Consider the following 71,882-nt stretch of genomic DNA (forward strand, 5'->3'; position numbering starts at 1 on the left):
GAGGCTGGTCCCTCAGAAATTAATGTCTCTGCACTGTTGCCAGGCTGTTCAGTGATAGAGCATATCACAACAAAGACATATAAAGTTACATATCTTAGCTTCACTGGGCAAAAAGAAAGGAGGATTACAGCAAGCAAACATGTTTCAGTGCTGATATGAGCAGCTGACTGAAAAATTTTGAACTTAGTCACATCTTGTTTCTTGTGTCATATGTGTTTGTTACCTGACTACCTCCTCTGCCAGTGTGACATTTCAGGTGTGTGCTACTGGCATCAGCTGACGTATGTGAAATGAAAAACGTGTGTTGCACTCTGCTGTCCAGTGGCAATGTTTTTTATGTCCAGTGCTCTCAAGATGCACACTTTCTACAGCATAATAGCGACCAAACGTTTGGGAACTTTGATGGCTCCAGTGAAGCTACCCAGAGGTTAGGGTAAGGCAGGTGAAACACCTGGTTAAGGTTAGGTCATTGTTCTGGTTACAGGCATATGAACTCCAGTCTCTAAGCAAAGAGTCCTCTACTTCCTGTATTGGCAATGAACACAGGCACTAGACTGAAGTCGAGAGGTGGGAGACATGTTTTTTCTTTATTTATAACTTGTTTGCATAATATGTGGAGACCACACCTACTGTAAGAGACAGTAACAGTTTGACATCCCCCTCCTTTTTTGTCATGTGCTGCAGCAGGCATTTATTTTGTTGGACGCTCTTTCAAAAGTGTCCTCCTTTCATCATATATCACGTTATGAGGCACAATTGTATTATACAAATGATGGAAACATGAGCCTCTTATTTGTCTTTGTGGCTTACCACAGTCAGAACACAACAAGTGGAGGAGGAATTCTAGTTTCCAGAGAGGACAGGAGGACACGCTGCAGCAGTCGGATTAAATATCACTTCAGACAAGCAAATCAGCATTAGAGAGAGCACACAAAACACTGAGATCCCTTGAAACTTAAATAATTTATTTACCACTAGAGCACCACAACAATACTGTGTTACAATACAGCATAGTGGGTCACAATAACATCATCATCACAACAACAAATACACATAAAAAATAACAGCTCTATCGTGACAGAATTGGTGCCTAGCTCTCTTTTTTCCTGCTATTCAGTAAGTCCACTGGCACTAAATGCCCACAGGGGCCGGGGTCAGGTCACCTACATCAACACTTCTTATCTGTTAAGGGGGGAATTGGGACTAACTAAGAAAACTAGGTATTTTAAAATAGAAAACTAAAACAGCATCAGTGCAATTTGTTTTTTTAATTAAAGAAACAGAAAAGAATGACTGACAGACAGCTTCTGCAGGTTTGTGGGTGAAATAAAAGTTTTCTGTTGGCAGCAAGACGACACACTGATGACACTACAAAACACTACTACAGAGCGATACAGGTGGCCATAGATGGCTGGATACATTTTGTATTATTTTTGGCTCCAAGAGCCTTTAGCGAAGCTCTTATCTACTCTTCATTAACACCTTCTGTAATCTTTCATCACTCTAATCGCCAGCAGTGTTTCCCCAAGCGTAGCTCCATCATCACTTACCAAGAGACCACAACTCCTTTCTTTGAATCCACAACCTTCAGCTAGTGTGAACTGAATGTGTGGCCATGCATACACATTTGAGCATTTGAGATGACAGCGCTGTAATTCTTAGGCTTATGAAATGTTATCATGTCTTTATGTGTTCTCTCTGTGTGGAAGGCACGGCCAGTGCACCGTAAATGGGACATGGAGGACGCCTCTCTTCACAGCAGTAATCTGTACGTTCATGATGTTCGAGGGATAATTCTGGTTTATTACAATACGCTTATTATGTTTGTCATTCCAACAACATCAAGCTTATTCTGCCACTTTTACTCAAAATTCAAACTATTGTTTGAGTGTGGCTCCCATTTAAATATTGAGTCTGAAATCACCAGCTGGCCGGACACGTTGCTGTCCCTTCTCTGTGATATTCTTCTAGGAAATCTCTGCTGTCTCAGAAATGTCTGCACAGTTTGGTATGAACCTAGTCTCCTCTGTCCAGCTACCAATGTTTAACCCACAAACACCTCAAACCTATGGGAAGTGTGTGTTTTTGTTAAAGGCTGCTAAACACACACTCACTCACGCACTCACTCACTCACTCACACACACACACACACACACACACAGTATGTGAACCCTAAGTAAGTATGTGAACCCTTTGGAATTACCTGGATTTCTAAATTATAAATTTGTCATAAAATGTGATCTGATCTTCATCTAAGCTAAGAGTACTGACAAATATAATGTGCCTAAAATAATAACAGAAAAAAATTCTGATCTTTCATGTCTTTATTTAGGACAACCATAAAAACCTCATAGTGCTAGTGGAAAAAGTATGTGAACCCTTGAGTTAATGACCTCAAAAAAGCTAATTGGACTCAGGTGGTAGCATTCCTGGAATCTTGTTAAGAAAATGAGTTTGGAGGTGTGGACTAGAGCTACTTTGACTGATGAAAAACACTCAAACATTTGCACCGCACAAGAAGAATATGCTTATGTGAGCCATGCCTCACCAAAAAGAGCTTTCTTATCTATTAAGGGGGGAATTGGGACTAACTAAGAAAACTAGGTATTTTAAAATAGAAAACTAAAACAGCATCAGTGCATTTTTTTTAATTAAAGAAACAGAAAAGAATGACTGAAGGATTACAGCTGGAAAGGGTTACAAAGCAATTTCAAAGACTTTAGAAATTCACCCAGTCTACTGTTAGGAAAATGATCTATAAATGGAGACACTTTGGGACTGTGGCTACTCTACCAAGAAGTGGGTGTCCAGTCAAAATGACCCCAAGAGCACAACAAAGACTCATCAGTGAGGTAAAGAAACAACCCAGAGTGACAGCCAAAGATTTGAAGGCATCATAGGAACTGACTAACATCTGTGTTCATGAGTCTACAGTATGTAGAACATTGAACAAGCAGGGTGTCTATGGCAGGGCACCATGAAGGAAGCCACTGCTTACTAAGAACATCACTGCATACCTGAAGTTTGCAAAAGAGCACATTGACACTCCACAGTGGAATTGGCAAAATGATCCACTGCTACAGGAAGCGCCTGATTGAGGTTACTGCTGCCAAGGGGGGGTCAACCTGTTATTAATTCCAAGGGTTCACTTACTTTTGAATGTTGAATGAGTGTGTTTAATAAAGACATGAATGATCAGAATTTTTTTTGTTAATATTTTAAGCACAATATATTTGTCAATACTCTTAGACTTAGATGGAGATCACATCACATTTTATGACAAATTTATGCAGAAATCCAGGTAATTCCAAATGGTTCAGAAATGTAGGTTTTACATCTTTCCAATATTTAACAGAAATGATGGCAAATTACAAAAATAAGACAATTGTTATTATAAACCAGAATTATCCATTAAGGAGCTATGGATCCATATGATGTATTTGTTTTCTTGTATGGTGGGTTTTTCACTCATTTATCAAAAGTAACCATTTTCCAACATCTGTAAATTATAAAATGGAGTAGCTGTTATATATCATCAGTGCGAGTTTGATGCTATCCACTTCTCTAGGGGGATAAACCATGACCGTGAATGTGTTCTCTAGAATGGAATGAAAAGATTTAGAAAATGACAAAGGATACAAACCAAAGACAAACACAAAAAATGAGGATGTGGTGTGACTGTGGAGGCTGTGGAGGAGTGAGGTGGGGCAGAGGGGGGGTGAAGTGGTGGGTAGGTGTTGGGGTGGGGCTGTGTTGTTTTCAGGACTTATTTCACATATAGACACTTATCACTTATACTTCCAGTGTTTGCCTTACTCTCGTGTCTCGGTGTAACAAGTGTGTGAGGTGGTGCATGTTGACAGGGCCTTCAAAATACCTTAAGACATACCTGTACAAAAGCCATATCTGTGTCACTGCATGTGTATGTATGGATGTATAGCATACAGTATGTATAGCATACAGTATATGTGCAGTGGGGTCACAATAGTCCAAATTTTGGCATGGCTTTGATACCACTGCAAAAGATTCTTTACAGCCATAATCAAATATGTTCTACCAGCTGAAATTTCATTTCAATACAAACGTGCACTGGAATATGCAGGAAATGCAAACAATAACCAGAGCCATTACCGTAGCAACTGAGGTCAGCTGAAGACTGAAGTCTCATCATGTCATCATACTTATAGAACTGTGACCCTGATATGTCCTGAGCAGGACATTTGACAGCTAGAAAAAAGCCCAGAAAACTAGCATGTAAATATATGATAACAGGATTTTAAGCCTATTTTTGACAATTCTGTGCAGCAGTGGTTTGTTTAGTTCAGCTATACTGTGCTCAGTATATCTGCGATAAGCTAATACTGTCAGATTCATCTGTTGGGATCTACCTTTAAAATAAATTTCAATACAGTCAGATTTTTCAAAACCAGTAACTAGTGGCCCATAACGGTACTGCATCTTTTTCATTTAATCTGGTTTAGAAATTGTTGCCAGGAGGAACTATTTCCCTTTAAGACAGCAATGATTAACATCTAAAACCCTCTGCTATACATCCCTAAGTGCTTGGAAAGCCAAGCATCGCACGACAAAATGCAAACTGGACTTGTGTTCTTCATGAAAAATCTCTGCACAAATGTCCCATCTATGCTGTTATCCATTTTAGGCAGCATGAACTTATGCCAACTGAATACTGAAGTGTTGCTCTGTATTTCTGCCACTTAGCACTGGTATCAAAGTCAGGTTTCTGGTATCATGACAGCACTGGTCCTGTATGTTGTGTGTGCACTAAACTAGTGCTGAATTTTTCTGTACCTCTGTTCTTCAACACACCACTCCTGACTGTGCCTGTGTGAACACACTGCAGCGAGTATGGTAGCGCATGAAAAAGTACAGTTGTGGTTGACTGCATGTACGCCCAAGTCCATTGTGTGTGTGTGTGTGTGTGTGTGTGTGTGTGTGTGTGTGTGTGTGTGTGTGTGAAGGAGAGAGTGTGCTGGCTTGTAAGGGCTTCTAGCTGCACTTGCAGGACTTGACCTTCATATTGGAGAGCTGCTCTATTTTTGGGGTCTTGCCAATGTAGTAGAGGATGGTGAGGGGCTCCAGATCCTGGGAGACACAGCACGGTGATGCTGATGCTTCAGGGTTGATGGTGTTATACAGGCCTAACACCTAGAACACAAGAATCAGAACCATACCATGAGGAACTATGACCTAAAGTAATGTAGAACTAAAACTTCATGCTCAAGTTACTGACCTTACTAACTCAGATCCCACAGACTGTTTAACCTTTGACCCTGTCCCTCATACACTACCTTGGAATGCTGGGTATCGGCACTCCACAGATATGGACATGCACCGGCACAGAAGTTGGCCTCGTATCCCTTCGGCTCATGGATCCACCTCCAGCCCAGGTCCTTCTTAAAATCGATGTAGAGTGACCGTAAGCAGCAGTTGTCCTGAACATTTCTACAAAGATATGAAGGGAAGAGGTGAATCATGGTGCAGCAGGATAAGACCAGAAATGAGTGACACCACGAAAAGTGATGGGCTTCGAGACTCTCCAGATGTTCTGATTAACTCTTTGCCAATGTGTGTGTTGGGGATAGTAAACCCTGCCAATCCTGAAGGCTGCAATGACTTGGTGAGTGATGCACATACTTGAAACACGTCCTTCATATGTGTGGATGATTGGCACAGTCAGAGAGAGAGACAAGAAAAAGCCATATCAGAACCCAGTCTGAGCCTGAGCTCATGCAGGCTGCAGGCAGCAAAAGGCCCAAACCTGACTCGAAGCCAATACTTTGGTGGGACCAGTCAAGTTCAGGTCAGGTAGAAGAGCTCTAGGTCTGCTGCTATTGTTTCTTGACCTGTCTGACTTCTTCTGTACTCCCACATCTCAGCAATTAACTTCATGACCGACATTCACCTCTAACATGTTAGAGATTCTTACGTGACTACAGCTTGGCCAAATTTATCTGCAAATAAATGATCAGCTGGTTTCAGTATAAAAAAGCAAAACAAGGTTTGATTTCTGACCTAAGAAATTCTTCCAGTGCCTTCTGGGAAGTTTTCACTTATTTTACTTATGTGATGGAGCCTGCCTTGGTCTTCCCAAAGAAGCCGCTAACACACAGAGGAATTTCATTACTGTGGCTTTCAATGGAGTTTTATGCCTATAGACACAGGATGTGTAACAACAACTGACATCAACTCAATGCTAATGCCAGTATCCAAAAAAATCAAACAATATGTTGCCATGGAATAATGTATTAATACTTATATGTAAATAATGTGACATTTGGTTGTTTATCACTAAACGTGAACAGGTGAGATTACAGGAGGATTTCACCATGATTCCTGACTAAAAATTTCTCCTGATGTGTGTGCGAGGACAGCAGGAGTCTGAGTTCCAGGTTAATACTTGGAGCAGTAGGCGGCATCCAGGGCTCTCTTGGATCGATGATTCTTGTGCTGGGACTGGGACTCCAGCCGGTATGAAGGAAGCAGCATGAGGAGAAGGTGTGGAGCCCGAGCACTGTGCCGCCGCTTCTTAAACACCTTCAGGTCACCACCATGGATGAAGCTGTCATCGATACCTGGAAATATAACAGAGAGATCAGTAAGCTGCATCGCTGCATACAACTGCCTCTGTTAATGAACAGATCAAAATGTCAGCTTTAATCTGTGTGTCTTAATTTGCTTTGTATCATTTTAAACAGAAACACTTAAAGTTGTAAACTGCGGGTTAGAAAGAAAAGGAAAATTTGCAAATGATGATGTTAAGCTCTGTTGAAGGTCTAGACTTGCATTCAATCTGCCTAATGTCAGCTGGTTTTAGCCCTTTATCTGTTTACTTCTCTCCTCCTGATTTTGCTGTGTCCAAAAAGTTGTTAGATTTGTTACTTGGTGCTTTTTGAGAAAAAGTCTCTTGGAAGTTTGAAAAGTTGGTAAATCTAGTGAAATAGGTTCTAAATTGTCAACTCTGCCTATAATTGGCCACTGATGATGTAATAAAACAGTTCATGCTAATAGAGCGCTGCAGGAATGACCTATTTTTGTGGGTCAACCCGGAATAACATCACCCTGGTTCCCTCACCAAGAAAAAACAATGGGATTTTTGCACTTCTTGGATTATGGCAGAAAATAAGCTCTGTGACAAACAGACGTTCATGATACCTGTTTTATTCAGAAAGATGATCTTCACAAATGAACAACACTTTTATGATTTTTGAAGCCTAAATCCAATTGCAACAGGTAAAAAGCTAATGTTAGTATAGGTTAAGCCACTTGTTAGCATCCGTGTTTTTAAGACAGCTTCTAAGAAAAGTTTAAAAATGTATGAGTGGGGTATTTCCTGATTGTATTGTATTGTATTTTATGCTGTAGAATAAAATGTGAAAATTAGCTAACCACAGACTTCATTTACAGTGAAAACCACAAAAACCTGTACAAAAAAAAGATTGACGTCAGGACAAGGGAACCAGAAGTGCAAAAATGCTAACTTATTTGGGTGGTTTTAGGACTCATTAATGGAGAACTCCATTCTATTTTTTCACTACTTGAAAGAGCAGTGACCAGTGGTGTAACTTCACCACTCAGTCAGTGACAGACATCAGCCCTATAAATGCTGATGTCTGTCACTGACTGAGTGACAGACATCAGCATTTATAGGGCTGGCTCTGCTGTTGCGGTTTCGCCAAATACAACGGTAAGCAGCTGTTTTAGGAAATCTTTTTAAAAATGAAACTATATATTTGAAAGATTTACATCTTTTAAAAGGAAACTTGAATGGGAAAGTGGTCTCAGACTTTCGGACCCCACAGTATGTGCTGATTGATTCTGGAGCTCCCTTCTCTGCACCGATCAGCGTATATGACATGCGGGTCCCTGAGTTAAGCTGTGTTGTTGGGCTGAAATCCTAGGATGATGATGACCCAGGTCCACAGTCCCTATGTATGCCTCAGGCTTGTTAAGGACACTTCCTTTTGCTGTTTGTTATTGCTGATCCCCCACAGGACATCTGAGGCCAGAGATGGAATTAGTCTGTGTATACATATACAGCAGAGTCTCAAACACAGGGCACAAAAACACATACTGGCCCTTTTCATCGCCTTGTTTCTCAAACTTGGTTTACATTTCTCTGGATTCTCTCTTGTTTTTTCTTTTTCGTTTCTGGCTATTGTATATCACAAGCTTGAATGTTCTTCATGATTAAAAAAAAAAAAGGGGGGGGGGGGGGGGGGGGGGGGCACCACACATATACAGACACGCATTTGAGAAAAACACTCAATCCCACACACTGTCCTGCTGCCCCAAATAGTCACTAGAACACCAAATGTGGATTAATCCTCTGCTGAAAATAGTCCCCCAACCAATGCACTCATTTGTTTGATATAAACTATAGTGAACAGCTGTTTTAGGAAATCAGTGAGTCCTGATGAATGATGAATGAAGAGTGTGAGCAGGTGTCCATATCTGCGAGGTCTCTACCCCTAGCTGGTGTTAATGGAAAATGTAGATATTGCTCAGCCACAAGGGGAGCTGAGAGACAGGATAAGGAAGTCAGAAAATATAGAGAGAAAGACTAGCATATTTTTGAATTTGGTCTTACTCGTGGGATTTCTTGACAATAATGAAATATTTAATATAGTCGTGCCTTAGACTTTAACATTGCTTCTCAATGATTTGAAGCAAATAACCTGCAAACCGTGCCTCCAGCTCCTCACTCTTGTTGGGAATAATGTAGTTATTTGATGGTACAAATGTGCAGCAAGGGCAGTGCAGGCTGATCTTGAATCCGCTGTTCCTGTCTGTGGAGAAACAAAAGTTTTGACATGGTGACGTCACAATGCAACACGAGTAGTAAGTGATGAGGGATGTGCTACAGTGATGGGTGCAATATGAACTCACCTCTGTGGTTCAGCCATTCACTCACTGCCTCTGTGACATCAAAGGACAGCCACTCTCCCTCCGTTTGTGTTCGTACCACCTTGCTGTCAATATACCGCTGTGTTGGGGATGTCAGGTCTTTGTGTCCTAAAATCTGTGGACAAACCAGAGGGACAAGAAGTCAAAATTGTGAAAAGGAAAAAATATTTTACAACTAATTATTAAAAATCTCTGAGGAATTCAGAGAGTTCAGTGCCCGACAGTCCTATCCAACAAATCTTTCTCCTGAACAAGGAATTTGAAAGAGATTGTAGTCATGGCTTGAAGAAACCATTGGTAGGAGAGAAGATGTGAACAATGTCAGACTAATATATATTCTACATCTAACCAGCCACCCTGACCTCCTCTGTAAGCACCAGAGCAGCATTACAGCAACTTAACATTTTGCCTTTGCTTCTGAGAGACAACAACCATCATTTTCACAACCACAAGAGGTATCCAATCATGAAAGCAGATCAAGACTACAGAAACAAATATGAAAACTGCAGAGCTAAACAGATGAAAAGTGGACCATCAAGGCCATTAGGATACATCACCTAGGAACCATGAATACAGAAATGTACAAACATTTTCACCATTCAAGTTGATAGTAGGATATTTCACAGGGTAAGTGACAACTGACCTGCTAATGGCGCTATATGAACAGTCATATGAACAACATGATTAAGATCCATGTTCTAGAGGCCTGTACCAAACTTCAAGGCAATCACCACAGTTAGTGGAACTGATTCTCTGGGAAACATGAATGTCTTCCACATTTCTTTTCAATACATCTCATAGTTGTAGAGACGTGTCAGTGCAGACCAAAGCAGTGGGTCAGCTGATAATGACCTGATGGTTCTTTGCTAGAAAAACACACAAAAATAATTTTAAGTACTCTTGTCCTGTCACTCTGTGGTCCTGTAGCTCTGTTGTAGTTTCTATTAAGGCTGGGGGTGTCAGTTGATGTGTGTCATATGCCCAACATAATCCAAACTGCATCCACATGTATGTGTTAAAAGGCACACAGGCTGATACTGGTATGTCAGGACTCCCCCACCACCTTAATCTCTACCTTTGTGACTGAGCTTTACAACCTGTTATCTGTTTACAGCCCTGTAGTGTGAACCTAAACAGAATGCAGTTATTCTCTGGTTCGGACAGAAAAACAGCTGCATGTATGATGGCACTGCAAGTTTAGATAAAGGCAGCAGTAGGTAGAGATAGTTGTGTTTGATGTTGAGAAGCAGCGCCATGAAACCTTAGAGAAACCTTAGACTATAGAGATATCATTGTCTTAATTCAAGCAGATATTAACGATGACAGACTCTCATTTGATTCACCTAATGATACTTCACTATGTCACATCTGAATTGGGCTCCTGACTGAAGCCTAGGTAATATTTAAGCTTTACTCTTTGGTTTAGCAAATGTATGCATTGCAGTCACAACATAACACACAATACATCAACACAGAGAACACACAAGGAGACAAAGTAGCATTGGAGGACAGTTGGTTGAGGTCTAGCAGCCTGCTCTTTTCTTTCTGAGCGATTGGCCAGGTCTGGGAGGAGCAGTGAGAGTGTAACCAGATGCTGGACAGACTCTGTTATTTTGCTGTCCTTCAGAACCATGTGTTTATGTTGGCTCATCTCTGCCTAATGTGTAAAACACTATTGCTGCTGCTCTCACTCACATCTCCTGTTAGGGCTGCTGTGGGAAACCTGACAGAGGAGACGCTGGAGCTCAGACACAAACATTATCCTGAGAAAAGACTGGGAGGTAGAGGGCTGTGATAAAAAGAGTTTTATGATGTGGTGGGTTGAGGGCTAACAAAGACGTTTTAAAACTCTTTTGATGATTGCACTGTTTAAGACCTTTGGGTGAAGCTCAGTTTGTAATGGTCCTTAAAGACCTGAAGAGACCTGTTGTGAAACCAAAACGTAACAGTGTGATTCCAGAAGTAAGAAAATCTCATGTAAAATCACACTGATTTTTGTAATAGCACACTGCTAAAAAACCTAAACACCCACTCTTACAGCATAACCTTACTCGGCATGTCTTGCAGTTCCCTCCATTTGTCTAGAGAAGGATGGTAAACTATAACAAAAAATAGTATTACCATTTAATATTACTGTTTGTAAGGGTCCATTTCCATTTTCAAGGTTCAAGTGAAGCAAAGTATGAAGATGTAGTAGAGGTGTGAAGAGTTTTCAGCTCTCAGGCTCCTCTACCAGAGGGACCATCTACCAGTTTGGGTCTGGGAGGCAGACACCCTCTCCAGTAAGCTAAAAATTTTCCTCTTTGATAAAGCTTATAGTTAGGCTTGTCTCAGGCTTTTCCTCGAACCATCCCCTAGTTATGGTGCTAAGGACTTAGGCTGCCAGGGGACTTCCCATGATCAACCAAGCTCCTCTTATCTCATCTCCCTCTCTATCTGTTTTCATTCATATCCCATGTTACTAACTCAGCTTCTTCTCTTTCCTGTAGTTTGGTTCTTTCTCTCCTCTCTTCTCTTCTCTTCTGCTGTTGCTCTCTGCATGTTCATCTGTCTCCAGAGCTGTAGAGTCTGGATCTGTGGGCCAAATATTCATAAATACACCATTATTAATAACTATAATGTCAAATATCTCTATTACGCAGATGTCACACAACTTTGAGGTGGAGAAAGAGAACATAGCACAGTACAGGTTCCACATTCTAATAATAGCAAGACTAAAATAATAAGAAGATAATAATAGGACTAGTACTATAACTAATAACAATAGTAAAACTTGTTAATGAGACTAATAATGGGGGCAATATTTGGCCCACAGATCCAGACTCTACAGCTCTGGAGACAGATGAACATGCAGAGGACGTGTTGCAAAGTGCAGTAACTTCATTAATTTCTACCGCTTAATCCGTCAGGGTCATTTCTACCGCTTAATCCGTCAGGGTCGCGGGGGAACTGGAGCCTATCCCAGCTGACTATGGGCGAGAGGACTGGTCGCCAGTCAATCGCAGGGCTGACATACAAAGACAGACAACCACACACGCACACACGGGCAATTTAGAGTAGCCAATTAACCTATTTGGGATTGTGGAGAGCCCAGACCGGGGTTCGAACCTGAAACCCTCTTGCTGTGAGGCGACAGTGCTAACCACTGCACCACTGTGCCACCCTGTGCAGTAACTTCATACATATAATCAATTCCATTTTATCTATATAGCTCCTTCCACAATCAAAATTGTCTCAAAGTGCTTTACAGGGACCCAGAGCCTGACCCCAGAGCAAGCACTTGGGGTCAGGCTCATATAACAAGCTGGTCATAACAGGTTTGGATACCAAGTTTAGCTATGTATAGACATGAATAAGTGTGTGTGTGTGTGTGTGTGTGTGATGAATGTGAACGCAGTGGATGTTATCGGGTCTCCCTCTTTGTACCGGCCCGTCCCTTCCTCCCTCACACATTTATAGGCGAAGTGTTTGCGTGAGAAAGTCTCCCTGTTTAAAGCTGTGTTTAGCTCAGCTGTCATCTCCTTGTCTGGATGTAAACACAGCATGGGAACTGGCTGGTGCAGACAGGCTGACAGACAGGCAGCCAGGGGTGACTTCAGGGCCAAATCACTAACCTCAGTTCTTCACAGTGTAAGAAACAGTACTGTGACCACTGAACCCCTGTGAACAGCCTTTAGTTCAGAAATGTACATTACACATTTGTGGGGGTGGGGAATTCTTTCCCTGCGTCTCTGTCTCTGGTATTCATAGCTGTGTTTATCAGTGCACTGCTGTTCCTAACATCTGCAGCCAGGGCCTTTCCCCTGATTGACTATTTGATTGTCCCCTGATTAAGGCGTCAGTACACTCACAAACAAAGTGTCTGACATCCTCTCCTCACACATCTCTCTGAAGTAAGAATCCAGTTGTGTCTAGTATTTTGTGTCACTTTCTGAAACTGACAATCTCATGAGCACAGCCACTCTCTGCAGTGATTGGTCAGCTGTGTGGAGGTGAGAAAATAAACAGGACAACTTCTCTCTCAAGCTCCCTTTGTCCATTCTTTACAACACCATGAATGATGACCTTTCAACCAGCCCTGCTTCCAGTGTAGCTGTTCAGAACAGATACAGAGGTGTTCGATGAACTACTTTATTCCACACTCATAGAAACAGAAAAAAACTGACTTACTTTGTCTTCACATGTATACAGCAGAGAGAGAAAAGGAGAAAAGTGAGGGATGGATGGAGATGTGATCACCAGCACTGTCTTCTAACGCAGCTCAGTGCAGCAGATATGTTTTTATTTACTTATGTCTAAGTTTCTGCTGTCAGACAATGGAACAATGATGAAAGTTGATGGTGGCTCATTAATATATCAACCAGCAGTCATCACCAGGCTGTTGAGCTGCAGGTGAAGTCATTATTTCATAATCATTGTACACAAGATGAACACAGATCCAGGTTAATAACAGCGGCTGTCCTGTGAGATGACAGAGGAGGTTTGAAAAAATAAAAGGCTGTCATATTCAAGTGCAGCCAAAAAGATTACAATCAGCTGCAAAACAACTCTACACTATATTATAAAAGTAGAAGAGACCTTCTGCTTCTAAATCCTTTCCAGGGAACACTGAATCTGTGACAGAGCCCTGACAGAACCCAACTCAGCTGGATGCTGCATGCATTTGGCATAGGTGTCCCACATACTAACTGTCAGGATGAAAGGGTGGAAAGTAGGTAAATAGAAATAGACACCAAAAAGATGCACAAAAGTAATAAAAGTACTATTAATAATTAAGCAGTACAAATACTTACACCAATAATATGCAACAATGAGCCACTTGTCTGCATGTATTACCTGACTGTATTATTTGGAGACATCAGACCAGTGACACTCACTTCTGCATTTTGAGGGAGAAGTGAGTTGAGACTTGATTTTATATCATATGAGCAACAGAATCACTGATCTTACCTGGTATAAAGGTTCACTACAAAACCTCTTTATCACATTTTCATTAGGTCAACAAGGCACCAGACCCTGCTGTGTGTATGAGATAGCACCAACATTTTTCATATCATCTGTTTAAATTGTGTAATTCTGAACTGCACAACACTATAACTCACAAGTATGATTAGTTCTCTTTAAAAATGAAAAAAAAAAATAACAGTAAGTAAATGTTATCTTTTAATTTCATGTGATTTTAAAGGTGCACTATGCAGCAGACTTCTATCACTTTTTTTCTTTATTCTCTATTGAAGATAACATGCTCCTAGCCAGAACAAATCTCAGAATTGCAGCTTCAGATGTCCCTCCAGACAATAGTGTGTGTACCTGATAGAGCTCGATGCGCTGCTCAGATACTCGGGCCCCAGAGTTTTGAAGACGGAAGATCCTGAGCTCAGCCTTCACCAGGTTGGACGCATTCTTCTCCATAGAGGACACATCAAATGTCAGCCGCCTGAAGTAGGGGTTGAAGTGTGTCGGAGAGATGACATCTGCAAAAAAGGAGAGAGAATGTCTGACCAAGGGTAGGAGTGTTCATCCCAGCTTGTGTGTCAGAAGCCAGCCCTGAAATAGGGTACAGCTTTGGCTCTGCACTGGTCATTTTAAATACATCTGACATTTGCCAATAAGTAGATGAAACACTCTGTTTGATTAAAAACATTTTGGAGGAAATGGTCAACAATGTTTAAGGATTAAGGACTTCTCTAAGAATATAGTGTTGCACGTTGTTCACAAGAAACAGATTTTAAAAAAGAATGGAAAAAACAGCTATCCTTAACCAAGAGTCACAGAGGACATTACACAACTCTTTTCACAGGGTTAGTGCTCCCTAGTGACCAGTAAACAGATCGTGATATGTAAAAACTGTGAAGTGCCCCTTTAAACTTCACTTTAAATGCTTAGTATTCCTACTGGCATCAGACTTTTAAACCCAGACTGGTGCGACCCTGACACTCACAGCCAAAGAACACAGTTCCTCAGTGCGACAGCAGCCAGTAGCACAGTAGCACAATCCCCCTCATATACTACTTAGAAGCATGTGTGTGGAAGTGTTTGACAGACGCTTACAGAGGACCGGGGTAACACACACAGCACTGACAGCCATATGTGTTGCCATGTCTGACAGATGCTGCAGAACACACACACACACATGTACAGAGTAATACTGGAAACCATGTGTGCGGTGGAGGAGTGTTTGACAGTGTCCCACAGCACTGTAAATTAGGAGGCCCGGAGGTCTTAAATTGATGGCTGTAACGTAAGGCAGAAGCCTGGGATTAGCAACACACTGTGGTTTGTTTAGACAGAGTATACAACCACAGCAACCAGCCAGACACAAGGACTGGGACCAGTCGACAGAGGCACACACACACACAGAAGTGAGAGTTTTCTTCACACCATTTTTTTTCGGTGTAGTTGGATGTGACAATTTTTGTGTATTGCTCTGGAAACACTGTTTCTGATTAGCAACTGCATTGGGAATATAAATGAGTAGTGAGGTGAAGGGAGACAGATCTCTCTCAGGCCTTCTGCTGGTTAAATCTACAGAAAACAGAAACCTAACCTTAACCATCACTACTAAATGCCTAACCCCAACCTAAACCTGATTCTAACCTGAGCCTTAAAACCAGGTCTGAACCCACAAACAGGCTGCTGAAGGTGTGAGATCCTGACCAAATGTCCTCACACTGACGGTTTTGAAACATAATTGTCAAACAAAAATTGTCCACACAATCATAGAAAGACATGCACACACACACACACACCCCACAATAACAGCAGTAATATATATTAAGTGATAAAGTATAATATACAAAAATGTAAGAAAATGTATTAAAATTGAGGCTTGTAAGAACTGAGCAGAACAGCTGACTGCAGGATAACTGACTGTAGGATAACTGGCCTCTTGCACACATTCTTTGTCCATTCTTGTCTTGAACAGATTGGAAGTTTCCTCCGTGCTACACAGAGCCTTTCTCCTCTTAATCCATACAGAGAAACACTGTCTTCACCATCTTAGAATATTCCTAGTTACTTAGCGGCCTTCAGCTGTAACCAACAGCTGTCATATTTAAACCTGTTTATTTGACAAAAAATATCTAGATTTGCATCTATATTCAAATTTCCAACAGTATTCCTACAGTCTGCCTCATCTCTGTATTCAACTGTTGACCACTCGGTTAAGCTGCTCTCAACATATGCATACATTATATTTGATCCACGTACATTAATTCAATGATTAAAAAAGTACTACAAAAATGAGTCTTAATGAAATGAATGGTGTAAAAAGAATGGGGCGGGTTAGGTCAGATGTCAGAAAGTCAAAAATGTGTATTGATTGATTTTACTTATAAAACCAAAGATTGTGTATTTAATGGGAGGAGGCCCAGGTGAATGTAAAGAGTGTAAAACAATCTGAATGCTATTAACATAAATTTGAGACGCTTCTTTGGCTACTTTGCATTCACTTTTAAAACATTAAGCTTCAATATTGGGTCATGAGGTAAAAAGAACATCTGTTAAACATAGGTCAAGCTGTATCCTGTACTGCAGGACAAACCAGGTCAAAACTGATGGTTGCTGGATCAAGCTGCTGACACTGTCTTCACAGATGGTGTAGCATGAGCAGTACATTAGTAGCAGCTTCAGTGCTTCATCTCTGTCATGAAGGAGGTGTTCAGGGACAGTAGTGGGTGTGGGTTACCTGTGTTTTCCACAAGTTGGGTTGTGCTTACAGGTGTGACACAAGTCAAACAAGCCATTATGTGGATTGCGTGGACAGCTGGATTGATTAAAATGCAAATTTACAGTATCTCTCCTGTCTAAAGTGTGTGAGATAGATGACTGAAAAATGGCTTTCTATGCAGGAACGCTGTGACAGTTAACCTCGCCAGATGTCTGGATAATAAACTTAAAACTATTTATACCTCTATGTGTCTGAGCCTGTATTGTTTTACAAGGAAAGTCATGCTTCTGACAGCAACTCAATGGGTCAAATGTAGGTAGACTGTAGACTGAGTAGACTTGTATCATTCTGCATTGAGATCTGTTGACTGTGAAGTCCACAGTATATGATTTATCAAATTCTGTTTTGTCACCTGTCTGTACTGAATGTCATTTACTTGTTTTAGTGAACTCTGACCAAGCTAGTGGGAATTCTTCTGTTTGCTTGATGAGAAAACGTGACATCCTGAGTGGATTTGGAGTCCCTGTGTAAGTGACTAGATGGCGGAAACACGCTGCAACAGAGGAATGAGGTCTACAGAAGGATTTACTGTCTGATTCAGCTGCTGGCTGTTTATCCAGCCAACTCTCAGGATTCTCACAGCCACCTGTGAAATGCCTCTGCTGCTGTGCTGTTTCAACATGGCTGTGTCTCTCTTCCTATCTGTCCTTTTCAGACAAATATGTTGGTCTTTTTTCTGAAAAAAAGAAAAAAAAAACATCCTCTTCCAGTGACTCTAACAGTGTTGATTTGCTTGTAGTATCTAGTTTACTAACATGGCAGTCATCTACACATCCATGAATCACCTGGTTCTGCACAAACCTGGCAACTCCGCTAAGAGGACAGGTTATTGTGAGATTCTGAACCACCTCTGCACTGCCCAAGATTTGTTAGTGTCAAAAGAGCTCCACATCTTCGTAATAACCAAAAGGTGTTTCTCTAGCTGCTTATTCTCTGAACTACTTCTCCTGTTCAGAGTCAGTCCCAACACACGCTGGGCAAAAGGCAGGGTGCACCCTGGGAAGGCCACTGGTCTGTCACAGGATCACATTCACACACTTCAGGTCTTTGGTTCACCTAACCAGCTGCGATGTTTGTGATTATTTACAAGAACACGTCACAACTACACAAAATGCAAAACTCTGCACATTTCCAGCAAATGCAAACACTGCATTCAAAATTGGTTTTTCATTAAAATGTGAAAAAAAAGATCAAAACACCACCATGTGAACAGATCTTTCTACACTGTTGCCGATAAAGTTGGAATAAAATATATTTTGCTCTTCTCATGAAATGATTGTGACAATGTGATTTATTCTTGATAAAGTGTATATCTTCTCAAAACGTTATTGATCAGTCTCTTCCAGTGTGATTACTGATGTGTATAAATAGGAATAAGAAGAGGAATGTGTCTGAAAACAAAATGATTCTGTCACGGTGAGGGTAAAGACTTGGACCCAAATGCAAAAACCCTCAAGACAGGCAGAATGGGAGAACTAAAAGTCTTTTAATTAACCATAAATCATCCACATGGGAGAAGAACACTCAGGAACAAAACTAAACGAAAATACAAAAGTCCTTACTTGAAACAAAAGAAACCGAGGTAAGCCCATGAGGGGGAAACGCAAGACACAGGAACATGAACAAACACAGGGACTTGACATGGTGCAGACTCGAGCATGGACACAGACATAGAAACAGGAGAACCAACCAGAACACAGGGAAACGATGAGACTTAAATACACAAGGCAATGGGCAACAGGTGAAACCAATTAGGGCGGGGCAGACAATCACAAATGGAGGGAAACAAGACAAAGACAGGAAGTAGAACAAGACAACATACACAAGGGCCATGATTTCAAAATAAAACAGGAACTATGAACAAAAGTTCACAAACTAAACAAGAGTCCAAAAGTCCACAAAAGAGAGTTCAAAACAGTCATGACATATTCCAGCTTTATGAAGAGCTGTTCTGGTGTGAACAGCCAGTGTCTTCCACTATGGCCTGGTTGTCTCTCAGCTCTGCAGAAGATCCACAAAGATGATACGATTGGTTACAGTAAGCTCAACAATGTGAAGTGAAATTACTGTAACACTGGTCAATAATCATTGAGTAACACAGGCCTACTCATCTCTACACATACATATAGAGCCGTGGATAGCCTAGATAGTAAGCAACTTGCAAACTCAAGCTTGCACTACCGTGCTGCCCAAGCCCAGATTCTTCGCCATCAAAAAAACTATTTCTAAACAGACTGTCTCGGTATAAATTAGAGAAGGAAGGAGGGATTTTGATCTATCAGCTCAGCTAGTCACTAGTTAGTTTTGTTTTATGGAAGCTGGGGTAACTTAGCTGTTGATGTTTGACATGATCAGAAAAATAAATTTGAACTGGTCATAAAACTTTCATCACTGTTTGAAGGACTACCTGACCGATAAAAAAACAAAAGAAAAAAAAACATTTTGCTAGTTTAGTGTGGCTAGCCATGGAGGAGCACGACTAAGCTATCATTGCAAACAGTTTAGCTAACTACAGTGCAATGCAAAGTACTTTAACTGTGACTTATGGTCATATTATATTATGTTTACATAACTTGCTAACTCATATATACTTACACAGCTTGTTTTCCTGGCTTAGCATGAGAGGATGTATGTGTTTCACGTTTAACCCCTTTACCAGTAAAAAAAATCTGCAGCTACAAAAAAAACATCTCCATCCATTTTTCCTAACTCTGATTGACAGTGCAAGCTTGTAGATACCTGTCAGCCCATAAGACACAAGTATTTCCATATATTTTGCTGAAAACCCTTGCTGAATGGTCTTGCTTTTACTGATGTTCATTTAGTGACAAACCGCTCAAAGTGGAGAATTATTTGGAGGGGGTTCTAGCAAGATTCGTCGGATGCCCAGGCCTGGTGACACCCATGATTTGTATACTGAGTGTTAAGCAGAAATTGTGCTTGCAATTTTGTAGACTTGGTTTAGGGATTTGGTAGATAAGTTTCAGGTTTCAGTGACTGTGTTTCAAGATCCAATTTTAGTGTGTAAAGTACTGGGAAAAACTGACAGCAAACGTGGTATGCCGAACTGAAATCCAGCATGTTTCGTAACAAGACTAATACTAAAAGAGAGGGGAGAGGGAGTGTGCAGATGGACAGACAGAGGTGGTTGACAATTAGACGTAATTTAGCGTAGTTTAGTGGTTTATCAGTGAAGTGGATACACTGCAGATGGGAGTCTCTGCTGAGAGCTGTCTCATATGATTGAAGTAGGTTCAAGATCAGAAAAGACAGTGGTTTCAATCGAAGAAAGTTAACAAGACTATGAGTCTTCAGGCAGCAGCTCTGAAAACTGCACTTACACACAGCTGCACTTTGAGATAAATGGTAGCATTAGCATGTCAACATATAATATTCACAATAGCAATGCCAACACGGTGATATTTAACAGCTGTACCGTTTACCGCTCTTATCAGCTTATGCAAATGTGTTAGCATGCTAACATTTTACAACGAGCACAAAACACAAACAACAAACAGGGTGATGGGAATGTCATTAGTTGTGCAAGTATTTGGTCTTAAACTAAAGTTTTGGACACATAAAAAATTTGTCCTGATGATGGCACTAGATAAAATGTCAGGGAATCTGCGTTATTATAATTCATCCTCTGGGAACTATGAAGATGACGTCACAACAAAGAACGAATTAGTGGATGAACACTTCCAAAAGCAGTATCGCAACAAGTACATGTTCAGATAAGTCTGAATTGTTGCCAAATGTGAAATGGAATGAACCACCTCAAATACTGACGGTGTGTCAACAAGAACCTGCTGAAAACAGCACAAAACCTGATCAAACACTACAGCACACATCAACATCAGCATGTGGAATCCCTGAGCTCCTGATCAGTGGCCAGCTTTAAACAGTATGCAGTGTGAGCAACTGAGGCAGATGAGCCAAGACTAACGATGCTCTTTCTCATTTCCTTCCCATTCGTCAGCAGAGAAAGTCACAGCTCCTGGAGGACCAGCTGAAGGCGGACTGTTTACACAAACTGCTGCAGGGCCTCATGAATGAGTCCGCTGTGCTTCAACACAACACTGGATGCATTGAGCAGAGGTTCAGGGGAGGGCTAAAGCCACGCTGACACATGCTGTGGACAGACACGCACACATGCATCCACTAGTCCTGATGGACATTCACAAAGATAGCTCAGTACTTGGGTTGGACTGCTATCTGCTTTCTTGAAGAGTAATACCAATATTTTGATACTCAATGTATTTTTCACTTTTCAGTCATTCACTCTGAATGCCATTAATATCATGGTGGGAAAGCTCAAGAGCTACTCCTGAGGACAGAACAAAAAACACTTCTGTTTACTCACACCCCATTGAAATAATCTGTGTGGTTTGACATTAAATATAATAATTAAAAAATGCATGAATACATTGGTCTATTGATCAGGGTGGAACCTCCACCATATTAGAGCTGGACTGTATTGACAGCCTGATTTCTGATCTCTGCCCTGATAACAGCAAGACCTAACAACCTCAGTATGCTTCAGGCAAACTCGGTTGTACGTGTTATCCACCTATGACAAACGGGAAAGTGTTTACACCTGTTCACTCAAAGCAGCGCTTCTCTCCAAGTACTCTGTGTGTATGTAGTCTCCACATAATGAGTTGTACACATGGGGATAACAGAGCACACTTTCAGACAGTCAGCTGCCCTTGGTTGCTCACATGAAAAGCAACAGAAGTAGCTCAGAGTAAATCTTGAGAGAGAAATTCAAACCCTGCCTACTTTCACACCTCCACACACTTGGCCAATCACTGTGTGAACTGGACTAATTATCAGAGATTTTCTATTTTGCAAAGTTAAAGAAATTGTCAGACACAGCTGTGCCACCATAAAGGGAGTTTCAGACGTTGTTAGACAACCTGACAAAGACTTTGCTTGTTGTGGATTCTGAGCAAGCAGACAGAAGCCTAAAGCATGAGCCATTCATGAACCATAGGTCCAGAACAAGATATGTCTGCAACTACATCTGTGAAATTGGGTTTATCTACACTGTTGTATCTACGGTCAGAGAATGATCTGCCCTGATCATTTATAAAAATCTGCCTGGCAAGTTGCCATGAAATAGCTAATCTTAGGTAGGTCAATTTCTGTTTAGCACTTCATGGGCTTTGCTTTCTCAGTTACCATAAAATTAGCTGAGCTTTCATGTTTGAAAGGGGATAGTCCAGTTGATTTTAATAACCCCACACCATTTCTGCACCACCCTAAAGGCAAATCTAAACTACTGCTAAGGCTCTAAGAATCACCCACAAAATCACCTGTATGTTGAACTTATGCAAATTAGTCTTTTTTTTTTGTTTGTTTCCAAGGTGAGACGTTCCGATGGATCAGTCTCATGGTGTGTGCCAGCGTGTGTGGAGCTGGAGTCAACAGAAATGTAGAAATGATATTTTGTGGTTTTGGGGGGCGTAACATATTGGAATTATTTCTTGACGAGCAACACTCATGCTGTGGCAGCTCCCAAAAGTCTTGTCACAGTGAAGTTACCAGGTTTGGTACCATCAACAAACACCAAAACAAGCACCACAACCATATCTGCCAACTTGCTCTGTAGCCAGAGACACTGCACAGAAGCTCTGAGCGAATGTAGAAGCTTACAGGACATAACTGCCCTCAAACCACAAACTGTCATTTTCTACCTTTGTTTTTGTGCATGGTTTAAACAAAAAGAATGTGTTCTGTGTTTTCAGCTCTGGACAGAGCCAGGCTAGCAGTTTCCCCCTGCCTCCAGTGTTTATGCTAAGTGAGGCTAACTACGTCCTGACTCCAGCTCTGTACTCAACATGAAATTGATTTTGATCTTCTCATCTCACAAAAATAAAGTGAAAAAAATCTAAAACTATTGCAGATACACACATATTTTAGTATCATTAAAAAAGATTGTTTTAAATATTGAAAAACAAGTATATGAAGTATAAAACAAGTTCAGCTCAGCAGATGAGAGATTGATATCAATCTTTAGTGGAGCTGTGAAATGAACATTGCACCCTCAGCTATTGGGGCTGAATTTTAAGACAAACTTAATTTGCCATCAAGGTAGTAGCGTACCTGTCATCTATCCACAAATAATGCTCACTGAACAGTTAAATCCTCACAGACAGTGCAGCAAGCTGCCAGTTGAAATACATTTGGGTATTCTAGAAGAGTGAGATCCACAGGGAAATTCCAGAGGCTGGTTGAGGGTGTGGGGCATAAGCAAATCACTGCCATGACTGCCTGCAGGCAGCGATACACAGCACAGTCAGCCCACATTACCACTGATTTATCCAAACTTGACATGAAAAAGATCCACCACAACTGGCGCCGCTGTGGTCTGTGTGTGTGTGTGTGTGTGTGTGTGCATCGCTCCATCACATTGATGGGACTAAGACAGGAGTGAGGCGAGTGATGTCACATCACACACACATATGCAAACAGACTCACACACAGTGACACAGATGCTGTTCTTTTATGCAGTTGCTCTCTCTGAGAGAAAGGCTGATGTCACATGAGAGCTGTCACACAAAGCCGACACCGGGCCCCTGATTGCTGTAATCAGTCACTTCGTTACTCATCACTCCCATTACCTCACATACCAACTGGCAAAGCACTACAGCATGTGCTGCATGGACAAAACAAAAAAGTTAAAGAAGTACAGAGAGTTTAGGTAGCTCTGAGGCTTCATCTTTATGCTTTAGGCCAGTACACACCAATATTTTTGGCTACCTCTACTTGTGACGCCCCTTACCAGTTGCATTGAAAACAGTTGTCTACCAGTTCAGTCTACCAATGCTCAGCATTATCCATGAATTTAAAATAACAGAGGAAAAGGTCACAGTCTGAAGAATGAACATCATTTTGCAGCTTTTCTTCTGATTCCCTATACTATGAATGATCTTGTTACCCCTGATTTCATCTTGCAAGCTCTAGTGGGGTTCTAATCCTACAGGCCAAGGTCATTCAACACAAGGATACAGTACAAGCAAGGTGATAACATGTAAGGAGACATGGAGGATCTACACTGTCATTTGACAAATAAGGTAAACTGGTTGAGTGAGGATCAAAGTAAGCACTGTACCCTTATTACATAGAAAGCCTGAAGTATTTCTGTATAATGTTGAATATTCCTGACAAAAGAAACCTATCAAATATCAAGAATTAGAAATAAGGACATCTGACTTCAAAGAACCCCAACTGTCCTAACTTTAACTGATTCATGAGAGTACATGTAGGATCCCATCACTCTACACTGAGTGAAAAAATACGTTTTCAGCGCGTACAATCATATGGACAGTCTTCTTCGAAACAAGATGTCTGCTATCTACACTATATATAGCTACGTAATTCTGTGTAAGGACATATCTCACCTCAAACATTTTCTGAGAGCTGGATTTGGGAATCCTTCACATAATGTTGACACAGTGAGGCAATAGTCAGAAATCTGACACATACAGTTGAAATTGTAAGCTGGAAGCAAAGCTGGGTGTCTGTCAGTGACCAATCAATTTCAAATAATAAAACTCTGAAAATTTTCCTGACAGAAAGACCTTGGAGTTCATAGGAAACCTGTGTGAGGATCCATCAAACGCAGGCTTCCTTCCTGAGGGGAAGAGGTTTGGAGTGCTGTGCTTGGCTGCTCTCTCCTCCCCTGGCCTGCAAATGCTCTGACTGGTGGCTTTGTCAGCAGAAACCACTGGCTTCACAGACCTCTTCCGCTCTGCAATGACAGAGTTAGTACCACTCTGAGTGCCGGACCTCTGGCTAATCTGTCATTACTACATCTTTTCCATATGAAGTGTAATGTGAAAACAACATTAGGCGGCCCTGCATATGGGGAGATGATACTGGTGAAAGTGAAACCTGTGATTATAGTGGTTATGCTTAAACAATCTCTAATTAGTGTCATTTCTAAAAAACAGAATTACAGTATATTAAACTATGAATCATTCTGGATATGTCCTGGAAGGACACCAAAGACCCCTGGTTGTCTCCAGACTCCAGTTGAAGAAATCTGTATTTAAGCAGCACCTTTAGTTTTATTCATGGTCGCACACTCCAATACAGCTGTGCTGCAAAGTGGTGAAAATGGCAAAGGGCATTTTATAGTATTATAGGAATAGTACAGTGTTTAGGGATGTACACTAAGTACCTTTCTTTCTAAAAGGGGTTAGACTAGATTGGAATAAAGACTGGAAGTTCAAAAATACACCAACCATCACCTCTGCAGGTTTACATTTCTGTGTGCGCACACTTAGTAGTAGTAGTATCGCAACAAGTACATGTTCAGATATGTGAGAAGAGCAAATGTGACATTTATCATCACACACCTGAGACTGTCCCTGTAATGTTTAGCTGCATGCATCATTTCAGCTGGTTCTGGATATGCACTTCACCTCTTAAGGTTGTAACAGTTGAATCCAGCAGGTTTGTGGAGCTGAGGTCGTGACCTAATGAAGGCTGCTGTTACAAAATGTTCAACAGCGCTGCACCCCTCCCAGCAGCCCCCTGACCTCAGCTGACCACAGAAACACTTCCTGGGGTGTGGATGTGTCTGTTACAGGGTGCAGCTGACCAAACTCTCTGCTCTATCTACACTGAGCTGGACTCCACGGTTTCTGAGGAAAAGATGAAATGACCCAGCTGTGGCTGGCCTCAACTTTACAGGGCTACTTTACACACTGTCAGGGAGTTGGAGGTTACAACATGAAAGGGTCATTATAGTCTTGGCCAGGAGCTGAGCAGGACACCTGCAGTGGGTAAACATCTAACCTTGAAGACAGGAAGAAACAATCTGAACTAAAACTGTTTCATTTGGAGTCAGTTCATGAGGATTTAGGCAACTTTAATACTCCACCTCAGCTCTTCTTACTAATTCTAGGTCATGAAAGGGTTGTTACCATTTCCAGTTTTATTTTCCAAACCTCAGTTCTCTTTCATGACCTGAACAGGTGGCAGCCATATTATTCAACTCAGTCCATGAGCTGAACAACAGGCTAACAGATTCAAAGTGTGGGAATACATAAATGAAAACATTTGCTGTGAAATAATTATGCTGTGATCCCGAGCCGTTAGGAATTCAGCTGTGACTGCTTTTGCAGATGTACTGGCATGAAGAAATCCACATGTGCACATGTGTCTCCTGAGCGCTGGTGGTGGGTTCTGGCACAGGCAATCATTATTTCTTTGTCCTCACACACTCACGCTGATATTATTGCACCTTTTAAACAACACAACATGTAGTTTTAATAAACACAACATTATATTGGGGGTGGGGTGGGATGGAGGGCTGTGCAAAAACCCCCAAACTCAGATTTATTACCGGATATAACTGTTTACTACCTCAGAATCACTTTTACCATTTCAGAATGGAAACAGGGACTAAATATCGGTCTGCAGGGTTGAAATACTGGGACTGACTTGAGGGAAAACTATTTGACCTACTTTTGAGTATTTCAAACTTCTCTAAGACATGCACAGAGGAAGAGAAGGACAAAAGAAAGTGAGTTTATTTGGAGGGAAAAACAATAACAGGAAGAGAAGAAATGATCATATAAAATACATAAAATCAGAAATTCAGAACAAGGTCAAATAACTAAGTTTGAACCAATTAATTCAATCAATCAATTAAATTGTAAGAGAAGTTAAAAAAAGGTTTCCAATCTCTGTTTATGCTGACTGAGCATGGTCATTTATTCCACAGTGGTGGATACAGGATGAAACTGCTCCGCCACCAAAGGATCATTAATCTCTGAAATCAAGAGACTGTCAGATGTTGAGAATATAAGCCTCCCTCGCAACATTCACAACATTTTGACTAAAATGTGTCTCCAAGAAACAGCTGATTCCAGAACTCCCTCTGTCCACTGCACCTAAGATGCTTAAAGCAGCAAAGTGTACAGTTAGGTGTAGGAAAAGAGTCAGATTTCTAACTCTGGATGCAGAATCAGAACACTGACATTGAGGCTGAGGGTAGTGTTTGGCACATTATTTGGCTCTGTTTGATGGTCTGCAGTGGCTTCATTTGGTGGAGGAAGTTCTCACACAGCTGAGACTCAACTGTAGATTTAGAATGTCAGGCAGGATCTCCACATGAATCTGGATCTCATCAGGATAAATGTGGAAATTTACATTCATTGCACAGAAGATGTTACCCACTGGGAACATGTAAAATGAAAGAAGCATTGATGGGACAAGGTTATAAAACAGAACCTTGGGGTACCCCATAGGAGATGATCAGATCATGAAGACATTTCAAGTTCTTCAGAAATGATGAAGCCTCTTGAATCAGATGTGAAAAGTTCCCAAGATCTACAACCAAGTCCAGGTGCCCTACGTTCAACTCTACCCAGATGCTTGAGAATCTTCACAGATAATCAGTGCTTTACCAGTGATACCAGCATTACACCAAGACACTGCAACAGCGTTCACATCAAGCAGAGGTGGAAGTGAGAGGCTGAGGGCCGAGGTGAGCATCAGGTGTTTGGCTGCCTTTGTGGGCAGGTTCAGCATGATGGGATAGTCTCAAACCTGATGGGACAGGCTCCTCCTGAAGATCATTTCAACTGATGCATGTATGCATCATGTACAGTACCAGTAAAAAGTTTGGACACACCTTCTCATTCAGTGTTTTTTCTTTATTTTTATTACTTTCTACATTGTAGATTCATACTGAAGACATCAAAACTATGAAGGAACGCATATGGAATTATGTAGCTAACATATATTCAACCAGAATATGTTTTATATTTTAGATTCTTCGAAGTAGCCACCTTTTGCTTTGATGACAGCTTTGCACACTCTTGGCATTCTCTCAATTAGTTTCATGAGGTAGTCACCTTGAATGGTTTTCAATTAACAGGTGTTCCTTGACAAGAGTTACTTTGTTGAATTTCTTGCCTTCTTAATGTGTTTGAGACCATCAGTTGTGTTGAGGTTGAAGTAGGGTTGGTACACAGTTAACAGCCCTATTAGAATACTGTTATATCCATATTATGGCAAGAACCACTCAGCTAAGTAAAGAGAAATGACAGTCCATCATTACTTGAAGACAGTTCATCAGAATTACCAGCCTCAGAAACTGCAAATTAACAGCACCTCAGATTAGAGCCCACATAAATGCTTCACAGAGTTCAAGTAGCAGACACATCTAAACATCAACTGTTCAGAGGAGACTGCATGAATCAGGCCTTCATGGTCCAATTGCTGCAAAGAAATCACTACTGAGGAAGAACAACAAGAAAAAGAGAATTGTTTCAGCCAAGAAACACAAGGAATGGACATTAGACCAGTGGAAATCTGTACTTTGGTCTGATGAGTCCAAATTTGAGATTTTTGGTTCCACCCGCTGTGTCTTTATGAGATGCAGGAAAGGTGAGCAGATGGTTTTTACATGTGTGGTTCCCACCGTGAAGCATGGAGGAGGACGTGTGATGGTGTGGGGGTGCTTTGCTGGTGAAACTGTTGGTGGTTCAAAATTTTAAGGCACGGCTGCAATAGCATTCTGTAGCGACATGCCATCCCATCTGGCTTGCGCTTAGTTGGACCATCATTTGTTTTTCAACAGGACAATGACCCTAAACACACCTCTAGGCTATGTGAGGGCTATTTGACCAAAAAGGAGAGTGATGGAGTGCTGCGTCAGATGACCTGGCCTCCACAATCACCTGACCTAAACCAAACTGAGATGGTTTGGGATGAGTTGGACCGCAGAGTGAAGGCAAAACAGCCAACAAGTGCTCAGCACCTCTGGGAACTCCTTCAAGACTATTGGAAAACCATTCAAGGTGACTACCTCATGAAACTGAGAGAATGCCAAGAGTGTGCAAAGCTGTCATCAAAGCAAAAGGTGGCTACTTCGAAGAATCTAAAATATAAAACATATTCTGGTTGGTTTAACTCTTTTTTGTTAACTACATAATTTCATATGTGTTCCTTCATAGTTTTGATGTCTTCAGTATGAATCTACAATGTAGAAAATAATAAAAATAAAGAAAAACCATTGAATGAGAAGGTGTGTCCAAAATTTTGAATGGTACTGTATATAAGACAGATGTACAGACCAAACTGCTCTCTGCTCTCATCTGGTTTTCGCTAGGTGGGCCATAAAGGGCAATGATCAATCGGACACAATAAAAGTGAGGGGGGACAAAAGTAGCATTTCAAAGGCCCTTGGGCTGCGTTGAGAAAATAAGAGGGGATTTAGCACATAAAACACTGAATGATATGATACATGCTAAATGTTTTCACAGTTCATCCTAAGGTCACTCATGGAAAAGGAAACTGGACAAATTGACAGAGTGATGGTGACAAAACAGAGGAAGAGGAACAAAAGAATGATAAAGAGTGCAGAGGACAGGAGCAGACGGCTGCAGACACACACCAGCCAGGAAGAAATTAAGGAAACAGCACGAGGCGGGGGGACGGGGGGGCAACAGAATAAAAGAAAAGTCTGAGAATAAGATTGAGACTGAGAGCAAGAGAGGAAAAGAAACGGATCTACAGAGAGGGAATGTGAGATCTCGCCTGTCTGGTTCCCTGTAGACGCCTCCACCCAAACGCTCACCTGCCAATAGCAAATTGAAAACAAAAAACAACTCTGCACATAATCCTGGGAACTAAAAATACCCATCCACCACAGCCCGTCACTCTCCACAGGCCCAGGCTCCCAGAGACGGATAAACACACATATACACGACGCAAACATGTGAAGTAAAACAGTCACACACAAGCACACATACACAGTGACATGAAGTGATGCAGACCATAAATAGTATGTGCACACATGCTATTTATATCAAAACAAAGAAGCCAAATGAAAGTCATCCACAAGTGCCACCAATTCACTATGTCTGTTTTAAAACAGTTCAATGCTGTCTGTCAGCTGCAGTCTTTGATAACAGATCCTAAGATGACTGTAGACCTCCTGTGAAATCTGTTTACACATGAAAATACATGTGAATTCAATTAATACAATCCATTCTGCAGTGGCTTTAAGAAGAATTTTAAAGAGAAAGACGAATGCTAAAGACAAAGCCTAAATGTTTAATGTTTTGTAGATCCATGGTGCTACATGTCTAACGGCCACCTTGACCTCCACACACTTATTCTCCAATTTACCACTTAAAAGACAGACTACTTAATGCACCAGCACTGAATGTTGGCAATGAACGTACATCATAAGGTCTAAAGCTGCTTCCTACACTAATTTGTAAGTGTGCTAATGTGTGCTCTTCAAAACCCTTTATACTGCTTTGTAATATGACCCACTGTATGGTAACAACACAATGTGAAAAGTGAGGGTTTACTGCTCATCTGGGCTGACGTTAAACTTGGCCTTCTACTGCTCGATTAAGGCCGTCAAGGAAATTCGAAATCATGGCAAAGATACATTCACACTCTACACAGTGGAGTGTACACATGCAGAGTGGCAGCTGGACAGACAAACGTTGCCTCATCACTCAGTGAATGACACACACACAGTCATGAGCACAGCTCCAGCAGGCTCTGCTCGAAGCAGTCTGTTGCATAACCTGAGACTGAGCACGGCACAGCCACAAACGCTGTCCAAACACCCATCCAGCATGTGAGCCGCACCACGGCCCAGCCTCAGACCCTCAGCCTGTGCACCAAACATCCTGCCTCCCTTTCTCCTGCATTCCTGTTAAGACTATCATCTTACATGGGACTTGTGCCGTTGCTGTAAACAATACAGAAAGTGCTGGAGGAGAACTTATTATTCTTTTAACTCTCTCAATCGCTCTCTTTCTCTCCTTTCTGTTACGCAATGCTGCTTGGCCACAGCGGCTGAGCAGTTCAAATGGCAGCAGCGTCCAGGTCTTGCGTAAGTGAACAGAAAGCGGGCTCTCAACAACAACCCTGTGGTGAGGTCCGTCACTCAGGCAAATACCCTGAGGTCTTAAAGTTTTCAGCTCTCCCTGCAGCTGCTTTCTCTCTCTGATCACTCCATCACAGGAAAAGAGGATTTCAGCTGAATGTGGAGAATCCTGATTAAGAATCAGAGACAAAAACAACAGGCCTTGACTGCAGTCATCACAGCTGAATGCTGGCACTCCACAGAAATGAAAAATGATGGTCAGTTACCAAGCAGTCTGTTTGCAGCAACGCAACAATAACATTATGACTGTAAGTTCTATTACAGCTCTAAAAGCTACAGGATCCCTCACAGTGACATCGACAGAAGCTGAGGACAGAGGTTGAGCTCCTGGAGAGCAGAGCACACTCAGTCCCAGTCTGCTGGGATGTGACAGAATTGGTACAAAATGTGAAAAAAGAGGTGGTGTTAATATGATCTGAACACCTCAGTAAGGCCTCAGTCTGCTTAACACATGTAACAGCAATGTGATGTGTCTTGACCCCAGAGTGATTTCAAACTAAATGTCTAAATGGAATGCCTTCACGCCCGAAACCACCTGTCAATCATGGCTTAATGCAGTGAGTGGTCAGCTGTGGAGACTAGGTGGGGTCTGAACTTTTCATTCTTCACACAAATCACTTTTCACATGAACAACCAAGCATAAAGACATATATATTGGAGTACATACTGTCTGACATGTGCACTGTTACCTCTGTTTGTGTGACTCAGCTCTGACAAAAAACAATGGCAAAAACCAAAGTAGTGTTTTTCCTCTGTAGTTGTGTGCCCTTTAATCTGATGATGTTTAAATATGTAGTGATGATACCTGTGGTTAGAGGTTTTGAGCCTGCCATGCAGGTTTTCTTATGACAATGATACAAGCATAGACAGAGGAAAGAGCACAAAAGTGAGAGAAGTTTTGAAGTCATGTGAGCTTCAGATGGGCTGCCATGTGCCCTTTACTGAGGAGTAGCTTCTGAACTTAAGGTTGTGATTGATGGAGTGGTAAAGATTGTCCTAGTTTGAGGATGCAGTCTTTGGTCAGCTTGGTCCATTTCTCAGTGATGGAGCCCAGTGTGCTCTGGGAGATTTAAAAATAAGCTCCTCAGCATTTTACAAACTTCCCTGCACCTGTGCCTCAACACAGTGTTACCTGAGATTCTCTGGATCTCTGGGGGGGTCTTTAAATAGACATCTGTGGGCCTGTCTAAATCCTCAACAGCCTTTTGAATGACATGATATGTCTAAGCTCAAGTAAGAAGTTTGACTGCTATATCAAACCCTCTGAGTACATCACAATTTCAAGTTTCCAAAATTGTAGATTCAGTTGGAAATGACAAGGTATTGTGTATTCTCTGGATGAAGTACACAACACAACAAAAGACAAAGAGAAAAGGGATCAGTAGGAGTGTACAAACATATGGGCCTGTACTGCACAGCCATGGCTACAGCAATGCATTAAGTGTGGCAGGGTTGGGGGTTCAGCTCCGGAGATCATGGCTCATGCTAGAAAGACTGTGTTGTTACTTGTGCTGTGGCCAAACTGCCCATTTGTCCTCGTAAAAACCATCCTGTACGAGTGGCCACAGCTTATCCACAGATCTACAGACTGAAACAAGAACCCAGGAGCATGCACTGATGTCTGTCACAAACATTACTGTCTTTTCTGATACTTTGATTCACATCAGCTTGTGGATGTCTATTTTTTTAACATAGGGACAAAAATGTAAGGGAAGAAATGCTTAAATTGTACACATAAAAGAAAGACAGAAGCACAACACCCTATGAACCCAACACCCCACCCTGGCTCATTCAGACTGAAGAGCATTCACACACAGAATTTAACAAGCCTGCCCTCAGTCCAGCAGGACCTGCAAGTCTGCAAAGTATGACAGAAAAGGGTGCCATTTGTGGGGGGGGGGGGGGGGGGGGGGGGGGGGAACGCATCAGCAAGTCGTTTCTTTGTACATTAAATTTTCTCAAGTTTCAGAAAAAAAAACAGTCCGTCTAAGCCACTGTGAAACAGGACTGCGGTGTCTGGTTAGTACAGGAAGAAAATTAATAATTTCTTTTTCACAATTTTGTTTCTTTTTGTTTTTTTTGTTGTTTTGTTTTTGGGGTTTTTTTTGTTTGCATTTCTTTACTTGTAATTTTTCAAGTGAAAGTGGAGTGTCAAATCCTTTTGCATGGTCAGAATCAATGGTACGATTGCTAAGATCAGCCGGAATCATTCCTTAAGCATCAGTAGAAAATTCTGATTTGTACAGGGAATAACAAAATGATAAAGATTAATTTCCAGAAGATTATAGTTAGTTCTGGCTCATACTTTGCTTTGAACCATCCCCTAGTTATGCTGCTATAGGCTTAGACGTCAGGGGGGGACTCCCCATGATGCACTGAGCTCTTCTCTCCTCCTCTCCCTCTCCATCTGTTCTCATTCATATATCCCATTAAAACATGTCAATAACTCTTCTTTTCTTTCCTGTAGTTTTGTTCTTTCTCTTCTCTTGTTGCTCTCTGCAGGTTCATCTGGCCCCGGAGCTGTAGAGTCTGGATCTGTGGACCACCTACTGCCCCCATTATTGGTCTTATTTAGTCTTTATTATTATTATTATTATTATTATTATTATGGGAACTATTACTAATTCTATTATTGTCTTCACCTTATTATTATACAACCATGGGCTGGGTTCTGTTCGGTCCTCTCCACTGCAAAGTATTGCTCATGGAGGACATGTTGGGTCTCTGTAAGTAATATTATAAAGAGTACAGTCTAAAGCTGCTCTATATGAAAAGTGCCCTGAGATAACTTCTGTTAGTGTTTGGTGCTATAGAAACAAAATTGACTTGACAGTTTTAAACATAGAGTTTCGCAAAGCATAAAAGTCACACATGGGGTACTGATCTGAACATTAGTTTGATTTTATTAGTCTGACTGCATGGTAGTTATACTCTGTTATAGGTACATTAATAGAAATTATGAAAAAACCTCTGTGTCTTGGTTTATCAGTCAGGTCTGGACCTCCTCCGAGCACTGAATTGGGCCTGATCTCTACACCTGTTTGTGTTCATGTGTTTGGCTGTTTTTACAAGCCTCCCTCCACAAACCAACAGCCACCACACGACTGGGTTTATTTAGAGAAGTGCAGGGGAGATTAGCCAGAGGTCTCACTCAGACTAACACCATCCATCACACACAGGCAACAACATGCACACTGGTCTCTACACATCGCACATACAAACACAAGGGTTGGCAAGACAAACTAACAAAGATCTACATGCCCATACCTACACTTTCACTTCAAACCATAAACACACGCATGCATCCTCCATTTTCCCTCATTCCAAATACACACAACTGCAGAAGAGGCTCTATTGCTGGGAGTTTATCATGGCTTTCACAACTTGGTTGGTTGTATCCCAACCAAGTTGTGAAAGACAGCTTGCTGTGACAATACCAGTACCCACATCTCAAGGGCCAAATTGCAGATGAAGCAAAAGCAGGTCCCTTCAGGAAGCAGTGCAGAACAGGCACACCACTGGAGTGCTGAGCAAGAGGCGGTAAGCTGCACGTCGAGGCAGGATCCAGGCAGCTGGAAATCAGGAGTAGATGTGGGCTAGACCACTGACTGGGAACCAGGAGCAGATGTTGGCCAGGCTGCCCACTGGAGATCAGGAAGAAACCTAGTGTCAACCACAATGGCCGACTCAAGAACAGACAGGATGTAAGCTAGGGCCCCCAATGTAGGAACAGACAGGACGTCAGCCAGGAGCCAACTGCTGAGGCTCATGGGGAATCTGACGCTCGCCTCCAAAAGACAGTCAGTAACAGACAGACTGACTCTTCTCTAAGAAAAACATTTTTAGTTACCACAAGGTTCTCCCAGGAAAATGGCAGGCTGAGTAGGAACTTGTCTGCTGGGTCCATGTTTGCTCAGTTCCTACTGTTAAGGCAAAAGCCAAGAACACAACAACCAACAAGGAAGACACAACAAATCATAGCAACTCAAAGAGAAAACAACATGTGGTCAGTGTTCCACAGGTGAGGCTGAGACAGAGATGAACTTCCTCCTAAAATGAATCCTTGAATGAAATAAGGAACATTTACTTTAACCAGTTCAGCTCCATGATTCCACATTTCAATGAACTATATGAAAAATACTCCCAGGAGAAGGAGACAGGACATGAATGTACATGTGTATAAGGATCTTAATGTTGTTTACTTGCTCTTTGTTGTGAAATAAACTGTATTTCAATGCTTTGGGAGCATTGTTTGTGTAACTGTCATGTCAATAAAGCTCCTTTGAATTGAACTGAATTGTAACTTAAATACACAAGGGAGGCAGAGGCAACTGGTGAAAGAAGGGAAAAAAGACAAAGACAGGAAGTACAACAACCAAATACACACCAGGTAAGTGATAACAAAATGAAACAGGGAGCACAGAGTCCATGTGAGGTCAGTCAAGGGGCAGATGGTGAGACCTGAAAGTTACAAGTCCACACTATAACATGCTGTTATGACATTGCTGTTAATGTGCCGTGCCAATGGGACGTTGAGCCACTGGGATGTCAGTGTGCATGTCTTTGTGCTCTGAACTTTTGAACAAAATTATGTGCTGATTAAGACCGTAACAATACAGTGGAGAACACTATACTGCATGATGCTGTGCTTTGTTCCAGAGATCCACTGATCCAATCTGCAGGACCAGCGCTGGGGCAGTATCTTCATCAATGTTTCCACTTCATTTACATTCATTCAGACACAGTGGGCTGGTAGACATGAAACTAATGATGTACAGATTTTAAATGTGGGGAAAAGGGGGGCGGGGGGGTGTTGGGGGTGGGGGGCTGGCATCACATCAGTAATCAGTAGTGACAGAAAATCAGAGCTGAGGTATCAGAATCAGTCCTGGGAGGGAAACGTCAGATCACCGCATCCCTGCTTTAGACTTGGCCTCAAGTTTTGTTCCACGCTCAGGGTGGAGGCAAGAAGGACGTTATGCCATTTACTCTCCATATAAACTGTACTGCTCCTTTCAGTCTTTCTGCTTCCTATTAAAAAGTGACACATCCTTCCTGCAGACTCTTTAAAGGGCTGATTAGAGGCTGATCTGAAACTTGTGGCAAACAACACTTTCTGTCCTGCACCCTCTTGGCAATTTACACACCACAGGAATCTGCCTCTTCATACTGCTAATACCTGAGCAAACAACACAGATGACCAAGTATCTTCATTGTTTCCCTTTGTCTGCTTCAGTGAGCATTCACACTGATATCTTGAACTGTTAGAAAGCTCTGGCGTAATGTTTTTCATGTGACTTTGCCAACACAAATGCTGTTAAAACTCTGGTTCAAAGTGTGTAATGTGGTGAATTGTTACCTGATGGGGAGCTAATTACTGCCTTTGAATTCAGCTTACTAAATAACAGCAGAGAGCAACATGTGGTCCACATTTGCTTTGTAAATAAGCAGTAAATCTTTGGCTCAGCATGTTCACTCCCTGTAACAAACAGCCTTCCTTTAAATGCTTTTTGAAAAGTTCGCCAAGCTTATTAGTGCTTGACAGGAGATTTATAGCAGTGGGCACTGTGTCACTTTCAAATGCACTGTTTCTGGATTTGTGCTCTGTGTCTGTGTGTGTGTGTGTGTGTGTGTGTGTGTGTATACTACTGCTCAGAAGCTTGTTATCTGCTCTGTCATACTGTTCCACTCCTGATCTCTGCACACCACAGCAACATGACTGTACTACTCTGACATCTTCAGCTGAGGTCACAGGCAGCATCAGTGTCTTGTGTGAGAGGTTCGACAGTATCTGCTAGACTTTGAAGGACAAAACTTGCAACCCCAACACACCCTGCACAAAACCAGATCATAAGTAAATGTGGAGCCGTGAAATCTGGAGTTCTGTCCACATGTAACTGATGTACGTTAAATATGGTCAATATTAAACATACAGTATGTGCACAGTGTTTTGTAGTTGTTTGCAGCTTACGTAGACCTCTAAACACAATCAGACATATAAACACAACAGCCCAAACAACACAGAGTCAGAGGACAGGAGCTCATCTGGACAACCAGTGAGTGTGAAGAGCTGACACACGATGCTGAAAAACCGGAAGCCTGACAAGTTAATGTCTGACACCACAACAGGCTGCAGGTGCAATCTCCAGACTGAGATAACCCTGATTACAAAGCACAGGGCAGATGCAACAGGTTGTACACATTCACATCATCAATATGCAGCCAATAGCAGGGAAGCTCAGGGAAATATGAAAAGATAACAACTAGCCTCACAGACTGTATGTGAATTACGTATTTCAATTTAACATTCTCCTTACCCCAGGAGCAGGATTGTTTCATTCACTTCAGCTGAATAACTGAAGGAACAAATTCTCTGTATTTGGCCAAAGAAGATTACTATTATTACAGTGATAAAAATATCAACTACTAGAATGAGACGGGATGTGAACGACCTCACATCCTTACTTTACACTGTACTACATACTGTAATATGGACATCACACTATTTCCTGCAAGGACACTGAGTGTTACTGAATCATTCATGTCCAGAGAAGCAGGACCAGGAGACACTATGAGTCTTCTACAGTTGAGGCACACACACACTGTCTGTTTGCCTGTGTGACAGTGAGATGAGTGCTTAGATTTTGTGGTGAGTAGAGATGTCTGAATGTTTGTGCATAGAACAAATAAACAAAGACAAAATGTCTCAATAACAGTGTGAGGAAAACATGATAGTCCTGCTGGGCCTGATATGATATATATGATATGCTGAAACAGTAGCTTTGCTGTGGCAACATTTGGATACCAAAAATGGAATCATGAATCTTAAATCCTAAACTGAATCTAAATGTTTAACTCAACCAGCAGCTGAACACATTCCTCACCTTCTTTCTACAATGGAAATCAAACATTGCTCAGAAAGTTTGTCTTTGTTGCAGAGGTTTCCACACATGTCCAGTGTCCAGTTCATCCCAAACGACCTCCATGGGGTTTAGATCTGGAGACTGTGCTGGTCTTCATCATGTGAAGTCCACGACACGTGTATCAAATCACTTGAATTCCCCTTTAACTTGTGATTTCAGTGTGACAGACCTAAAAAGAGCAACCATGGCTGCTGTGTCACCAGCAGATCAATGCCAACAGACTGACAAAAATGTAGGTGGGAAGGAATAGGGTCAGGGGAGGGGGAGGTGGTGGTTGTCTGGAGGGGTCTCTTTTCCACATGCCCTGCTGGAATTTTCCATGGGGCGAGTGGCAGGCACGGTACACACACACACACACACACACACACACACACACACACACACACACACACACACACACACAATGCCTTACAGCTAACAGGGTTTAAATAGACAACTGTGAGACCTGGGACAGTGTCTCCAAGCCCTTCCATATACACCACTACATGCCTCACCCCTCTCACCCTGCTGCCCAACATTTTTGTAAGGCTTCCAAGGCTGTTGTGCCACACATTGCTGCCTCCAAGGACTTCCTGGCGCCCAACCAAATAAGGCTGATGCTGTGCATGTGTGTGTGTGTAAGAGAGAGAGAGAGAGAGAGAGAGAGAGAGAAAGATATTCACTTTCACAGCAACTCACACTCACACGTCAAGTGAAAGAGACAGAAATAAATCGAGCCTATCAGCTGAAGGGTTAAATGCTTGATCTCACTCCTGTCAGCATCTGTCTCCAGATGTGAGGACCTGGCCAGTGTCACCAGTTCACATGAATGGGAATCAGTTCTGGCCTCTTTCCTCCCTGCATTTATTATTTATACCCTGTGAATGCTTTCTTGACTGAACTTGGCATCAGGCCCCATCTATTCATATTTAAGGTATTTACACAAGAGGCAGGGCCAAGGATAACATTTAATGCAAAATACACTTCAGGGCATACTAAATGTTGTGCCAATGTATTTTTGCTTCAGTTTATGTGCTCAGATTTCTGATGTGAAGGGAAAACCCTATTGGGGTTAATGGCTGTGCAGTTTCATTTACTATGATTATTTAGCTTCTACAAACGTGCCTTTCTCTTGATGTTTCTTTGATCTGCTAAAGGAGAAATGCATCTCCTCCACATAGGATGTCAAAGGTCGGGGTCAGCTACAGAGCAGCTCCGCTCAAGCTGCTGTATTCAGCACAGAGGGTGTCAACAGAGAAGTGAACCCACACCTTCTGCTACAGCAAAGACTAGTGAAATGAGTAAATTAAACTACTGGCAGAACAACACACTTCATGTTCACAGACACTGGCAGCATGAGTCTGTGGGGGCGTAGTAAAAGTTTGAGGCAGGGCATTGTTGTGTGTACAGCCAAACCCGTGTAACACACTTTAATGATCTTTGAAGGCTGACACTGATGTAAATAGACAAAGGGATTCTCCACCAATTTTACACATAAACTTCCTAAAAATTTCCACCAATCAATCCACCAATCCACCCAGTGCTGAAAATGCATTCTGGGAAAACCAAATATAAACAAGCTGATGAATTAAAATCTACACATAAAACAGGCAGTAATAGGAAAATCCAAGTTTGACGCTGTGAATAAGAACAACAAGGTCATGCTTCTTAGTGATGATCATTCCTCAGTTTAACGCAAGTTGGATCAAGACTCTGAAAGAAAAGAAAGGAAAGAAAATCTTCACCTCTGGAATAAGTTCTACTGGACGGTGAAAGTTTTCTGGACTGTCGTGAAATTTGTGCAAATAGAGAGCTGTGTAAATTGATTTTAGGTGGGTTTGTGTGTTTGTTAAATACTAAATAAATAAATCAAAACAATAACTCATGTGATAACATAAGGAGTCATTCCTAACTGGAGTTAAAGGACAAATTTTGGATCATTGTGTCTGTGTCTCACTCTGCTCAGTACAATAACAACTTGTCTCGTCAGTGTGATGATGCATTAACAGTCAGAAATCTGTGCAGTTTACCTCACTCCCTCCTACTTTTAAAGCAGCAACCTGCAGTTGCTGTCACATTCACTGACAATAGAAAATGACTTCAGGGACACTCTAAACCCAGCTGTGTGAAGCTTACCCACAGAGGAAAGCAGTGACTGCAGGGACAGTTTGTCCAGTGTTCTGTTGACAGCTGGAGTACTGGGTTCTAACTGCAGCCATATGGTGAAGTTTCAGTATGGAACCTGATCAACCGAGGGGAGTGAAGTGGGAATTAATGTGCCTTACGGGGTTTAACGGTGTCCCTGGTGTTCTTGAGAATCCACAGACCTCACTGTCAGCTGCTTAGGGATGATAATTTGTGGGGTGGAGGCAGAGATCTCAGAAATATCCAACTCAAGACTTAAAACTTAATCAAAAACTAATGACATTTTAGTCTCTTGTTTAGTCCTGCATTTTTAGTTTGTTTGTCCTCTCAGCATCTTTAGGCTACAGCAGAGGTGTCCAAACTGTTCCACAAAGGGCCATGTGGCTAAAGGTTTTAGTTCCAACCAATCAAGAGTACACAGTTTGACCAATCAACTGTCTGAAGACTGAGATCAGTTGATTAAATGAGTCAGGTCTGGTGTGCTGCTGCGTGGTTGGAAGAAAAACTTGCAGCCACACGGCCCTTTGTGGAACAGTTTGGACACCTCTGGACTACAGCTCCCATCTTTGTCGTATAGTCACCACAGTTACAGGTGTTATCCTCCTCTATAGCGAGGTGGAAAAGGCTGTTATACAGAATCCATGTCCCTCTGCTCTGCAGTAACACAGCCGACTGACTCTCCTCAGTAAATCCAGTTCTCATTATGAACTGCACTCTCTGTGGTTCCAGCTCACCTAGCATTAGCATTAGCTTTAGTCCTGCAACTCTGAAGAGCAGCGACTCACACAGAAGCTGATCCGCTAAAACACTGTTACGGGGCCATTACTGTAGCAAAACCATTTACAAATATGGGTGGAGAGTTGTGTGACTGTCTCTCAGTCTGTGTGTGTGATAATACAACTGTGTTGATATGTGTAAATGTGTAGACAAACCTGTGAATGTGTACATACTTCATGGTAAATGCACTGCAAAGACAAGTGTTGCAGTATTGAAGTCTCACCTGAAGAGATACTATGAAATCTGTGAAATCTTACCAAACTGCATCAGACTCAGTTGCTTGTCTCACAAGTAAGGGAGCCACCTCAAGGTACAAACAGGACTTTCTTTTGGAAAATCTCTTAACTGATACATTAAAATTTCAGTGTCATCTACATGACTCTTAAAATCTCTAATATTTTCACATAAACCTGGAAATAATCAGAAAGTTTGAGGATTCAGAAACATTTCAAAACACAAGACCATTGACCAGTTGTGTCTCTTCCATTGAAGCATGTGCTCAGACAATACTCAGGTGGATCTGATCTGCTCCTCAGAGGCTTGTTCTGGTATCTCCACCTGCAGCCAGTGTTCACCTGTTCTAAACAAGGCTGTGCCTTAAGGTTCCAGCACATCATTGTGATAATGGAAAAATGGCATCAGAACTGATGGTGACAGATTGTTCTTCTAAGCAAAGAGGGGCTTTCTCAGAGTCACATCAAGGCTGGACTAAAGGTTTCTATGGGGGCAGAGCATGGAGGTCTAAAACACTCTGCAGAACCTGGATCAGCTGTATCCACATCACAATCAGACAGAACAAAGTGACCAAACCATCAGAATATCAATACACCAAGCTGAGTTCACTGAGAGACAGAAAATAAACTTCATCACTGATTCAGAATCTGATAAATAAAGAACAAGACTCCAATGAGCTGAAGTACTGTCAAAAGCAGACAGTGTTGTAGTGGTCTCAGAGGACAAGGAGCAGTTTCTAAATCACTTCTCAGGAGGTGAACCAGGACACTTGGAGTGGACTTTTTTTACTGATGAATCCCAGCCCATGTTTCATGGCTGTAACAGAAGGATGAATGTAAGAGACAGGAGAAAGAATGATACCTCACTGTAAGTGTAACCTGACCAAGGAGAAACATGCTCCACCCTCTGATTGGCATCTTTGTGGAGAAGGATTCATGCTGCTGCAAAATAATGAACCCAAACACACCTCAAAGCTCCGCAACAGAGAAGACCAAGAAGTCCTGATTGTCATGGACTTTCCTCCACAGTCACCTGACCTCAAAAACCTGTCGAACATTTATTTGGGCACTTGAAAACTGAGAAACCCAAGCACTCTCTGACACCACAAGAAGCTTTGTGGATCGTGGTCAGATCATGCTGTGATAGCATGGGTTCGGCACAGACCTGTGGGGTCAGCTACATTTTTTAAAAATAAAAAACTTTTCACTCAAATTGTTCTGCTCATGGCCTTGGGCTCCAAAGAACTACAGTTCGGCTCCAACACCCCAGCTCTATCCAGCGGAGCATGATGGGAAGGATTTCCCAAAACAATCACAAGCACACGTGACCACGCACAAACGCTATTTTGAACTTTTATACTTCACACACAGTACCAGTGGGAAACACAAAGGCCCCGCACATGTCCGCGCACACATGCACACACTGGCACATGTAGGAAAAATCACACTACTTACTCTCGGACGGGTAGAAGGGCTGCATGTCGATCTTGTGCACCTCCTTGGCGTAGTACTCCTCCTCGCTGCGCTGCCGCTCGCACGTCGCCGCCCGTTCGTTCGCTTTCTCCTGCAGCAGGTCCCGGGTGCTGTTGTATATGGCGACAATGTCCCGGGACACCTCCTCGGGCTCGGGAAAGTCCTCCGGTGGACTAGTGAGCTTCAGCTTGCTCAGGATCTGCCCTCGGATAGCCTCGATGCGCTTCTTCTTGAACTGATCCATGTCCAACGTGCTGCATGTGGACAAACTGAGCGCCACTGTAGCTAAATCCAAAGTAAGGAGCAGACTTACGATACACAGGTTCATCTTCTCCTTCAAATCTCAAACAAAAAACACTCGGGAAAATAACGACTGAGGCGATTTAAATATGGCCAGGCAGACGCATTTCTTGGGCAAAAATCAAAGTGGAAAGCATTTACGCACACGAACCAAGTGGCCCCAAACTTTTACTTGAAAATCGTTTGGTTCTAATTCCCCAGTTTCAGTAAAGTATACGTGAAAATCCATTCAACTGTCTCTAGAGAAAAGATCGGTTCCTCGCTGACGGTGAACGCACGGCGAGTGCGCGTAAAGGTGCTGCTGAATGTTGACAGAGCTGGATGCGCGGATGTGAAATATATGCATGAAAAGAAACGAGTTAAAAACAGCGGAGGGGTTCTCGTCAGCGGGACGCACAGCCGTGAGCACACCTCCACTGCATCAGACCTCGGCTCTGCTCTACAACCGGACTTCTCTGGGCTCCGAGGTCTCTGTCTCTTGAACTTCAGCGTCTTGATGTGCGATTCATTGCTTACTGTTCTCCAGACAGATCACAGAGTAAAGTAGTAGTTAAAAAACATCAAAACAAAATTTTAAAGGCAGTCCTGGCGTTCAGTGGGGACTCACGCTGTTTTTGGCTGTGGCAAAAACTCAGAAATCCACTCAAAAGCTGTGATTTCCTTTCACAGCAGCGCGGTAAAAAGGTGCTCGGAGGTTGGCTTCTTTGCGACTGAAGTGCGCTTTACGCGTCTTCCCTCACCCCATCTAGTTGAGGAACGGCTCGTCTTTTACGCGTGCCAAGCGGACAGCAGTGGCGGCCTGCAGGAGATTTATAAGGGACTAAAGTTACCACGTGCTCCCCCCTCCACCCGCTTCAAACCGAGGTTGTGGTCATCACTGTCGGAGCATGGGACCCCTTCATTTGCACGTTACGGGAGGATTTCTTGTAAATAGGAGTGCTCGCTGTGCCCATTGGGACAGCGCTGCAACGGCTAATGGCCCATTGGCCTTTGGTGCGTCGTGACGCGGGGTCCTAAAGCCGGTCAGGTCCTGGCTTCTACAGAAACAGCTTTCTGGTTGTCTACACTTGAGACTGTTGAGAAGTCATCCTCCATTGCACATTACACAAGTTCAGCTTGTTAATTAGTTTTCAAACCCTGCTGTTTATCAGCCATGGGACTGTGTGGATCAAATACAGTGAGTTCATAGAGAAGTCGTAGTTATTTATCATTTTGGTAGGCTGTACTTTGTACTGTACTGTTCTGATTTTCTCTGTATGGATTTCTGAATGATTCTCCTCATTTCATCAATAATGAGCTGCCTGTTAAAGGCTAATTAGATGCAGGAATTAAATCAACACACACTAACTGAAAAGAAATTGTTGAACATTCAAGTGCTGGGTGAGACTCATGTCCAACAATATTGAAAACTGAACTTTATCAGTTGAAGAAAGAGATGGGAGACTGTTTCAGCAGCAGTCAGACTATTCAGTCAAACTGCGACTGTCCACTTTTGTGTAAGACTGTACCATAGCTTCATTTTAGGGGCTTCCTCAAAAAATATCATCATAAACATTGTTTACTCCTTCACGCTGTAAATTAATCTCCTGGAAATGTCAGTATGTAGTTTCCCATCTCCTGCTCTCCCCACATCTCTGCTCATCGCCTTAGTTTTCCTGTTGCTCAGCTGAACGGTTGTATGAGTAGAAACGTAAGGACTCACATCATGTTTTGATGTGGTGAGTTTAGATTTATGACATTACAACAGCCACACACATTATTTCTCATCCCACTTCAGTCTCATTGAACTAAACTGGGGTCTCACAGTTGCTGATTGGCTGTAGTGTATGCTGGAGCAGACTCAGACCTCTCAGGCAGACCTGATGTGTTCTGTGTAGAACTGTGAGTATCTGAGGCAGGATTTAGTTGGACTATATTGTATGTGGTTTGGGGCAGGAAATGTGTTAAGCCCATGACAGGCACCACAGTGGCAAATCAGCAAAGTCTATGCCTGATGTTTGCTCCATTCACCTGTCAGCAGATTGGATGGTCTTACCTGGTCCACCATGTGTTCCTCCACCCTTGTCTCCTCTGTGCGCTCCCACACACTGAGTCTTCTGTGTGCCTGCTTGATTTATGCTCACCCCCCTCAGAAAATCCCACTTTTTTTTTTTCATTTTTTGCCAAGACCTGGTGCCGGCCCTCCACGCGCTGCCCGACCAAAGCTGGCCATCCATCAGGCCTGACAGCCGCACTCAGACTCTCTGCACCCAGAGGCTGCTGCAAACCAGATGGTGTCACTAAATCAGTACCCACACCGACAGATGTGAGACAAGGCGAGGTGTGTGTATGGGAGTGTTGAGGCTGAAAGTCCCTTCCAACACCTGTTCCACATACAGGAGCTGGGTTCAGTATAGAACATACAGAACTGGGACTTGATGTGTGTATGCACAGGCCTAATGCGTCTTATCCCTCTGAGCCATAGAGCTCCATTGTTGTTAAAGATCATGAACACACACACACACTCTTTTGTCAACTTGTCCTTTCTTTTTGTGACTGTTTTACTTGCTGCTGTAACATAACAATTTCCCTCTGAGGGATGAATAAAGTGTATCTATCTATCTATCTATCTTACACACACAGAAATCCCTGAGGCTTCTGGAAAGTTCTGTAGTTGGACAAACTGACACCAGAGTCCAATCTACAGAGGAAGAACACAGCACTGTAGGTGATACATGAAATTGGCTGTTTATTCAACCAGTACTGTACAAAACATTCCTATTTACAGAGTTCACACCATCACAGGTTGTTCTATGATAAAAGTTTGTAGAGTGAACAGGAGCGAATTGATGCTGACTCAGCGATGGAAAGAAGGAGCTCAGAACCTGCAGCTCCTCACAGAGAGGAGCTTCTTCCACTTTCTCCTGTCTCATCTCTATTACATTCTGTTTCCACATATTACCACCTATATATTATCATCACAGCACAGGATGGTTCGCATTCACCAGTCTGTCTTTTTCCCCCAACGGTCCCTGAAGGCACCGCAGCCTGCTTGACACAGTGCCTTCAGTCTCTGTGGAGTGTCAGTCTGAGTCACTTTCTTCTACTCCCCTTCCTGAGTGTGGATCAGCCTCCTCTTTGTCACTGTCTTTGTCCCAGTCTTTCATGGTGGCTCCCATCATGAAGTCGTCTCTGAGGACAGTCCAGGCAGGCTTCTCGTCTGCTGTAGCCTGCACGCACGCACACGCACACACACACACACACACACCAAGTTACACTACAGCTCATACTCTTTACTTCCTGTGCTGTAAGCTTAAGCTTGAGTGAGTGTTGGTTTGCTCCACGTCTCATCAGTGCTTTCATGAGGCAGCAGTGACACCGTGTGAGCATGGAGTGAAATCGCAGTTCGTTAGACAGTGAAAAGGTCAGCTAGAAAAGAAACACATACTTCACATAATGACATGTAAGAGATAGAACTGTGTAGCAAAGAATTAAGCTTGTGCTTTAATTTAAGTGTGCCTTAACTTAGTGCTTGCTCTGGGTTCAGGCTCTGGGTCTCTGTAAAGTGCTTTGAGACAATTTTGATTGTGGAGGGCGCTATATAAATAAAATTGAATTGAACTGTAGGTTTAGGTTGTCAGCTTCATTGGTTGTGTTATTTTGCAATTACATGTGATGAATTAGTGGCACAGATGCTGTGGTAAGAGCATTTGTGCCATTTTCAGCAGAAATATTTTTCAGGACTCTTTGAAGAACTTGACGGATGCCCTTTGGCTTTACATCTTTCTTGTGTTTGTACGGTAGCATCTAATCTCTAATGTAATCTAAATGCAACTGATTAAGTGAGAGCAGAGGTCACACTTCTCTAGGTTGGTGCTTTGCTAACTTTATTGTAGCAGGACACCAGATGAACTTTTTTTCACAATCATCCTGGAACCTTCCCAAAACACTATTTTAACCTTTCCAGAGTGAACTGTCCCTAAATCAAAATGTTGTTTCTGCACTTACCTATTATTAAATTAATAGATTTATATCTATAGATGTTAGTGACAAGAAAAGGTGATAAGAAAATTCAAATGTTGAGGAGATACATCACTAGATTTCCTTGATTTCTTTCTGCCTGAGTTGTAAGCTCCTTAATCCACTTTTATCATATTAAATGAATATGATGAAAGGGAGAAATTTTCTTTTGTGTTTTCCTTCATAGCCAGAGCTTCTTGTTTCTTTAAAGAGGCTGAAAGTAAATCGTTTTCTTCAATGATTCTTTTAAGATTAGAGATGCTGCTTTTAGTAACTGTAAACATTTCCGAGGTGAACTGTGCCTCTACAATCCAGCTTCATATTATTGTACTTTTCAAAGCATGTCGTGAAATATCTTTTCTCTGACTGCTGAACAGCTCTGATCCTGAGCCCAGCCGTGCTCATGACCTGCAGTCCAGAGCCCTGAAGCCTTGTCCTGCTGCTGCAGAGCTGAGGAGCTTATTGTGTTCAAAGATTATCATAGTTACATGTAAGAAACTGCTATTTCTTAGTATTTCCTGTTGTTCGTTTGCTTTCATTTCACCACCATCTGCTATTGATCAGAATGTTCATTATTACAACCCAACCCATCCAATACGCAGATAAACCACAGTGCCTAAGGATGTAACTGTAATCACTGTCGACGTACAAGCTATGTTAACTAAATGTTTAAGGCTTAGATGATGACAAAAAAGACAACAATGATGTACTGAAATGATCTAAAGTCTGCTTTAGCTAATATACTCACACAGAGGCAGGGTAACACCTGTGAAGTTAGCTAGCAAGTAACATCAACAAGCAGCTGGTGTTTCAATCCAACAACTAATAAAAATACATCCATCTTAATTTGTCCTTAAGTTACCTCAGACTCAGGGTCCTTTAAATTTGTTTACCAGTGCTGCATTTTTTTCAAGATCAACAGAGGAGACAGATGGACCAGTGTTAAGCTGAGTAATGGACTGAGTGACAGTAATTCAGTTCAGTTTAGTAGTTCAGGTTCAGTTTATCATGTTCTAAGAGACTGTTTGAATGAATGAATGAATAAATAAATATTTATAAAATCCCCTTTGGATCTCTGTTTGTCCTGAACACATTTTCACTGTTAGTCTGGAACCCTGGTTATGTTTAAGAGTGAAGTGTACAGTGAAGTATTTAACATTTACGATGTTGTGTTCGTTATATTACAGCTGCTAATGCATCCAGTCAAATTGGGTGCAGTTGTAATGTCTCTTCTGTTTGGTGCTTTCTCTGGCACTTGGCCCAGCTGCGGAGCCTAAAGCTACATCACCAGCACTGCTTTTCTGAGGTACAATGTTGAACTGTGAGCGTTTCCTACTCTGCGGAATACCTGGATTAACTCCTCATAGGTAAATCAAAACTTTATGAGTTGGACTCACCATGGGCATTTGTTTCAGATCAGTATTCTGAATGGAAGTGATTCATTTAACTAAGCAGCCCAGTGATGAGTGGCACATAAATTTAAGTCAATTTCTCTTCCACTGGCCCCACAAAAAAATCCACTTGTCCCAGACAAGCAGAGAAGCCTTAACATAAAGCCCTGACCCAATATATCATAGAGACATTGTACTGCTACTACTATGAATGGGTGTCTCTGCTCATATTAACAGGAAATAATGTCACGGAGAGTGTATTGCCATAAAGTAGTGTAACCCACACAACAGAACAAAGCAACAAAGTAGATGACAATACAGAACTCACAGCATCTTTTTCAGGCTTGTCGGTACCTCCGCTACCTCCCTCTGTCCCCCTCAGCACGTCGATGAAGTCTTTCTTAGACACAGAACAAAGAATCTTGGCCTTCTTCCTCTCTGAGCCACCTACTTCCTTCACCTTGTCATCCATGTTTTTCTGGTGTTTCCTCACTGCATTGAACAGCTGCACCACCCCTCTGAGCAGAAAAAGAAGCCGTGGCATCAGGAATGACATTTGGTTCTGACAACGTCAAACAAAACCTCACAGAAAAAAGGAGCACACACCTGGTAGCAATCCTCTGGAGAGCTCTTTCAGTCTCACGGTCCTTCACTATGTCAGGTTTCTCCCTGCACATCATCTCCCATGTTCGCCTCTTGTCAACCTGTTGGACACAAGCACAAATCCATCCTCACACTGAGCTGCCACCAATCGTTCATTCTGTACAACATCACAAACACACATTTATCAATATACCCTGATTCCTTTCCACAGCTTTCAAACCCTGTCGGGAGTTTTATAAACCTTTGTGCAGTCTTCACCTGAGGCTCTAAGAAACATAAGTTATGTCTCACTGACACCTGAAACAGCCGCTTGAATCCTTTATTGTGTGAACTCACACAACAAAAGATTCAAAAACTATAAATAAGTATATGTACAAATCTATTAATTCAAATGCATATATATACACACACTTTTGAATGAATGTCCGCTTCACTGGGCTCGTTACCTGTTTCTTCCTCTCCAGCAGTTCCTGTCTTTCTCTCTCCTTTATCTTGTCCAGCTCTTTGTTCTTTACCAGGATGCTGCTTTTGCTTTCAGGGATTTGCTTCTGCAGAATCTTTGCCATGGCCTCTGCCCATCCAGCATTGGCATTACTGTCATTTTCCTCATCATCCTCTCCTCCGTCTTCATCCTCTGCCACCTCCCCGTCACTCCCGCCATCACTTGCTCCATTATTTGACCTTTCCTCCTCACTCTCTTCTTCAGAGTCACTCTGGTCATTGTTGTCCTCAAACTGCGGCTCGGTGTCATCCCCTGAATGACAAAGAAAACCACTATGAGTTGAGGGCAATATACTGCCGTTCTTAATAATGAACCCAACCTTGTGTCTGAATGGCAAAAAAAAAAGAATAAAAATTCACTTAAGAAAACTAGATTTAAACAATTTACTACCTCTGACAAGGAGGTTATGTTTTCACTTGGTTTGTTTGTTTATTTATCAGCAGGATTACACAAAAAGTACTGAACTAATCTGCACCAAAGTTTAAGGGATGGGGTTTGGACCCAGGAAAAACCCATTACAGATCCAGAAATTTCTCACTTTCTTTTACATTGTGACACATTACATTTCTCAACATTTTTGTCAGTTTCTAGGGAAATAACATTTGGGTCCTCATAAAAAAAATCAGATATGCTAATGGTGAGTTCTATGAGGTCTATGGTAGGTGATAATTTGGTCCAGATAATCTGAAAATGCTGAATCTGCATTATACACAGCTGTACTTACTATATTTCAGAACAAATAAATCATGTGTTATACATTGTCTACTCTCCTTTTGTCTTTTTGCTATCCTAAGAGTGAGACAGATGTGAGTGTTTAGGCTGGGCAGAGGTGTACATTTGTTTCAGTTTTATTTGGCCTCATTCAGAAAGCCAAGGTTTATAAGTGAAGACTCAGGGACCATCTCACAGACAGATGTATAGCAGGGAGTACAGCATTAGGAGTAGCACTCCTAATTTTGTTGTATTCTGTGCAATGACAATAAAGGCTTTCTGTTGTTCTATAATGTTTCTGAAGATGCTGCTGAACAGAACCACTTTAAAGGAACTGTAAACCCAAATCCTAAATTTGTAGCAGAGTTAATTATGTCTGTTGCTTTCATAGCAGCTCTCAGAAAAGTCCCTGAATGTTATTCTCTTTATTTCCCGGCTCAGCCTCTGGTTTTGAATCAATCCAGTTTGGTTCTGATTGCTTGGAAAGGTAAACACTGCTCCAACTGTCACCGGTCTCATCAGAGCTGACTTGTAAAGTGTTGGACGGTGAAGGCCGATTACAGCTCCAACGCTGTTCCCCAGGAAATGTCCACAGACATTTACCTGGAACTTGCCTAAGCTAACTTTTGATTTGAGCGCTTGCCTGAAAGACAGATGGAGGCCTGCTGAGCTCTGTGTGGGAGGAGGGGTGTCCCCGTCATGGAGAGGACACACGACACGCTCCTTGGGATGTGTCCGTTGGACAGCTGTGACATTTTGTTTTTCATTAGTGTTGTGGAAAGAAACAAGCAGCACAACAACTGAATCTGTTTATAATATGCGCGCGTTGTAGGTCCACTCCAGCTGAGGCTTGATAAAGGCTAACAGAAGCGGGGCGCATGCTAAGCTAGCAGCGTGGAATAGTGCTAAGCTAGCTACGGAGCTCGCTGTGACGCCCCAGAGGAAACAGACAGTTATCATACACAGCGTCTTTGTGTCAGATTAATACCCGCGTCAAACACCCCTGTTTTTCAGAGTCCAGCACAAAGACGCGCCACACAAACTCACCTGACTCCTGCACATGTCTTCTCAACAAAGCTGCCATCATGGAGTTACACTAAAATAGATCCGTAGAGTACGATTACCGAGCAGAGTGGTTCCGCCACTATTACAGCCCTTCCCCTTTCCGTCCCCTCCCTCCCTTGAGCTGAGTGACGGACCGGCAAAAATATACATGTATACACGTGCGTATATCTCCTTATATTCAGTCATACATATAGTCATAGTAGACGTGGGGAAAGAGAAACATTTAAACACTCAGCGGGCTGTTATAACAAAATTTAAACTTAAGAATGTGAGCAACAAGAACTGCAGCTTAAAGAGAGAAGTTAGACATGACTTTATGATTCATTAAGAAACTGATTATCCTTATATAGCATCCTCATAGATGATAAATTAATTTACCATCTTTGACATCTTCCTTGAGAGACCGTCCATATGCCAATCCTAGTATTTAACCTGCTGTGAAGATCCTGCCAAAAACCGCAGTCTGTTAAATAAAACCATGACTCCAGCCCAATGTGTAGTTCCATGTGAAAAAAGGAGAATCTCCCCACTGAATTTTCCACAATTTTTTATCAGTCATGATAGGAAAAATCAGCTTTAGGCTTAACAGTGTTAGCACAGTTCAGGTCAGGTCAGGACTTTGTTGTTGTAAAATAAGTGATGCCTTTGAACAGCTTTTTTTTTTGCCCTTTAGATTTTTTTTCTTTTCACCCTCCTGGCAATAAAGTGGCTGCATTTTTTGATAGTATTCTTAAGTCTGAGGTTCTCCATGACACATAAAAAAGTAAAGACTGTTATGTTGCAGGTATTCCATTTATGACTTTACTGCCACACACTGTACATATTACCTGAGATCTTTTCATCAAACATTACTCAGATTTAATTTCATGTGTCAAAAGACTAACGTAAACTTGTGCCTGGCCTGAAAATGTTTTGGAACAGCATATTTATGACTTAATGGGTTCAGCAATACAGTCACCACCGTTTCATTCTGACCAGTCAGTAGAAGTCAAAAACCAGCACAACCACTGACCTGAGGCCTGTGCTACAAAGCTAATTCAACATATCAAGGATATCTTTTGGTTTCCTGACTTTACTGAGATAAACACTGGCAGTCCTGGATCACCTGTACTACGAAGCTAGTTATAAACTGGCTCAGTTAACTCTGGGTTTATCTACATGGCTATGAGTGTGATCATGTGAAAGAGGCTGAGAGTTAATTAAAAGCAACATTGTCAGAACCGTGAATAGAGTACTTAATATGAAGTGAAAAGAAACAGTGATATGTGCAGGTAAATTCAGTTATAGCAACATGCAAAGGTAATATTTAACAAGGTGAAATGTCAGACTGAGGATTTACTGTATGTACAAAAATTTCTTACTGAAATAGTATTAATAGTAACATCATAACGATGTAATAGAAAATTGTTATGAACACAGGAAGCAGGTTAAAAAAAGTTAACGTAATTTTTCTGTAGCTAAAACAGAGAAGTCAGTGCGTGGATCATTATTCTAAAAGACATCAGAGGGTTTAGGTTTAATGAACAATTCTGCTCACAGACTCTCCTCATGTTACTCTGAGCTGCAGTGATGGAATCAGAGTCAAAGCATCAACACTGTCAGGAATTCTGTCACAATAAAGAATCTTTGTTCAATTAAAATAAAGCTAGAATATTTATTATGTAGTTAGACATAATGACATAATGACGTTGAAAAATATGTAAGAAAAAAATAGACAATACAAAAACATGTTCAATCTTAATATTTTTGTTCTATATTATGCTTTCTCTCCTCTCTTCTGCTGTTGCTCTCTGCAGGTTCATCTGCCCTCGGAGCTGTAGAGTCTGGATCTGCTGCTGTGGGCCATTTACTACCCTCATTACCAGTCTCATTAATTATTATTATTATTCCTACTATTAGTCTTACCATCATTAGTTGTTTTCTTGTTGTTCTTTGTATTGCTATTACTAATCATGCTATTGCCCTCTCATTACTTTTAATCTTACTGTCTGCATGAAACCTACATTGTCTCAATTTCTCTTTCTGATTGGCCCATTGTGAGAGTAGTTTGACTCTGATTCATGCAATTCTTGAATTTATTTATCATAAAATGCTTGTTCCTATTCAAGAAGTTGCTCTGTTTTATTAAATTTGCTGGGAGAAGATCTTCATCTGACTTGTGACACAGTGTGATGATAAACGATGACAGATGCTAGTGCAGGAATGCTGCCTCACATGTGACACTGAATACCAGCATGATGCAGAGATCTTGGAGATCAGGACAGGATCACAGGAGGGAGGATACAGGGAGGACAAACCTGTAGTGGGTGTATCCTGTCTGGGCTTCTGTCATATAAACAGGGAACAGCCTCATTTGAGGACTCACAGGGTGCTGCCACATACTTAGCAGACCGGTCTGGAGAAAGCCTGACATAACTCCATATCAGAGCAACATGGCACAGACTAAACTGGGTAAGGACATGTCCTCTCTCTAAATCTGCATTTTCCTTTATCTCTGTCATAATGACTGAAAGGTTCAGTGATTGATTGCTGACTTTGCTTGTGTAAACTTTGCTGAAGAAAACACAGTCTTCCTCTTATGTTCTCTGCTGCTGATTATACTCTCACTGCTCTTATTTTTAGGTATACAAAGAATTTTTAAAATATACATATTCACCCTTTCTATTGTTCCTTTTTTCTACCTTGACCATTCTAGTCATAGTTTTGTGTCATGAAGTATCAGAGTCACATGCAGAGTGTGAACAGATAGGAATCATGGCAGCATGGTGGCTCTACTGGTTAAACGAGATCAGCCAGTCTGGTGAGAGTCTCTGACTGCAGGCTTGCCATGCTTTACAGACACGTGGCAACTTTTCACATTTACACATCTCAACAGAAAATCAGTAAAATCACAAACTGCTATGTTTGAATGAAGAAATAGGACCTGGTCCACTCTGTATCATTTAACACTAAAATTCAACCTTTGTCCAGACCACTGACATTATTTGTTGTTTGGTGTCATCTTTTTTTCCACTACAGTTTCAACTACACAAAGAATCCTCTTTTCCTGAGGAAATACTCTTAAATATAAATATTTCATAAAACTACTAAACAATCAATCACGCTAAACAAATTGTCAAAATATCCATCAAGCAAAAGTTCTTCAAATTGAATTTGAAGAAATTTTTTCTTGTCTGGAAAAAGAAACCAAATAACCCCACAGACAACCACAGCCAACCAACCATTACATTAAATGACTCTTCTGCTGTGGTTAATAGTTTTCTTCTTGTCATGTCTCAGAAGCTAGGAGCCCTTTAATGGAGGCAGCTGTGGGGTTTGCACTGGGAGCTGTGGGAGGCTGCATACTAGGAGCCACAGAGGACCCAGTGGACAAGACCCTGGCAGTGATGACTACAGTGGAACCACTGAAACCAGTGATGGAGGAAGTCAGGATAGTGGGTGCTCTTGGGCTGGGGACCCTTATTGGAGCCACAGCACTGACGACAGCGATGACCTCAGTAGTAGCTGGTGTGATTCTGGCAGCAGCAGTAGCTTCAGTGTTTGTGGCCACAAGGAGCTGCGGGGCCTCCCACACACATTCTGTTGGCTTGTGGGCATCAGCAGGACTGGCCGGGGCTTTTGGGACTGCTCTCAGTGGAGCCACACTCGGGGTTGCGGTTGAATGGATTGTGAAGAATTATGGCATGGTGGGCCTTCTGTGGGCGCTGAGCATATTCAGTGTGCTCAAACCACCCCTGCACTTTGTATTTAAGTTCCTCTGGAAGCAGGGAGAGGCCTGTTGCACTCTGGGATCTGAAACATTGGCCAGGGAGAGGAAGCAGATTGAGATTACAGAGTCTCAGCAGAGACAGAGAGTGGCTGTGCAGATAGAGCAAAGGATCCTGACGCTAGAGAAGGGAGGTAGCAACAGCGGGATGGAGCACCAGACGACATGGGCCAATGAGCGAAGGCAAAGAGAGGAGATAGAGAGGAAGAAGATGGAGAGTGAAGAGGCAGAGATGGAGCAACGAACCATCCAAGACTGGATCAACAGCGTAGTGGTCAAACATGTGGACTTCTTGGCTTTCTCAGGGATACCCATGACAGTGGTTGCTGTAGTAACATCAGGGTTTGGGGTGTTTGGTTATGGAGGCCACCCATCTGTGTTCATAGTGCTTCTGGTTTTAGTTGCGGTCATAGCCTATCTGCTTCTGAAATCTTCTGACTTTAAATTCTGGATGTTGGTAGGATGCATGGGAATGCTGGCAACGTTTGTCATCGCCATGCTTACACTACACGCCGGGCAGGTGGTTGTAACAACTGCCATGAAGATGCAAGCAGCAGGGCAGAAGCAGTCCAGAGAAAAAATCAGTGCTCGAATGAACCACCAATCCTGTCTGGAAGCACTGAATGCAGCTTTCTTTGTGGCAAAGCTGTGTCAACTGGGTTTAGGGGCCACGGTTGGGGGGCCGTTGGTCAGGCGAGCAGCGGGAGAGGTGAAAGTCATTGTAGGGGCAGCTTTACTGGCGGGGGGTTTACTGGCTGTGGTGGAAGTTTTAGCCCCAGCTCTGGGAGAAGGGGGGAAAGCTGGGGCACTGCTGGGGGTGGTGGGGGCAGCTGGGGTGTCAGTGGGTGCAGCAGCAGCTGTGGCTGGAAGGTGGTCCACATGGCCAGGAACTCTGGGAACAATAGCAGGGTTGGTTATTGGGGCATTAGGAATGGGAAAAGGGCATATTGTCAACATTGGACTGCAGGTGCCTGTGGCCTACGTTTTCGCCATGACCAATCCATTTTAACACATCAGCAAATCCCATGTGCATACTGGAACCAACACTGAATCTGTGTGTGTGTGTATCAAAGTCTGATACACTACCAGTCACTACCAATTTTAGAACACTATCAATTTTACCAGTTCCTGAAATTGAAATAATTCAGTGTCTCAGTGTTTCTGAAATTAAAGCAAAGAACAAATAAACAATTGGATATTTTAAAAGAATTTTAAAAGAATCATTGAATCTTCTTGTTGAGCTAAACTGAATCTAAATGTTTGACTCCAGCAGCTGAACACACTCCTCACCTTCTTTCTACAATGGATCAGAAGTTCCCACACATTTGTGTCCAGTTCATCCCAGACCAGTTCCATGGGGTTTAGGTCTGGAGACTGTGCTGGTCTTCATTATGTGAAGCCACCTTCTGGTTCTGATCCACTAAAGTCCTGGGTCATGATCTTGCTGTAGCACAAAGTCTTCTTTGTTCCTGTCTCGTTCTCTCCACTCTGAGAGCAGTACACAGTCCTGCTTCCTGCAGCGCAGTACTGTCGTGATGAAGCTTCAGAGGGTGTAGTAACACACTTTGTTCCATCACTGCCTTTGTATAGACAGAGGGTTGGGAAGTCACCAGCTGAAGTTGTCTCACCTGTAGGAATTGTTTGCTGCAGGAAACTGGAAGTGAAGCAGTTTCTTCCCCAACATCCCCAGCAAATACACCTTTCCTCCTGTTTCTTTGACAATAACTCCAGTTTTAGGAAATTACAGAGTGTTTTTAAGCAATGAAACTATGTATGTGTGGGGTATTTTTTTAAAGATTCACATTCTCGGTAGGAACCAATGGGCTTGGAGCTGACAGACAGAGTAGAGAATGTCTGAACATACCGACAGACAAGATCTTTTCATGATTTCAGGATTTGTTGAAAATAAGTCATACTATCCATTACACTGGAGTGGAGCAGAAGAGGACATTTGATGTGAAATGTTCATTTAGTGTTTTTATAATGAAGCTGACAATATATCATGAGAACATGAAGTTGCAACAAAATGAATATCTGAACAGGAGTTAAAGAAATTAATGTTTGTTATGCTCTATTTTGTTTGCCATGTTTTCCCCATGACCTGAGGCATGGATAGATTACTGAGTGGGCCCAAGGCCAGAGGTGACACCAAAGCCACTGTTTGAAATTACCTCTGTGTCATTAAATGTTCATGACTAAAAAAGCAACAACCAAGAATAAAACAACACATTTGTTACTATTTCCAAAGAGTTTAACTTAAAAACTGAGGACTGTGTGGGCAGGGTTTAATCTAATTCACATTAACAGATTACATTGACCAAACAAGCCAGCAACCATTGAGATTGAGACTGAGATGTGACATCACTGTTTACTAAATAAGCTCCAAAACATGAAACATGAAACCTAAAACCAGTGAGAGGAGCACAGAGAAAAACAGAAACACAGATATGTCTCAGATGAAGTGATAGAGGCTCCTACTGTAGTGATAATATCTTACATTATGAGGCCAGCCGTGAGTTAAGAGTGCGGCTTTGGACTTTGGACCGGCCTGAGATTGGAGGGTCGTGGGTTCAATCCCTCGACCAAGCGCAAAAAATGGATACGGTGGTGGTGAAGGAGACACGCCTCCTGTGCCTCTGCGACCATGGCTGTGGTGCCCCTGAGCAAGGCACCGATCCACCCCACCCTCACTAGGGACACCCCAGTGTCTCTAGTGCATGTGCATGTTTGTGTGTGTGTTTCGTTCACTTGGTGTGGGTAAAATGCAGAGAGTAATTTCCCCAGGAGGGATCAATAAAGTAATTTTTATAAATAAATAAATACATTATATGCTACAGTGTGACAGTGTATGTTAACATGTCTTTGTCCAGGGGCACACTGTATCATAACTTCTATACTCATCATTTAGCTGAAAAAGTATTTACAGACATTGGCTTCTGTTTAAATTCTAACTTCCCAGATTTCACTAGAAGACTTTCTCTCAAATCTCACGCCAAATGTAAAGGACAGAAGTAGATTTCTGAAATCCAGTCCCTGGGCCAATTTATCCCATTTCACTAAACACACTGTACTTTTTACCAAACCCTGGACCTGGACCACAACCAATGATGCGATGGCTTTATATGTTTTCTCTCAAGCACCTTCAAAGAACGAGACCCAAGTGGCACTGTGACATCACACATTGTTTCGTGAGCTGCCGTTTTGAAGCCTCTTTGGCCATCGCCATCTTGGTTTTTTGGACCCAGAAGTTACTGTATTTGGACAGGGGCCAGGGCTGGGGAGAAGCGAAGTGAGTGAGAACACAAGGATGCTTTTTACACAGTCTATGCAAAGAACACATATACACAGGAAGTGACAGAATGCGGTGAAACCTGTTTCTCACAGTGAAGCACGGCACATCTGCAGCTCCTGCAACAGGTGAAGAAAAGGACAATCCACTGGTAAAATACAGGAAGTGAAACTCTCGATATTTCCACATTCAGATAACTATGCTCATAAACACAACTCTGTCTCAGTTTGAGGTTTCAAGTTTTACTGCAGCACAAATAGAAAGAAATACATTGTTTCTAAACAGCATCATATTTGAGCTGTTCCTCAGAAAGCACTGATTCTGAAGCAGTGCAGAAACAAAAGTACGTGTCAAAATACAAACAATGTGCAGCACATCACCTCTGTTTCCTGTTTCATCATGTGACACAGAGAAGTCACATGACACTCAGCTTACTGTACCAGGAAAAGAGAAACACTGCTGCTCACAGAAAAGTCCAGGAAGAAGTGATAGCAACCATGTGGCAGTGTAGATTAGCCGTGTGCAGCTGAAGCTTCAGGTAAACAGGTAGGACACTGTCATTTTCATAGCTTCTTACTAATGTTTAGTGGACAGTCACAGTCACAGTATTATTGCTGTGTGTGTGTGTGTGTTGGAGGAGACAGTATGTGATCCTTGTCTCACAGAGCTGTTTCAGTAAAACCTTTCTCTGGCCAAGATATTCAACAGAATTCATGTAGGAATGAGGTCACAGACGTGGTGTTCGTGCATGTGTGTGTTGAGAAGGCGGGGGGGGGGGGGGGGGGGGGCACTTCACCACTTCACACTTTGTTAAAATCAGTTAATGACTGAATGTCCAATTGACCCTTCACATAACTCACCATAGCTCATGGTTTGTTTTTGGCTTTGGCTTCAAATTGAACGGAAAGCCTTCTTTCTTTTACACTGTAAATAGAAAGAAGGCTATGTATGTGTGGGTACATACATAGTTCTTCAGTTCAACCCAGAGAAATTTAGTCCAACTATAACACAGAGGTAAGCAATGTATGGCATACTGGACATAATTTTTTGCATTGTGTTGTCATTGTTGTGTTAAAATATCTTTGTTTTTTCCTACATGGTTATGTTGACATGTATAATCCAGTTTGTTTTAATGTACTCATCACATACAACCTCAAATTGTTGAGGCGGTCACAGGCCAAGAGAGTGGACTTTAGCTGTATCTTCTCTGCGTCTGTACTGCACAGTGGCACAAAGGAACTCCTTGTCTTTCGGTCAGACCAAATGTCTACAGTGACTGAAACATGGTCTGCGTTGCTCAACAGAGTTTTCAATTTTGAGCATCTCCCTGCAGGAAGGCTCTGTGCTTCCTGCAGAGACACACTGTGCTGTACTTACTGTCAGAAATTACTGAAAATCCTTGTTTTCAACAATAAACAGAAGAAGTTGGAATCAATAATGAAGCTGGGCAGTGTTGCATTGGTGATGGCTTTCTGCTGTGAATGACTTGTGCTGCACTGCTCTACATGGGTGTCCATGAACTGTAACACTGAAGGCCATTGTGGTTAATTTGTGATGCTTTTGTTCATCACGGTGGTGGAATGTAACTATGTACATTTACTCAAGTACTGTAGCTACATACAAATATGAATTACTTGTAGTTTACTTGAGACTTTTCTTTTCATGCTACTGTCTACTTCCACTTCACCATATTTCAGAGGGGAATATTGTACCTTTTACTGTACAAACTTTATCTCATAACTTTAGTTACTAGTTACTTTACAAATTTATATTTTGCACACACATTTGAAGAGCTTATAAAATATGATGTTTTGTTATTCATTACACTACCCAACATTTTATACAGATTACTCAATACAGATTAATCAATTAGTTAACTGAATAAAAATTAAATGGCAACTATTTTGCCAATTGTTTGTCATTTTTCATGTAAAAACATTTCATGATTCCAGGTTGTGAAATAGTGGGCGGCACGGTGGTGCAGTGGTTAGCACTGTCGCCTCACAGCAAGAGGGTTCCCCGGTCTGGGCCCTTCTGTGTGGAGTTTGCATGTTCTCCCTGTGCCTGCGTGGGTTCTCTCCGGGTACTCCGGCTTCCTCCCACAATACCAAAAACTTGCATGGGATAGGTTAATTGGCTACTCTAAATTGCCCGTAGGTGTGAGTGTGTGGTTGTCTGTCTTTGTGGTTGTCTGTTTTTGCGATTGACTGGTGACCAGTCCAGGGTGTACCCTGCCTCTCGCCCATAAGAAGCTGGGATAGGCTCCAGCTACCCCGCGACCCTGACAGAGGATTAAGCGGTAGAAAATGAATGAATGGATGAAGGTTGTGAAATATGAAGATGATTTCAATGTATTTTTTAATCATTTTGAGGTGTGGACTGTTTATTAGACAAAAACTTTGTAAAAGAGTCACTATTTTCAGAATTTTTACAAACCAATCAATCAATCGATTCATGGAAAAAAAAAATTTCTTCCCCCACTGTTTTTATAGCCCTTCAAAGTGAAGTCATGAGTAATTGATGTCGACTTTTGTCAAGTCAAGTCCAAAGTCATCAAATTTATGACTCAATTCATGTACAGACCAAGTCATGTGACTGAAGTCTTTGTCTCTTACCCATCTACACTTGGGAAATATAGCAGACTGGCACATTATTACTAGTAATACATACTACATTATTTACTAGATTATCCCAAAACTGTTTTTGATAAATAGAGCCTTTGGCTCTGAACATTTCAAAATATAGTCTTGGCTTGAGTACAGTGAGCAAGTAGTCGCTGCTTGCCAGAGGCATTATTTAGGATTCTGAAACATTTCAGGCTTAGCCTTGCCCAGAAATCTTTAGATTTTCACTTGATAATTGCACTATTTTCATAGTTCATATCTTTGAATGGCACACTAATGTGTCAGGGACATTACGCAAAACTCAAGTAATGGAGTGATGTTTTTATTCTAAATAATTAAAAGTGACACTGGCTGAGCAGACACATTTTTTTCCTTGTAGGATGATGGAGTAATTGACTTAGTAATATTCATGCCATGGTGGTAGTAAAATCTGCACATTAGTGCAACACGTGAACATGTTTCCTATAATTCTGTGAGTATGATTGTGTATGTGAATAAATGTTAAGCAAATTGTTCATTTGCACATCTTCTTTTAGAAATGAGGGCCTTAACAGTAACTCAGTTCCTTGCCCTAATCCTTCTGACTCTGGCCCTGGACAATGGACTGCTGAGGACTCCACCTATGGGATGGATGGCCTGGGAACGCTTTCGCTGTGAGGTTGACTGTAAAGATGACCCGGGGAACTGCATCAGGTATGATTAAGTTCTCTGATTTAGTTTACAATACATATTCTGAACAGAGATGCTGAAGCCTTAATCAATAAGAAGATAAGGGACCGAAGTAGAAACCAGTCAAAGTCCACAAAGTACTGATAAAGAGGACCTGAGTCAGAGGAGGTAGCTCTGCCACTGCAGTGAGAACCTGACTTTGGCTGTATTTTTGATTGATCACACACCTCCCTAATGGGATTGTGCGAGGGATAGGAATCATGTCATGTCATCATCTGCCGCTTATCTGGGTCCAGGCCCAGGTCACAGGGGCAGCCCGCCCAATTCACAATGCACCGAAGGCCTATGGCACCTCCACGGGTGGTGAGCCCATGGGAGGTGGTGCCACCCGGAGTGGGATTCAAACCCATGACCCTGAGAGGTTAAGTCTCATGCTCTACCAACTGAACTAACCAGGCGGCTAGGGATAGGAATCTAAACATCTAAATAGCTTTGAGAAAACGTTGGCTGCTGAAGCAGTTTAATGTGAACACGTGTGAAAAAATCCTCTCTGTGACAGCTGAGAAATATTTGATAGTTACTTCCACAATAGGAGGTTGAATATTCACGCACAGCCATGCTCATTCCCCTAAACATGTTATTTCATTACTAAATGTTTCTAAGTTTTTAATCTATATTTAGATTTTGGTGATGTCCTGATGCTTTTTACAGAATTCCTACACAATGTCTGGGAAAGTCACCAGGAAGTGTGTAAAATTTCAAATGAGTCTGATTCATGACCACTGATTCACAGCCATATGAATTCATTATGTTGCTGTTGTGCCATCTATTGGGGGAAAGCCATTTAACAGGATTACTTGGAGTTGCACAGAATCTGTAATTTTAGTTTTTAATCCCATCATCTCAAGATCATGAGTTTATTTTTTAAGTATTCTTTGAGATGCCCTGCTAACTAATAGGCATACAAACTGAATTTAACACATAACAACCTTTTTGAAGTTAACAATGTTAAGAATTCAGAAGATCTGACTAAAACAAATAACACAAAACAAAACTATATTAAACTGTGTTTGATACACAACTGACAAATGTCCTGTCCACAGTGAGAATCTGTTCAGAGACATGGCTGACAGGTTGGCTGAGGACGGTTGGAAAGAGCTGGGCTATGAGTATGTAATCATAGATGACTGCTGGATGTCTTTGCTGAGAGATGAACAAGGGAGGTTGCAGCCTGACCCTTCCAGGTTGGTCTAAGATTCAGATTGAGTATGTTTGTGCACCATCAATATTCACTTCTATGGCTGTTATTATACTAAATCTACTATGTATGATATGACTGCACTGTCATTTGAGTTGAATTTCAGTTTAATTCAACTAAATTATTTGGATGCTCTTTTTAAAAACACTTCTTCCAATGGACAGAATCTTCTCCTTGCGTTCTTTTTGGTGATTAGTAAACACCTGTGGGGGTATTGATGCTTCCCTCTGGACTATTGTTTGTTGGTACCTGCTCAGAAAGTGTAAACAACCCTGTGCAACTGAAGGGTCTCTGGAGTCATGTTTTTGGTTCCCTGTAACACTGTGTGCTTGCTTTTGTCCAGGTTTCCAGGGGGCATTGCAAAACTGGCAAGGTACATCCATGACCGTGGACTGAAGCTGGGCATCTATGGAGACATGGGCTCTCACACATGTATGGGATTCCCTGGCACCACACTGGACAAAATCGAAATTGATGCCCAGACCTTTGCTAGCTGGGGAGTAGACTATCTGAAATTTGATGGATGTTACTCTAATCCTGTTGAACAAATGCTGGGTAAGAGCATCTAATAATCTGTTGAACAGATTGTGACTTATAGGTGTCAGCATGGATCCAAGTTAATGAAAACCTCAAATTCTTTTGTACAAGAAGCCACAGAAGATCATGGACCAGCCATAGCTAATATTCACCTTGTCACACAGGTTACCCTCTGATGTCCAAGGCGTTGAATGCAACAGGCAGACCAATAGCCTACTCCTGCAGTTGGCCTGTATATCTGGGAGGACTTCCACCTAAAGTGAGTCTCATCACTATGTCATTGTCAAACCCAGAGTGACAATGAACATTTGTGGAAACTTTAAAGAAGATCCTTCAAAGTATTCTTAAGATATCACATTCACCTGCATAAAATTAAATGTACGATCATAGCGACTGTGACCTTTGACCTCTGACCACCAAAATCTACTCAGTTCATCCTTGAGGCACAGTTGACATTGTGCAGTTTGAAAACCATCTCTTAAACGGTTCTTAAGATATCACATTACCATGCAAAACATAAATATAGTCATAGTATAGACCCTGTCCTTTTACCTTTTACCTCCTGGAGTCAATCATAGCTGACACTGGGCGAGATGCAGGGTACATCCTGAACAGGTTACCAGTCTATCACATTTGACACATTGAGACAAGCAACCATTCACACTCACATTCACCTCACTCCCATTCACCTCTGGATAATTTAAAGTAGGCAGTAAACCTACCTGGAGGCTACCTGGAGGGAACCCACACAAGCACGGAGACACAGAATACCCCAACCAGTGGATTCAAACCTGTTGCTGTGAGGTGACAGCGCTAACCACTACATCACCGTGCCACCCTGAATCAGAATCAGAAAAAACTTATTAACCTATTGATCGCAGGACAACTGATTCGCTACAATTACACAAAAAGTAAAACCCACAAAAAATATTTATGATAATATACATATACAGTAAGTGAACAGTAAATGTTCAAAGAGTAATGTGCAAGGTAGAGTCACCACAAAGTTCCATTATATCGGCCTACAGTAGCACCTGAAGACCAAAAGAACACGTATGTCTCACATCAGCCAAAGACCATTGATCAATGCAATGGTGTAATATTGTCAGTTAACTGTATTTTTACAGTTGGGAATCTTTCCTGACATGAACCATCAAACTTTAAGACAGTTAACATAGTGAACACCTGCTGACCATCAGAATGTTAATACTGTCATTGTGAGCATGTTTGCATCTTCTTAGTGTTCAGCTCAGAGCAGCACTGTGCATAAGAACAGCCTTATTCAGCTGCTGGCATGGCTGTGGACCCACAGTCTTGTTGTTGCACCCTTAAGTCTGTTTCCCTGCTCTTACCAGGTGAACTATTCTCTGTTGGGTGACATTTGTCACCTGTGGAGGAATTACTATGATATCCAGGATTCATGGGACAGTGTTAAGGACATCATTGAGTGGTTCTCTGACAACCAGGATGATCTTCAGCCAGCTGCGGGGCCTGGGCAATGGAATGACCCTGACATGGTATGATGAATATGTCTTCATACATAACTGATCAAGGGGCAATGAGAACCCTAACTGCTGTCTCTCAGGGTGAATTGACACCCAAAGATGACCTTACTCCAGACCAAAGTGTACTGCATTTTTGCATCTGGTTTGTTTGGGTTCATCGTACCAGCGGAAAGCAAACTTTGATCAACCAGTAGTATCATGGCTATATAGCAATCATATGATACTGCTGGTTGATGAAGGAGCAGCTTGTTTATTTGACTGCCTAAAGTAATCCTTTCCCTGAAACAGTAGTCGAGGCCATGTCTACCATGATGTGGGTGATTTTGAAACCACACCTCTTGGCCTTCCATCCATACTGAGCTGTTGTGTTTCACATGCAAAGATGGTACTTTTCAAAAATGCTGGATGAACCTGAACCAGCAGTCTTGTCTTGTAGTGCAGGTGCTTTCACAGATGACTGCGTGCTCTGTGGAGAGCCCTGCTCTCTCTTCTTGACAGCTTGTATTTGTATTTGCTGCAGATGACCCATTTCTTTCATGTCTCTTCAGGCCTCACACACCTCTCTCTCTCTCTCCTCAGCTTATCATCGGCAACTTTGGTCTGAGTGTGGACCAGGCTCGCTCTCAGATGGCTCTGTGGGCAATCATGGCAGCACCTCTCATCATGTCTAATGACCTTCGAAACCTGGACAGCAGTGGGAGGGCGATCCTGCAAAACAAAGTGGCCATTGCCATCAACCAGGACCCCATGGGCATCCAGGGAAGACGCCTGCTGAAGGTCATCATCATCATTGAGACGTGAACTAAAGCTAGGAAAAAACACATTAACACCAATGCGAGAGGAAATTCTAGACTCACAGTTTGGTACTATCAGGGTATGTATTTAAGGAACAAGCTCACATTTTGCTTTTAAATTTGTATGTGTGTGTGTTGCTGAACAGGAGAAGAGTCATATTGAGGTGTACTGGAGGCCTCTGTCTCAATCAGCCAGCGCCCTCGTGTTCCTGAGCCAACGGACAGACATGCCCTACCTCTACCACACCTCTCTGGCTAAACTCAACTATGAAGCTGGCAACTATGAGGTTTGTACCCAAAATAAATTAACAATTTTAATTAGGGATGCACAGAAATGAAAATTCTTGGCCGAAACCGAGAATGAGGAAACCAAGGCCAAAAACCGAAAACCTGAAACACCGAAATAAATTATTTTGCCAATTATTAGTACCATTGCATTTATGGCTATGACTGTGTACTAACCTCATTAAAATTACAAGGCATTGCGATTACAGAAATTAATATGAATGTTTCAAAGAATAAATCAATTTAAACAAGATTGTAAAATTAAATATGTTCTCTCATGAAAACACACAAGTGCATATAAGTGCATTTTAAAATTTTGGCTGTAGGCCTACAACATAATAGTGTATCAAAACAATGATTGCCATGGCCCATATGTTAACCGTAGGCCTTTAACAACAAGAAATGCACCAAGAGTTGCAGCGCTTTAAGTTAAGTTTTAAACTTCCTTGCCTTTAAAAAAACATCCGCCACAGACGGAGTGGGCGTGCTCGGAGGGATTTTCCTTTTCTGCGCTGCATTCCTCTCATATCCCGCATAGAGATCGAGATGTTTGGATTTCAGGTGTAAATTCTTTGCAGATGCACCCCCTCTTGAAATTTCGACAATACGTTTTGCAAATCGCTATCCGTGTGTCTTTCTCAGATTTACTAAAATACGTCCACACCGCGGACATGTTGGCCTTTCCAGACACGCTTGTACTGGCCGTGGTTTTCGCTTGCGTCAACACAACATCCTGTTTCGGCCGTGTTGTTTCGGCGATAAAAGTCTTTCGGTGGCCAAAAATTCGGTGCATCCCTAATTTTAATAATTAATAAACAACTGTTTTAGTCATTTATAAACAAAAAACAAAAAACAAAACAAAAAATACCAAACAAACAACAGATATTCTGTGATTCCAGCCTCTGCAGAGTGAGGCTGTTGGTTTGAAAAAAAAAAAATACTGGGAAGATAATACTGGGAAGATAAAACTTTATTACTGTTCAAGCAACATAAGAAACAGAACGGAAATGTAGGAAGGAACAGGAACAGGACAGATATGTCAAATGTATGTATGTATATATACAGTTGCAATCAGAAGTGTTTAACCCCTCAAAGAATCTAAGGATTTATCAATGAAAGTTTCTTCAAAGAGCAAGATTCTGCTTTGGATGACTTCTTTATGAATTGAAACATAAAATCAACACATAAAATGCATGATGTAGTATTTGTGTGTAACAGTATATTTTGTTAAGATTAACATGGCACAATTATTCAACCCCTATATAATATTGCTGTTTTAAAGCTGTCTGACAATTTTTATGGCCTAAAGTGGAGTTGAAACATAATTAAGCCTTTGGAAACTCTACAGTGATATTTCATTTGCTTCAGCTGTGATGCATCCATGAAGGAAGGATTCAAAGGATTCAAAGGATTCAAAGGCTTTTATTGTCAATTCACCATATGTCAGACATACAGGGGAATCGAAATGTTGTTTCTTCTCTCAACAATGTGTGTTTTACAATATAAATAAACAATTTAAATAAAACCAGCTAAATAAACAAACTTTCACTACAATATAAATATATAGTAAAGAAATATATGGAAAACAAATATATATATATATATATAAATATGAATATGAAAATTGCAGATTGCTGAATAGTGCAAATGGTTATGTGCAAGTTGGCCAAAAGATTGTCTTAGTTACAGAGTCCAGGTGGCAGTGGGGGTGGGGGGTGGGGGTCAGCAGAGTTGGAGTCCAGGGGCGGGGGGCAGGGGGGGGGGGGGGGGGGTAGTGTACAGAGTTCAGTGTCCTGACAGCCTGGTGGATGAAGCTGTTGGACAGTCTTGTGGAGCGGGCCCGGAGGCATCGGAACCGTCTCCCTGAAGGCAGGAGGCTGAAGTGGGGGTGTGAGGGGTGTGAGTTGTCTTTCACAATGTTGATGGCTCTGCGGGTGATGCGTGTGTTATAAATGTCTGTGAGGGGCAACAGAGGGACACCGATGATCTTGCTGGCTGCATTCACTATGCGTTGCAGTGTCTTTCGGCAGGAGGCAGTGCAGCCTCTGTACCACACAGTGATGCAGCCAGTGATGATGCTCTCAATGGTGCCCCGGTAGAAAGAGCACATGATGGGAGGTGGGACATGGGCTCTTCTCAGTTTGCGGAGGAAGTAGAGGCGTTTTTGAGCTTTCTTGGCCAGCTGTGTTGTGTTTATTGTCCAGGAGAAGTCCTCAGAAATGTGCACCCCCAGGAACTTGGTGCTGTTCACCCTCTCCACTGCAGCGCCGTCGATGGTCAGTGGGGGATGCTGTGAAGGCCTTCTCCTGAAGTCGATAACCATCTCTTTGGTCTTTCCCACGTTGAGGAAGAGATTGTTATCCTTGCACCACTGGACCAGTTGGCTCACCTCAGTCCTGTAGTTTGCCTCATCCTGGTTGGTGATGAGGCCCACCACGGTCGTGTCATCCGCAAACTTGATGATGTGGTTGGTGTTGTGGCTGGGTACGCAGTCGTGAGTCAGCAGGGTGAAGAGTAGCGGGCTGAGTACACAACCTTGTGGAGCCCCTGTGCTCAGCATGATGGTCCTGGAGGTTTTGCTGCCAGCCCTTACCTTTTGTGGTCTCTCTGATAAAAAGTCCAGCACCCAGTTACACAGAGAGGTCTTGACTCCCAGGCATCCCAATTTGTGTGTTAGCTGCTGGGGGATGATTGTATTAAATGCTGAGCTAAAATCTAGAAACAGCATTCGCACATAAGAGTCTTTGGAGTCAAGGTGGGTGAGGGCTGGGTGGAGTGCGGCTACGATGGCATCCTCAGTAGACCTGTTGGTCCTGTATGCAAACTGAAACGGGTCATGGGTTGGGGGGAGGACGGATTTGATGGTCTGCATAACCAGCCGCTCGAAGCACTTCATTATGATGGGTGTCAGTGCTACGGGCCAATTCAAGGTGAGTTGCAATCATGGGAACGGCAGAGGACAGGTGGTTCTTCTTCAGTGTCCTCAGGAAGAAGAGGCGCTGGTGAGCCTTCTTGACCAGGCTGGAGGTGGACCAGGACAGGTCCTCTGTAATGTGGGTCCCCAGGAATTTGAAGCTGGAGACACGTTCAACAGCCATCCCATTGATGTGAATAGGGCTGTGCTTGCCTCTTTTCACCTTCCTGAAATCCACAATAAGCTCCTTTGTCTTGCTGGTGTTCAGGAGCAAGTTATTGTTGCCGCACCACGTGGCCAGGTGCTGTACCTCCTCCCTGTAGGCAGTCTCATCGTTGTTGCTGATGAGACCAATCACCGTGGTGTCATCTGCAAACTTGATAATGGTGTTGGATCCATTTACAGGCCTGCAGTCATGGGTGAAGCAGGAGTAGAGGAATGGGCTCAGAACACAGCCCTGTGGTACACCGGAGTGTGGTGCTGTTGGAGCAGATGTGGCCTGACCTGATATGCTGAGGTCTGTTGGTCAGACAGTCCGTAATCCGGTTATAGAGGGAGGTGTTGATGCCCAGCTCTCCAAGTTTAGTGGTCAACTTGGAGGGGATGACGGTGTTGAATGCCGAGCTGAAGTCGACAAACAGCATTCGGGCGTAGGTGTTGTTGTTGTCCAGGTGTGTGAGTACAGAGTGCACACTGCATCTTCTGTGCTCCTATTGCTGTGATAGGCAAATTGGTGAGGGTCCAGTGTGAGTGGGAGGCAGTTTTTGAGGTGAGCCAGGACTAGTCGCTCAAAGCACTTCGTAACTATAGGTGTGAGTGCTACAGGGCGGTAGTCATTCAGGCTTGCTGGGGAGGAGTGTTTTGGCACTGGTACAATGGAGGTGGACTTGAAGCATGTTGGCACAGCTGCTTGGGTGAGAGACAGGCTGAAGATGTCCATGAAGACCCCTGCGAGCTGCTCTGCGCATGCCCTGAGCACGTGTCCAGGAATGCCGTCTGGGCCAGCAGCCTTGCGTGCGTTGATCCGGCTCAGTGCAGTGTAGACATCTGTAGAGGTGAACATGAGGGGCTGACGGTCTGCTGAGGGTGTTGTCTTGGTGGCCATTTCCTTGTTGTCTCTGTCAAAGCGAGCATAAAAGTCATTTAGCTCATTGAGGAAGGAGACATCTGTAGCTGCTGGTGTGACATTGCTGAGCTTGTAGTCACTGATGGCCTGGATGCCCTGCCACATGCGGCAGGGCCTTCAGCAGGAGCCGCACCTTCTTGTTCATCCATGGCTTCTGATTAGGGTATGTGGTGATCTGTTTCTGTGTTGTGATGCTGTCAGTGGTGGTGTTGATATAATCCAGTACAAGGCATAGGTGTCAATGTCCATATGGGAGCCACAGGTGGCCTGAGAAGTAAACATACTCCAGTCTGTGTGCAGAAACCTGTTCTGAAGTACAGAGTCTGCCCCTGCTGGCCGCACTTTGATGATCTTCACTGCTGTGCAGTTGCAGCACAGAAGCCATCAAACATCACTGAGCTAGAGACTTTTGCATGTGAAGAATGGGCAAAGATTCTGATCGAGAGGTGCAAGCTTGTCAGCACTTACCGAAAATGTTTGCTAGAAGTTAAAGGGTGCTCCACAAAGTACTGAAGCTGGGGGTTGAATAATACTGCACAATGTTAAAAGAGTTACTTTTTTTTTTACATTTTTCATTTTAACTTCAAAGTTACGCCAACTGTTGTCAAAAAAACTCAAATCATTATCTTTCATCCACATTAGTATAATGTTAATGTCTTCTGAGGTGAGGGTGTTGAATATTTCTGATTGCAACTGTGTGTGTGTGTGTGTGTGTGTATATATATATATATATATATTTATATATATATATATATATACACACACACTGTATATACTAAGTACCGTTTACTTAGTTATTCATGGTGTACACACAGCAATGAGCAGGGAGTTGATGTGAGTTACAATCAGCAGCTACAAACGATTAAAGAAAAATGGAATAAAATCACAAGATAAAAATAAAATACTTATAACAGAGAAATATCATGGGAATATTCTGTTAAAGGCCTTTAAACATGATTTGGTGAAATGTGTCTCAGATCATGAAATGTGAGCTACCTTGTCTTCATCAACCTAAAATATTCTCTTTTTTTGCTTTTAGGCCTATGATGTGTTTACTGGCTTGACAGTGAAGGGGTTGAACGCCACCACAGAGCTTACGCTCTCTATCAATCCCTCAGGTGTGGTTATGTGGTACATCTACCCAGTACAACAGTCCAAACAGGCTGAGACACACCACTACCATCACAACAAAGTCTTATATTTCACTGAAGTGAAGCATCACACAGTATTATGAAGGGAAGAACAAGCTAATCTAGGACACTGACAAACTCAATCAAGGCAAAGCCAACCTGATCTTAACTTAACTTACGCAGATGTTCTTTTGCACTGATGTGTGATTTCATGAAATGTAACATTCTTTGATTTAGTGTTCTTTTGTGAGTTTGTTCCAGGAACTAACTTCAAGTAATTATGTCTAAGCGCTGTTAAAATATCTGCCCATGTTTAATCTGTGGAGTGATAGTAGGACAAAACACGTGTTGAGCTTTGCCAGAGTCAGTTCACCTAACTGTCTCCAAGCATTAGACATTGTCATAATGGTGACGGAGTGAATCCATAAAATATATCATGAGCTGATATATCAGTTTCAAAATATTAGAATGACATGCTAAAATGAAATGGGAAGCTGAACTCAGAAAACGTGTTAAGAATGAACCCTGGAATAAAAATGAAAAGTCTGTCTTACAGCTGGAGCCCTTATCAATTTTTCTATTGATCAAGTATAAGAACAAGCTTCACACATTTACACAGAAGCAGCCAGAAGTGTGCAGTCAAAGGGCACAGAAAGTAGTTCAATGGATGAACAAAACACCTTGAGCAAACACACACGGCTCCCCATTTACCTGATGAAAGTCAAACAGCAAAATGTCTTAATTTTAGCACTAAGAGAGAGAGTGTGCTCCTATCACAGAGACTTTTAATAAAACAGTAACCTTTCGTCTCACCAGAGTAAAATTATCATCAATTTTGTTAACTTCTGGACTTTCATAAAAAATGTTTCCCTGCAACAGACTGCAACAGTGGGAGTGTTCATGGAGGATTGTAGACATTCATGTTGGTCAAATATTCTGCGGGTTAAATTTCAGTCTACAAATTTTGGTCAAAATTAAATAGATTTCCCTGTTGATGATTTATTGTGCCAGTTTTTCAAAGTGTAAGGTTTTAATTCACCACAACTGCCATCTTTTACTTCTGCAATCTACAGGAACAACAAATGAAAATTAGTCTTTAGCTGTACCTGGCACAATAAATGTATTGTGAATTGTCCCTGTTCGATAAACAATAAATAACATCTGCACAGTACAAACGCAACACCAATTACTATATATGTAAAAATAAAATATTTCCATATATTCATGATTATTTCAGTGTGACAGGCTCATTAAAACTTATCGTCTTCCCAGAAAAAAAAACCCAGCAGGCTTT

The 71,882-nt window shown here is 42.1% G+C and overlaps 4 protein-coding genes across 5 annotated transcripts; 2 read left to right on the plus strand and 2 right to left on the minus strand.

Annotated features, from left to right (window-relative positions):
- Positions 1-1,258: 1,258 nt before the first annotated feature.
- On the minus strand, positions 1,259-43,300 carry tgfb2 (transforming growth factor, beta 2). The gene is made up of 7 exons (XM_041044601.1): positions 42,103-43,300; positions 14,239-14,402; positions 8,911-9,043; positions 8,700-8,810; positions 6,422-6,596; positions 5,313-5,466; positions 1,259-5,169 (listed from the first exon to the last, which is right to left on the minus strand). Exons 1-7 carry the CDS (start codon positions 42,446-42,448, stop codon positions 5,011-5,013), a joined length of 1,242 nt encoding a protein of 413 aa, XP_040900535.1. The 5' UTR covers positions 42,449-43,300; the 3' UTR covers positions 1,259-5,010.
- A 1,832-nt stretch (positions 43,301-45,132) lies between these two features.
- rrp15 (ribosomal RNA processing 15 homolog) lies at positions 45,133-50,769 on the minus strand. Its single transcript, XM_041045432.1, has 5 exons — positions 50,674-50,769; positions 48,860-49,167; positions 48,417-48,514; positions 48,139-48,328; positions 45,133-45,629 (listed from the first exon to the last, which is right to left on the minus strand). Exons 1-5 carry the CDS (start codon positions 50,711-50,713, stop codon positions 45,483-45,485), a joined length of 783 nt encoding a protein of 260 aa, XP_040901366.1. The 5' UTR covers positions 50,714-50,769; the 3' UTR covers positions 45,133-45,482.
- A 2,217-nt stretch (positions 50,770-52,986) lies between these two features.
- Positions 52,987-56,531, plus strand: LOC121186642. Of its 2 annotated transcripts, none has more exons than XM_041045427.1 (2): positions 52,987-53,142; positions 53,971-56,531. In XM_041045427.1, exons 1-2 carry the CDS (start codon positions 53,124-53,126, stop codon positions 55,464-55,466), a joined length of 1,515 nt encoding a protein of 504 aa, XP_040901361.1. In that variant the 5' UTR covers positions 52,987-53,123; the 3' UTR covers positions 55,467-56,531. The 2 variants fall into 2 exon arrangements, with proteins under 2 accessions (XP_040901361.1, XP_040901362.1); XM_041045428.1 differs by having other exon boundaries at positions 53,022-53,142; positions 53,974-56,531.
- A 1,625-nt stretch (positions 56,532-58,156) lies between these two features.
- Positions 58,157-71,143, plus strand: LOC121186438 (alpha-N-acetylgalactosaminidase-like). The gene is made up of 9 exons (XM_041045172.1): positions 58,157-58,292; positions 60,907-61,063; positions 62,143-62,283; positions 62,641-62,852; positions 62,999-63,093; positions 64,190-64,351; positions 64,919-65,116; positions 65,280-65,420; positions 70,498-71,143. Exons 2-9 carry the CDS (start codon positions 60,909-60,911, stop codon positions 70,690-70,692), a joined length of 1,299 nt encoding a protein of 432 aa, XP_040901106.1. The 5' UTR covers positions 58,157-58,292; positions 60,907-60,908; the 3' UTR covers positions 70,693-71,143.
- Positions 71,144-71,882: the final 739 nt, after the last annotated feature.

The sequence above is a fragment of the Toxotes jaculatrix genome, chromosome 8, assembly GCF_017976425.1.
Source record: "Toxotes jaculatrix isolate fToxJac2 chromosome 8, fToxJac2.pri, whole genome shotgun sequence".
Lineage (NCBI taxonomy): Eukaryota > Metazoa > Chordata > Actinopteri > Toxotidae > Toxotes > Toxotes jaculatrix.

Coding starts and splice junctions, on each gene's coding strand:
- tgfb2 (XM_041044601.1), bottom strand. CDS start 42,448: ATGAACCTGTGTATCGTAAGTCTGCTCCTTACTTTGGATTTAGCTACA. Junction 14,403..42,102: donor GCCCTTCTACCCGTCCGAGA/GTAAGTAGTGTG, acceptor CCTTTTTTGCAG/ATGTCATCTCTCCGACACAC. Junction 5,170..5,312: donor CCGATACCCAGCATTCCAAG/GTAGTGTATGAG, acceptor CTTGTGTTCTAG/GTGTTAGGCCTGTATAACAC.
- rrp15 (XM_041045432.1), bottom strand. CDS start 50,713: ATGATGGCAGCTTTGTTGAGAAGACATGTGCAGGAGTCAG. Junction 49,168..50,673: donor AAGACATGTGCAGGAGTCAG/GTGAGTTTGTGT, acceptor TTTGTCATTCAG/GGGATGACACCGAGCCGCAG. Junction 48,329..48,416: donor CTCCAGAGGATTGCTACCAG/GTGTGTGCTCCT, acceptor TTTTCTGCTCAG/AGGGGTGGTGCAGCTGTTCA.
- LOC121186438 (XM_041045172.1), top strand. CDS start 60,909: ATGAGGGCCTTAACAGTAACTCAGTTCCTTGCCCTAATCCTTCTGACT. Junction 63,094..64,189: donor TGGGAGGACTTCCACCTAAA/GTGAGTCTCATC, acceptor TGCTCTTACCAG/GTGAACTATTCTCTGTTGGG. Junction 65,421..70,497: donor ATGAAGCTGGCAACTATGAG/GTTTGTACCCAA, acceptor TTTTGCTTTTAG/GCCTATGATGTGTTTACTGG.